General features: G+C 43.0%; 1 protein-coding gene across 1 annotated transcript; it reads left to right on the top strand.

The window, feature by feature from the left end:
• Nucleotides 1–23,341: 23,341 nt before the first annotated feature.
• On the top strand, nt 23,342–63,626 carry znf804a (zinc finger protein 804A). Its single transcript, XM_028992441.1, has 4 exons — nt 23,342–24,046; nt 52,515–52,658; nt 57,642–57,772; nt 58,201–63,626. Exons 1-4 carry the CDS (start codon nt 23,936–23,938, stop codon nt 61,151–61,153), a joined length of 3,339 nt encoding a protein of 1,112 aa, XP_028848274.1. The 5' UTR covers nt 23,342–23,935; the 3' UTR covers nt 61,154–63,626.
• The last annotated feature ends 8,463 nt before the right edge of the window (nt 63,627–72,089 follow it).

Here is a 72,089-nt window from a genome sequence, read left to right as displayed (position 1 = left end):
ATGTTTCTAAGAACAGGCCCATGTCTAAGAAAAGGACGGTTGAAAGACCTTGGCTGGCTTACCGTTGCATTGATATATAAAGGGGATCATTGAAGATCAATTAGGATTTCACACACATAATGCAAACCAGAGCAGACTGTCCTGTCAAAAATAATATTTAAGGTCTTTACTCGTTGATGTAGACAGAATAACCTGCACCATCCAACAATCAGGCACAGTGTTCTTGTAGCAGGTTACCATGGTTGCATTAGATTAGTTTGCCACCTCATGGCACATGCATTCATTCAGAACTGATGATTGGGAATTGCATATTTCATTGTAATGTGTGTAATGTGCCACTCTTGTTGCCAGACTGGTAGAAATGGCGCAGCTTTTACCTGCAATTTTTACTTTGGTTAATATAAACGTGACAATGTAGTCTGAAAGAAGAATGAAATTGTTTAATGATCACCTTCAAATAAAATAATAATTTTATTATTTCTAAAAGTAATCCACATTCAAAGTGCATTGGCATAGCCATAACCAAGAGCTTAGAAATACCCTGATATATGTGGCATTTATGACCTTGAAGGACACTGGCAAACTATGAACAAAAAAAGTACGCCCCTCAATCCATTTTGAACAATATGCATGAAATGATATGTTTGGCCATGAACATTTGGCACATGCATTTTAACTGGTTAATTCCTGGCTGGTCTGTGCGATGGGACTTTTTTTTCTTAATTGTGTGCACCATGTACAATGTGAACAAAAAGCAGCTGATTGATTTGCCAAAGAATCAATATTGCTTGGTTTTTGTGAGTTTAGTATGGACAGGAATACAGATCAATTAGTGCACGGTGTTAATTTTTGGCCCTCGGATGTGATGGCTCTGATCAATGGACTTTGGTAGATGCCTTTTCACTTTTTTTTTTTCTGTCTTCAGTTTTCAAGGATGTCAGGTTCCAAAGAAAGCTTGGCGCTGAACCAGGTTTGATGTTATTTTGCCGCCCACACAGTTACTCTCTCTTCTTTGTGTCAGAAGGGGAGTCAAGATAAGACAGAAAATGTGTCAGAGGAGGCAGCGCCAGTTTAGAGCTGCATTGATTTAAAAATTAGCACCGAATCCAGGCATTTTCATGGACGTTTCATGGGCCCCTCGGCTCTGCATGGCCGCAGCGGTCTGTAGCATATTACACATGCACCGTGGTAGAGCCATGCAGGGGGGCGATGCATGCCGAGCAAACGTTGTGACGAGTCGTGGGTTCAAGTCATGTCGAATTTTAGATGTGAATATTAAAACGGCCCTTGCCTTCTGTTACCGAACTGCGCACTCGGAGCTCCGAAGAGCAGATGCCTCAGCGGGAGCCACGGATACCGAGGAGCGAGGGGGGGGCGGGTGGATACGGTAGCTTAGTGAAAACAAGCTTGGGAAGGACTCGATATAAGCTCAATATAAAAAGGAGCTGGAGTGTTTAAGTGTCCGCACCTTGCCAATCTGCACGAGTCTCGAGAGGCAGGCTAACCCCTGGTCCTTTTAAAACTTAATGATGTATCTGCAAGCTTCTGAGTGCCCACCTCAGTACTAATTAGCGAATGCACGAAAAATCGGCTGTTCAAATTTTGATGCCAGATGGATTGGTTATTATCACTGTGGGTCCTACAGTATTATGGAATACTTTCGTTTGATTGGCATTTACCGTATCTAACCATGGAGGATGTGCAGCACAATATTATAATTTTTTTGCTGTTTCTCCCAGAAACGGTGATGCCTCCCTTCATTTATAAAGACACCAATTTTTAAATGATTCTACATGCTACTGAGGTTGACCTGAATATTTCCTATAAATCACTCGCTTTTTTAATGGAACCCACATTACTTTGTTCCACAGTCTTCATACAGGCGCTGCATGTCACCTTAAACACTTGACACTGTCATTTATCAACCAGCCCTCCCCCCCATGCAACTTTGGATCAGGAAAAAGAAATCCTGTGCTGCAGATTTAATAACTTATGGTCTTCATTTAATGGGTTACACACCTTCAGGAGATTTACAAAGGCAACATGAGGCAACAATTGAAAGATCTTGGTGCCATCCCTGTAAAGACTGAGGACAATTTTATGCTGCACCATGTACCAGAACATTTTGTACAGAAGGAGACTTGAAGCTGCACTTTCCCACCCCCAATATTTTTGGGTCAAGTACCAAATGTTCTGGAAACGGCTTCTCTTGGTACCTGCTCAGCTTTGGTCAGAACTGCCAAATGAAACTCTATACGTTTAAATAAAACAAGGACAGATTAATAAACTGCAAACACTGATTTAGATAGACGGGACACTATTTTCAGACTGATGTTAAGCACATCACTACACCGTATCCATGAGGCCTGTAAGGTACAGCATTTTTAAGATTTACATAAATAGACAAAGCTGCCAGGAACACAGTGGTTATTTCTGAGTCTTAAAGGAGAGAAACTATCTTGTTCTTTTGTGATGATTTCTCACCCAGAACACAAATCTTTAGATGTGTTTTTCTGTTAACAGAGTTTAAAATGGGAGGAGCCTGATGAGTGACAGCTCATGCAATTTAAGCCCATGTAAATATTTATTTATAACATGCCAACAGGCCACAGGCTTAGCGCCATTTCAAAAACAGTGGCAAAGGTCTGTTTTTTTCTGGTTTCAATAAATCCAATAAAGGTTTCCATCGGACACAAGGCTGAGTGTCGACCAATTTTGATGAAAAGAGACAAAATCAAAACGTCTGCATTTCTTATCAGAAAGCCGCAATTTGTCCCAGTCACAGGCATAATTTAATCTGAGTCCCGGCAGGCCCCCACCATCAGACCACCAGACACTGATTTTAGTGGAAGCAAACCAGACAAATGACTAACCCGGCTTGAGGCACTCAGCCACAACACTTTTTGTTTGTCTGAATGTATTCTTAAAAGCACAGACTCAGTTTTTAACCAAACAAGCGTCCCTTAAAGGAGTTATTATCCCAAATCAGAACTCAGCAAATGTGGGAAAAACTACAGCTAGACTACAGTTCTTTATTAATTCCTTGCTTGGTCTTCATAATTAATTTGATGTGTGTCACTATGTTAATGAATACACATAATGCCTAGATTCGTAAGTTTTCATTTGTACTGATGCTACTGTGCATCACAGTATTTCAGCAACCAAGTTGAGATGACCCACCCAAAAGGAAGAACTACTAAGGTTGGTGACCTTAGAATTAAAAGAACTGCATGCAACAGAAGATAAAATCTTTGTTTTATGTAAAATAAGACAAAATGTTGATTTATTACCTTCATCTGGTCAAAGTGGACTTGACATCTTCTTGATAGGTGCATGTCATTTTACCCTCTAGCAGAGAAAATTGAATGCAGGTAAATGGAGCCAGAGCATTTTAGTGTTTGAAAAGAAAGTTTTGTGATTAAGATGAATGTTTGTGCCGCGATGCAGAGCAGCAGTATGTGTTAAAATACAACAGAATTTCATATCTGACTGTCTTTCCTGGCTCTTTGGTCTTAGTGTGGGTGTAAACACCAGGCAAGAATGCTGACAGAGTACTTGAGTTGCGTTGATAATGAGCTATTTTGCATGAGACTTTGTCCATAAAATCTGAGCAGTTACCTTTCTTCACCACATTTTGGCTGTGACTGGAGGAACATAATGGTTTTATGTGTCTCAGTTTTAGTTGAGTAAAACAATCAATTAAAAAATCCTTGGTAAATTTTTAAGTTTGCACAAAGTGACAGGTCCAGGGATAAGAACGATTGCAAATAATTAAATGTCATTTGTGCTTTCAGTAAATGCCATGTTGTCTTATGGGTGAACATTTCTGCAAATACAGAAGCTTTGTAAACCTTCATCCAGTCCAGTAGTGCAAATGATATTATTTCACTGCCTTCCAGAGCTCCAACAAAAACGTTATAAGGTATAACAATTATTCCTGCACAATGAATATCACATAGTTCTTCTAATGATTGCTAAATAAAGTAAGATCCTGTGCGATTTTTCACATTGTGTGGCTTTGCTTGTGTTGTACTTTCCTCAATTTTATTTAAGCATCCTTTTGAAATGTGCTGCAAATGAAGCACACATAATTCCCAAACATGCACACTCACAAATACATTAATTAATGAAAAACTGGTAATCAAACAGGTAAAGTAACCCCAACGTAATACCTTAGGTTGCCAGGCTGATTGTTTTTTTTAGAGTGGCCTCGGGGCAGTGATGACCTAGCAGGTAAGGAATCAGACACATAATCAAAAGGTTGCAGGTTCAAATCATAAACATGCATTAAGGTTCACTAGAACAAGGCTCTGTCCGTTGTCACCTTTCATGGCTGCCCACTGCTCACTAAGAATGCATTTCACTGTGGGCACTGGGTGCTGTGCTCTGGTGTGTCACGTGACAATTAAAGCTCACGCTACTGGTTCTGATGGGTTTGGCACTGCACAGAAATCATGCAAGAACAGTGGCTGGCATCCACCTCATCCAACCTCACTTGCCACTCCTCACAAAGAGAAAGTTCATCTTAATGCCATATACAAAAAAAAAAAAAAAAGTGAAGTGATTGTCACATGTGATACACAGCAGCACAGCACACGATACACACAGTGAAATTTGCCCTCTGCATTTAACCATCACCCTGAGTGAGCAGTGGGCAGCCATGACAGGCACCCGGGGAGCAGTGTGTGGGGACGGTGCTTTGCTCAGTGGCACCTCAGTGGCACCTTGGCGGATCGGGATTCGAACCGGCAACCTTCTGATTAGGGCCGCTTCCTTAACCGCTAGGCCACCGCTGCCCCATATACAGAAAGAGACCATGCAAACGTGCCGTTAATCATCCGGTGGCAGACAGACTGAAAGTCATAATCCGGTGTGCAAATTGCTCGCACACCGAGTTTACTACAAAACGGCCACTTTGCCAAGAGTGAAAAATGGCCTGGTGTCCCAGAGGTGATTTATTTGGCGTTGATGGCTCTGTGTGTGCGTGGAAGAAAGCGTGGGACAGATGCTGATGCGTCATGTGACCACTCCTCATTGCAGGGGCCAAGGAGATGAATTCCCATTAATTCCCAACTGTTGAGCAGAAGATATGGACATCCATGAAGTGGCATCTAAAGACATTGTATGTGGGAGGGCTTCAAATAATGCGCACATGTGACATGATAGGGAATAGCGTAGCTCTTCCAAAGTTAAAAATAAAAAAGTTATGCCTCATGCAGCATTCATACGTCTCCGTTTTCTTGTCTTCAGATGCGCCGCGATGCGCTCGGGCGCCACAGAGATCGGTGTGGGGAGTCTTCTCGTGAGACAGGGATTCAAAATTTATGCGTTCCACCAGCAGTGACCTTCTGTTTATTTATTTATCTCCCTCACTGGAACCTCGGGCCGGGCTGGAGTCACGGCTGAGCACTTTCACAAGTTCTGTCATTGTTAGCCACTGGCAGGCTGCTGCTGGGAGGCTAGACAGGCCTGGATTTGCATGAGCCGGAGGAAGGCTGGATCAATACGCGAGTGATGAGCGTTCGTAGCGGACTAGCTCTGTCAACACTTTTTTTTTTTCCCATCCCCACACGAAAGTTCAAAACGAAGTGTCCTCTGGGAGAGCGCAATTGATAAAGGGTTTCTGAGAGTCACGAATCGAAGAGTAAGCCCTTTTCCGACAGAAGCTCAAATAAAGAACGCGGTCAGAAGTTTGCACTGAAGTCCATACCTGCAAGACCTCAATGATAAATAGCAATTTGGCCTTAAGGCCACTAGAGTATTTTATTCTGTGAAAAGAAAACATAGAGCTGTGAGGACATTTCCTATGTAGCGACGTCCTTCGTAAAGCCTGTGTATCTGAATCAAACAGGAAAGGGGACCTTAGCAAACCAGGCCCTTGCAATTGTGCTATAATAGGATCTATTGTTTTGTGGAAATCAAAGTTAACAAGACAGCAGGTGAGCACAAAAAAGTGAGATCGATACGGCATAAGGCGGCTTGTATAAAGACCTATAGGAACTACAGCCTGCGGGCGAACTACCCCAACGATGAAAAGCAGCATAATGCCGGTAGCTGTTTTTAACAGGTCTAAGCTGAAGTCTGATCACCTAAGCTGTGTGAAAACTGAACTTAAGACAACTCATAAGTCAAAGATTGTCTTGGGGAATGTTACAAAATGCATGCATTTGTAATGCATTTAAAAATTACCATAAAAATGACATTTTTATAATAAGAGTATATATTGAGAAGATGTCTGCTGCTATGTTTAACTGCTACATATTGACTGAATCATTCATATATATATATATATATATCAGTTACTGACAACAGTCGATACTAAGTAACATTCAAGTTAGAAATAAAATTACCTCTTTTGCAAACTTACTTATTTTTCATGCTGATGTTAATATAGCACAAAAACATCATCAGCCAGAAGTATTGCAAAAGAAACCAAATCAAATAATGATGCAGCACAGCTGTTTTATGTATGCATTTCAAAAGTATATTTTAAAAATGCATTCTAAATACAATGCTTCACATACATTTTTTATTTTTTAAAACTTTATTATCCCAAAGGAAATTGCTTCTCTGCTTTTAAGCATCACCCTTGGTGAACAGTGGGCAGCCATGACAGGCGCCCGGGGAGCAGTGTGTGGGGACGGTGCTTTGCTCAGTGGCACCTTGGTGGATCGGGATTCGAACCGGCAACCTTCTGATTTCAGGGGGTCCCTTCCTGATCCACTAGGTCAACACTGCCACACTACATTTGGTCTTCAGTCATCACTACTTTTTCTCGAATGTTGCACAACACAGGCCCCAGTCTGGTCGAGGCTGGTCAAACTAGCTGGTCAACATCTTTACCAACATTTCTTTATTTCAGCACAGTAGCAGCGTTTCCACTTTTATTAGTACTGTGGTTAGCCTCATTCTCCATTATTTCCGTTCCACCCTCTGCAGTGGTGATTTGGGACCACAGGCCCCCTTGGCCCAGTCTCGATACAGGAGGCATGTCCTCACTTTCTGAAGAATCATGACAGCGTTGTGAGTCTCGCCTGTGAGAACTGCTGGAAATGAGGCCTGCTGACGACGTACGGAGCCGCTCTCTCAGAAGTGGAGCCGCTCGCAATTGCGCTCATTCTTACCTGTCAGCGGCAGCGAACTCCCGTCCTTCTCATCACTTCAGCTCGCCGAGCAGAAGACGCAGCTTGTGCACCCGGGGCTCGGAAGACGGATTGATGGTTCACACCCCCACTGTCGTTTCCTGTTCAGCTCTTTAGCAAAAAAAATTTTTTTTGCTGCCTCTGTGTAAATGGCTGAAGCATGAGGTCCCATTGGGAAAAAAAAAACTACTTTTCGCTTTTTTAGCAAAAATGTAAATAAATAAATAAACAAACAACTACAGTAGCTTGAAATATTTTGGGGGTGATTCTTTGATCCAAATGTCCAAAAATTGATTGTTCAGGGTTTTGCTCAGTGGTCAGTATCAAGTAATTACATGTGCATCTTTTTAAAAATGAATTCATCAGGATAAATCATGGTAACATGAGAACGTGGTTGGTTTACGTTGGAAATGTAAGTATTATTCATACATGTAATGTGCATGAAGTTATCTGGATTTTTTTTTTTTACTGTTTGTTGATGCAAACAGATTATTTTTTTTTATTCCAGGGTTTTTCTTGTGTGGGAGGGAAAGCACATCTAATATTTTTTTTTCAGAAAATGTTTTACCAATAGGTCTTTATCTCTCAAATCACACTGTGAAATGATGCTATTTAGTTAGATTCTTTTCCTTTAATTGATGTGAAGATGATTGCTCTTTCACTTCTGCACTTCTCCCAGCATGGTTTTTGTGCAGACACAATAGGACACAACAATGCACCAGCACCACAGCAATAAAAGGGAACTATTGATCCGGTCAATCGGCACAAAGTCCCGGCCATGTCCTGCCCATTCAGTACTGCCGATAGGCAGGATAACACCATTATCATGGCAAGTAAAAAAATGCCAACATCTCTCACCAGCCGAGAGGCCGTGAGGCATAATCACTAATCTGAGATCTGTGGACAATTTAAAATTCTTTAATTCTGTGCCACTTGGAGATCAAGTGAGGGGGTGTGTTATAAGAGTAGTGTGAACTGAAAGCCCCACCTACACTTCTGCAGATTTATCAGTCTGGTGAAACGAAAGTGATACGTAACAAAAGAAAAAAGGTTTTTCAGATCTTTAGTTCTTCAGTATTAACAATATTCAGATCTTCACAAATACGCATTATCACAAGGAGGCTGTCCACCTTTGAGGACTTGGGGCTTTAAAGTTAATCTTTTTACTTCTTAGTTCTACATAACGTTTTTCGTAAGCATCTTTAAAAGCTATTTTATTATGTGCCATTTTAGTGCTTTCTAGGGAGGAAGAGAAATGTCACATGCAATCGAGCTGTTCAGACCATGAGACGCCATTCCATTTGTGTTTTATGTTCTTTTCTGACACCTCAACGCGGTTATAATTATATTGGTACGTATATTGCTCCTGCTGGGCCTGGAATGGGTGGCAACAGCGAAGCGGGAGTGCATGACCCCCACCAGAGTAAAATCATTTAAAAAAATAAAATAAAAAAAGGCAGGGCGGGCGGAGGAAAAATAACCATCTATCTGCTTCACGCAGATGCTTTTCCCATCAGTGGGGATGTCATCCCATTTACCGAAAATGTTAAATACAATATTCACTCAAGCAAAAAGGGAAGATGACACTTTTTGGAAGGATAGTCCGAAACTCACTAGTCTGAAAAGCAATTTTATTTATATTTATTTATTTATATATTTTTTACACATTTAAAGCAAGACCTTTTTGGCCTGCATGAATCACTGGAAGGAATTAAATGACCAGGTGGTCACTGAAATATGATGCACATGACATTGGTTTTTGATTTTTTTTTACAGACACTATTGAAAGGGGTGGTTTCCACCTGCTGTTTGGTTTTTGGTGGAGCTCAGGTCTTCAAGTGGGGCTGGGACATGGAGCATCGATCAGGACGTCTGAGCTTTGAGACTTCAGCACAGGCGTTGGCTATCACTTAAAGTATTGGTTGCATCAGGGGAAGACAGTGAGTGGCTTCCTGTTTTCTCCGAGATTGTTATCCATTGATTTCTCTTCCTCTCCTCCTCTCAATTTTGTCTCTGGGACTCTGGCTGACGCCTCCTTGATCTGTCTCACAGTAAGCCACCAAAAAAAAAAAAAAAGCTCTGTTAGACAGGCATCATGTTACTGGAAATTTATCTCCTTGACCAAAAGTTCAGGTGTTGTATTGTTTTAACTATCATTCTGCCTCCCAAACAACCTTATCAATCACCTATCAATACACCCCGGCATCGGCAAACAAGTCTCTGCCACCGTTGCCTGAACCCACGCCTTTATCGGTGACCTTCTGGTTACATCACAACCTCTCCATTTGTAATAATAATCTACTCATCTACAAATCCTCCTTCGCTCAGAGAGGTGTACTGAGAAGGACGTGCAGATCGGGTAATGAAATGGCACTTGTAGTGTTTCGCAGAGTTGTGCAGACGCCTCAGTCTACATGTTGCCCATTCTTCAATTTGAAACATAAGATATAGTTGTACCATTACCATCTATATGATATACAGTATATGTATCAATATAAGATGTTTTTTATTTGTCTGTTTTAAATAAGTCTGAAAATGTTATGATAGTGTTATGATATTTCTTAAGAAGTGTTTTCACTAGTATTGAAAGGTGGGGAGGTGATAATATTTACATCCTCTTAGATGTGAATCAGTCTGGAATTTTATAATGAACATTTTGTGGTTTTACTACGGGTGTGCTGCCATTGTATAGGTATGAGCCATAACATGACCTTGGCTATAGTATTTTAATTATAACACGTTTTATTTGTGCGACTGATCCTTCTCATTTATCATCCACTATGAAATAGGTAATCTCTGATCCAGCTATTGCAATTAACAGTCGTAATCAAAGTATTTTTGGATTCACCCTGCAATCATACAGCAAGCAACAGCAATCAAGACATTAACTTTGTGGAAACCTGAACTCAATTAACACCCCTTCATCCAGGTAGAAGAACTAATCTATCGAACTCCTCACTAGTCAATCAGTTCTGTAACAATATTTAAATTGGATCAAAGGCACATTAGTGTTGTTGGAATGGTGGATCTGACTATGACATTGGTTGTTTTGGTGGCTATATTTAATTCTGAGATGGACATTTAAGGCTTGAACGGATAGCTTTGAGAACAGTGGGAAACTTGATCTTATTAGTGTAATAAGTGTCTTGGTACCCTGTTGCTGTACTTTAAAGTTGAATCATTAAGAGCAGTATTTCATTTGTACTGTATAATACTTTCACTTTTGGGTGTTTGAACTTTGTCTTCCTCATTGTCCTTTCCATCATCCATATTTATCACAATTAATTAATTTATCAAACTCGTATAGTGCAACAACTGACAGCTCTGTTAGCAGCCAAAAACAATGGATTTCTGTATGAGGTTTGGCCATCTGTGTGGATTCCTGAGACTTAGTACCCACATTATGTGGATCATTATTATTCTATGACAGCAAAGATTTCAATCTAATCCAAAATGAACTGATCTGGCCTGCGCAACATCTGTACAGCAAGTTTAGTGGAAATATGAATCATATACAGGAAACATCTTCAGTTTTTAAGAAGAGGAATCAAAGCATCTTTCCTGAAACAGAGTTATGAAAATGAAAGAAAGTTATTTGGCCCATAAAAGTGAAGTGATTGTCATTGTGAAACACTGCAGCACAGCACACGGTGACACAAGAAAATGTGTCCTCTGCTTTTAGCCATCACCCTTGTTGTGCAGTGGGCAGCCATGACAGGCGCCCAGGGAGCAGTGTGTGAGGACGGTGCTTTGCTAAGTGGCACCTCAGTGGCACCTTGGCGGTTCGGGATTTGAACCTGCAACCTTCTGATCATGGGTCCGCTTCCTTAGGCCACCACTTCCCCCAACAAGTACACTTGGAGGAAGCTGCAATAATTTAAAGTTTGAAGGAATCCAAGGTTTTAGCTCGCATTACCCCCTCGGGCAAACTATTTCAAACTCTAAACTGCACGCTGTGAGAAGAGATTCTTTCTCAGATCCACACTAAAGTGTTGCCCTGACTGTGCATTCTTGAGTCTGAACGTATGTTGACAACATCTGAACCTGTCAGAATAGTCAGCCCTTATTCGTCTCTCTTTACATTTTGTACGTTAACATCATAAGCAGCCTCATGAGATGATTAGGTTCTATGACTCCCCAAGGTAATGGCAAATCCCATAAAAATGCTCCATATTATCAGATCTACTGAATAAATACATAGAGATGATGTTTTGAAAGGTTTCATTCATGATATGTAGCCATATGGACAATAAAGCAGAAACTCACAATTCATTTCACTGGACAAATGTTTGCTCTGTTTCCATGCCTCTTCATGTTTGATAGAGAATTTGGAGGGTCCTTCGTTCCTGCCCGCTGCACAATAGGGTGTCCTTGGGCAGTTCTGGTTTGTTGATGAAGCAACATTGTGGCATAGTCCAGGATAAGAATGATGTGATATTCCGGCACAAAAAATTGAATGGCCATGACATCAATAGGCACAGTGATACGCCATAACGTACCCTCATTTATGAAGAGCAGCCCATATAAACATTTCCCAAGTGAAAGTCAGTATAGTAAATCACGGCACGGTATGGTTGAGGCATATACCTGCTGCTCTTTGAGGTTGCCGAACACCCCGTCGAAGGTCGGCTTTTGAGATGCTCATCTCTCAGCCTCGCGGGCCACAACGTAAGAGGCTTTATCGGCCGGGAGATGAGCGTGGCACACCCACAGTCCAGACCTGGGGGGGTTGATAGTCTTTCAGATTGCACTGCAGTAGATAATACAGATCAACTAAGATAGGGCTTATTGCTAAGCGGAGATGCTATCTCTGGGCTTCCTTTTGATCGGCAGACATGTATCCTTGTTGGGCCTTGGATCCTCGTCTGTTTAATCTAGGGGTCCTTTGAGAGAGCTGTTGTGCACACAGGCATGTTTTTTTTTGTCTGATGTAAGAACGGCTGTGTTTACATACATGCTCTTGCTGGTTTAAAATTAATTGTACCAAGCCATAACTGGAATCATCAGCCTCTGTATCTGTAACTCATTCGTCTCGTCCCAAAAAATAAAATAAATATAATAATAGATCTATTTGGTCCACCATTTATCCATTTAGGGTGGATAAATTCCCTGGAGCTCTAGTAGGTTTCAGCGCAGCGCCATGCTGTTTTGTAACGCCATTCATGATGCCATTCATCTGCTCCAGAAGCTATTCCAGTCCTCATTTCAAACGTCTCAGCAGGAGAAAAATTCCCCGTCCACTCCGCCGAGGTGTATAAATCTCGGCCGAGTGATTTGATGGCAGCCATGGCACAGAGCAGGCGTGGGCCAGAGCCCTTCAGACCTCATGGGCTGTGGGGAACGTAGCGACTGTGCAGGATCAGTGACCGGTGCTGAATAGCGATCATGTCCGCACCACAGGTCACCGGTCGTGTCACCTTGGGACCACGCCGGTGCCCTCTGTTCTTCCCCTTGACTGGAGAACAAGCACACTTGTCTCGCCGAGCGCTGCCATTGATTTTAACTCCCAGGTTGAGCCTGCCTCGCTTGTAATTACAGGTCCGGCTTGGAGGCAAGAGCAATATGGTGCTGGGCGCGTTATAAATTATAAACCACTTGAGAAAGATGAGAAGCGCCAAGGTTCGTTTGACAGCGGGTCACAGACGCAGATTAAACATGATCTGGGAGTAAAATTACCTCCTTCAAGGAGCATTCTGACAAAAACACTCTGACATCTGAGGTCAACTGTTACTGATTTTGATGTGGGTGTATATGGGTGTATATAAAATAAATTACTAGGCAAGTTGTGTGGGCTTATGTAAGGAAGCATGAAGAAAAAAAGTAAAAATACACACGTTGTCAGGTAATCATTGTATTTTAGTATTCGATTTTTTGATTTTTGAAGGATTTTACCCCAAATTCCAGCAAATTTTTATAGATTTGTTCCTCAAAAATGGATCAGAAAAACAACATGCAGACGTATAGATATAGCATTGCATGCCTGGGTGTCAGTCAATGATTATTTGAACAGAGTAATTGGGTACAAGGAATCTTTCAAAGTGCAAGGTCACATTTTGCGCTCTTGCTAATTTATATAAATGCACATCAGCGTGCGTTAGCCAATTTGTATTGTGACTGTTCAATTACCTGGAATGGATCACCTCACCTTATAACAGCCGCCGAGGGTCCACATATGCGACATAGTGCCGTAATTTGGTTTCCCCGGTGTGTGAGGGCCCTCTAAGACAAATGGAAGGAATAAGAAAAGATAAATGACTTTTGGGGTGCAACCCCTCCCAACACTTTAAATCTGAATTTGCTTACATGCACTTGTATATATATATATTTATATATATATAAATCTGATTTTCTTGCAGCAGGCTTATCTGTGTTAACCTTTGCATATTAGGGACCCTTGTGTTTATGTGTCATGAACCTGATGCCCTCGGCCTCAGACTATTGATTTTTCACTTTTTTTTTTTTTGGTTGCAGGCGACCATGTTGGCTCTCCCCAGGAGCGCAGAGATGGCACAATATGTATGCTAATACAGTTTGTTTATTGAGATGAGAGCGATAGTACTTGAATGAAAGAAGGGAAATATAAGATGGAAAACAGCCTCCATTTCTGCACACAGCTGTCCCTCGGCAGGAATTCCTTCTCAGCAGCCTTTTGTGGGCTTCTTGGATTTTTAGCCCCTTTTCGGCTTTGGTAATGCTTCTATGTTTCTTTTTTTTTGGTAAATCTTGAGACATAGTCTTACATCCCGCAAATCTGTTTACTTAAAAACACTCGGAAATTGACACTCTGTAATGCGCCGTAAGTACTTTGAAAGTAACGGTCTGAGCCGTTTCTCTCCTAATGTGATTGAACACATTTGCATATGTTTGCACAATTGGACAGCCTGCTTCACACATTTCTCTGATCGTCCTCATGCTTTCAGTCGCTTGCCAAAACTGACAAGAGACAGCAGACTAAAAGAATTTCTTTCTTTTTTCTAACCCAAATCATGCGAATAAAGCCTTTCCAGTTCCCATTTTGCGTTTCATGTTGGGGGGAATGGATCTTAATGCATTTTAATTGAATCCCTCAATGCACATTGATGTTTTGAGAACCCTGACCCCTCACAGATGTTGCCGCAGCAACAGCCAAGCCGCTGAAACGACAGTGGCTCTTAGGCAAAGATCTTTTCAACTTCCACCTTCAACAAATCCCCTTAATCCCATATCGTTTGACCAGGACTTCTCCCACTCACTTGCTGGAGACAATGAAACGCAACATCCCCCTTGTGCGGAAAGCCCACTTTCCACATCCCTCAGCAGCTTTGCCTGTACGGCTGGAGCGGCGCATTACAACCTGTGCTGGCATGTGCCGCGGAGCCAGAGGAAATCGCGACAATGCCTGTGACAAAGCGACAAAGACGCTGAAGCCACCGCTTGTCTTCTTTACGTCACCCCACAGCAAATCCCTGCCTGCTTCTTAGAAGATGTTACGCGCCGTGGCGTGTCATTCGCTTGATTTCTCCCCTGCTGAGAGCAAGTGCTTTGTCCTGCACTTCCCGCATATTTTTAGCATCCACCTTTGTAGTTGCCTTGGAAGCTGCGCTAATAAACTGCTTCTGTCTGAAACCCATCAGATCTCCTGCTCTGGAGCGGAGGAGGGAATGGCGCTACATAGCTAAACAAAGACCCAAAGGAATATGCGTGCCTGACATCAAGCCGGGCAGCGACGGCTCTGGTGCTGATCAATAATTTTCTAAAGGGTAAAGTGATTACCGTGCGGTTATTGAATTGTAGCCGCTACTGTAGCACTGAAGTCCATTATTGGACTGAGTGTAAAACTGGGTTAGGAATAAAAACTTTTCAATATGTGTGAGCTTTCCACGTGGCCTCAGCTGCTGGACTTCCTAACGGGAGGATTTCAGGACATTTGAATGTAAGTGGATTACAATGCGGTTTACTACCCAATACAAAAAATGGATCATATGTGCACATACGTGATTCAATTCCATATCACCACATTAAAATATATACATTTTTGTGCATATAATAGGTTATGTGTGTGTATTATATTCAGTGAATGCAACATTTCGGTCTGTAGTGGGATAGTGGGGGTATTTGCATTTGTTGGAACTTTTGTTCAGGCGCAGTCTCCATGCAATGTTCTGGTGATGTAGTATGAATTATTTATTTTTTAAGATCAATTTTCAATTTCTTTGCGGCTTATTAAAATGGGTAAAGCTAAAATTAATTGAATTGCCTTCATGCACCTTTTTTGTGTGCATTAGCTGTGTCGGCTGATAGCAAAGTATTGTTTAGTGCAGTGTGCTGAAGGCCCGAAGCTGATGAATTTTAACAGTGAAAAGATCATACGCACACCACATGCAGAAACACACCAGACCCCCCTGGGTGAATCTGGATCTGGTCGCCCAATATATGCTGTATGCTCTGATAAAACATGAGACGTTGGCACTGGTGTGCTGCAATTGCAAGCCTGGAGCAGAAGGCCCACCGATGGCAACTGCTGTGTGAGTGTGCCTATTGTAAGATAAAAATATAAATTAGTGTTTTTAATTGATTTGCTATTTTCCCAAAAACGTGGTAATAATAAAATAAAATACACAGCCTAATGACCAGGTTTCTAACTTAAAGTGTCCACTAGAATACATGAATAAACTAATGATCACAGTTAATGAGGTGGAATTGTATAATAGAAATGAGGAAACGTGATGATAATTGAAACTATCTATGAGGAACTAGCAGCAGCATGAAGGCTCTGAGGTCAGAGCCCGATTCCCATGTAACCCCAGAGCCACTGCAGGGGAGCTGTCTATGGTGCTGATGTGGATTTTTCTGTAGGGTAGGAGCCAACGATTTAAACAAATCAATGTTCCAGATGTCAACATGGCCTTGTGAAATTGCTTAGCCCGGTTTCTCCTACAGAACATGGATATAACCAACCGTGGAATTTTTTTTTTCCTGGGGGCTGTGGAAAGAAGACCATGGAAATAAAAGCCAGACATGGCTCAGGTCCACCAGCTTCAGGGTGCTTGTGGATAGACAGCATATCACTCTCATTAATGTTCAGCAAACCCTTTCCTGGTGTTTCTGCTCCGTAAAGCCTGTTGGCTGCTCAGCCTCCTTGGACTCCTTGCCTGTCAGAAAAATCACAGGCAGTGATTTCCTACAGCTGCTTTTTAGCTTATTACTGTTAGTGTACTTCTGCACATATAACTCAGGGTCTGTCAAAAGCAAGTCTGCCCCGCCCCCAAATAAAAAAGGAAAAAGTTTTCTTGTTAAATAAAGCATCGGGTTCGTTATGGCCCTGTTTATTGTCTTTTCCGGTTTTATGCCTCTTCTGCCGGTGCAGTTAAGCATCCAGCTGTCCTGATCTTACTGATCATTACTAAGTGTGAATTCATCTGGTAAAATGACACGATTTCGTAAGGTTGTAAACTTTTATGACTTCAATTGGAGCGAATGTTCTCACTTATGATGTGGGTCCTGCCCACAGATCTAATTCTCTTGCAACAGCAAACAGACACTCTTACTGTGACTGGAACATGCACGGCAGAAAAATACACTGCCCACATTCAACAGTGAAAACCAGAGGACCTTTACAAACTTACATGTTGGTGGGTTTTTTGATTAAATGAGACTATTATTTGAATTAGGCTAAATTATTATTCATGCATATTTGTGTACGTGAGTCTGTCAGCCTGAAGAGTGCTGATGGTTTTTTACTGTAAAACTGTGTCCACAGTCACCATGGAAATTTGCCAGTAGCGTAGCTCAACAGATTACTCATGTCTGCCAAGAATGCATCAATGGACAAGATGGATGTCTGATTCCATGAAGCGCAGCCCATACGTGCATTACAGTTATTTAAACGGCCCCATTGATTTATGGAATACATTCACAGCAAAGCATTAATACCAATAATGATAATGCATATTCAATCCAAAACCTAGAAAGAAAATACTGTGATGCTCTATGTGATCCATACCAAATCAGGTAACCCTACTGTAATAAACAATTGGTAATATTTATTTATAACACTATATATTATTGATCAACTGATAAATTCAATAGTCACACATTAATCATGATTAATTGCAATTATTTCTTAAGACTAACGTTTACTATAATATAGATTTTAAACTACAGATATAGTTTGTGTGGCAAAGAGACAAAGGCCATACCAGTACATGCAAATGCTGAATTCAATTCACATTCACTTTGAGTGATGCGACATCATGCTCCGCTAAATTTAATTGTGGGTTCATTAAACATCAAATACTGGGCAGGAAAAGGAGGCATTTGAAAACACTGTGAACAAACTCAGGGCAACCAGGAAAGGCCAAACAGCAAACGGGTACAGATTCATTTTGTGCCGAGTCTTTGGTAATTGGGAAAAATTGTTTTACCCCTGTAAATTCAATCTGGAAAACTATACAAAATGATTTGACAGTATTTTTGGTGGCTTTTATAATTCTTCACTTAGGCTGGGACCCGAGCCTGAATTAAGTCCAGCATTAAGTAAATGGAAGGAGAATTGCCAGAAAAGCAGGTTAATTTAATTCAGTCATTAGAGTATGTAATCCCGTATGTAATTAGGTATTTTTCCATTACAGACTCTAAGGCTGAATTCATTTGAGCCACTTTTGCCAACGCGAGTCTAATTGTCTTTCCTACAAAGTAATTCTGCCAGCAGAATTTTAACAGAAAAGACCACCGAAGTGAATAAACACAACACAATGCAACAAATGAAATGTGAGGTACTGAACGTGGACTGGTCAGAAACTAGTTTGTAAATGGGGAATGCGTCATTGCTGAGGATTGGAGTGCAGAATTAGTACCTTCAAGTACCTTGATCCAGCCGAGATACTGAGTGTTTGATCTTAAATTTGCTAAATCAGCACATAGATTTCCAAGTAAATTTACAGTGAGCTACATGTAAAAAGATGTGATGTTAATTCCATCAAATGCAATTGTTATTCCCCTTTCCCACCAACAGCCAATCAATTCTGTACTGGTTTCAGAACATTTGAAAATCCTCGGACCAGGAAAAAATTCTCCAGGTTGTTTTCAAGTCAGTTTTTCCAGCACTTCTTTACATTCAAATCTTTCATTTGTATCTTGCATTTAAAAGCATTTGAAACACACTGTGATTCTATGGTTACCATACCTGGCATGAAACAGTGAGTCATTGTCACTCTGGCACAGAAGAAGTTAACTTTTAGCTCTCTCCATGGACGTGAAGAGGAACTAACTGCAAAGACTCAACAGAGAATACAAACCGAAGCCGAATGCTGAAAGAGGTTGGGAAAATGAACTGGACACTGGCCACACGCTGGCGGTCTGAGAGGGTTTTATGGAAAGATGAGATTAAGCTGCACCATCCCCAACATCAGTACCCACATGTGGGTTATGTGTTGTCTTGGGCTGTTGAAAGGATGCTTTGCCCACACTTACAGCCTAGTGCTCTCATCCTGAACATTCGTGTGCTTAGTGTAAGTGTAAAATAAAATGTTATTTTTTGCACAAAAAAAAAAACAGGCATAAGTTTATACTCACAGGCCCAATATACACACACCCAATCTAACATTTGGTTGAATGTCCCACAGCAAGAGGGACATCAATCAATCAGACCGTTTTGGTTGCCATCAACAAGCTTCTGGCATTATCCTGTTTGGATATTTGTCCACTGTTCCAGGAAGAATTCTTGTTGCCCTGCTTTCAAGCGTACTTCACAAATACTTAATGGAGTTGCAGTCAGGACCTTTGAAACTCCCTTCCAAAAGCGTAATATAAGTCTGCTTTATCCATTCCACACATACTTTAGACGTTCAGCTGTGTTCAACTTCTTACGGCCTTTGTGTGTTTGTGTGGGTATGAAATGGTGTTTGTGACTTTGTTTTTTCTTTTTTTTTATTCTGTTATTTTTTTTGGAGGCTTGTGCTTTTAGAGCCACATTTTACTTCCAATAAATAACCCTTTTTTGGAATCCAAGCTCACATTTGTGACAAGGACGAATAAACAGAAATGTATTTCTCTCTATATATGTGTTGCATCACTGCAGGCTGTTTTGGCTGATGCATGCACATTACCAGTAAATTGTTACTTTGTGGCTTGTGTTGTCTTCACTCGTACATAATGCTGTTGGCAAGAAGGGGAAAAGTCTGGCATCTTTTACTGGAAGGACAATTAGTGGTGTTACACAGAACACAGGCGTATAGGTGTGTTCATTACCAAGTTGCTCCTGTGGTCAGTAAAAACCTTCAGATGAATAATGAATGACAATTTGCATGCATTCTAAGTGACATTAATGACTATTTATGCTGCTACTGTAAGTCCGAATCAGTTTCCCAGCAACACATGCTGCACTGTCCCCAAAATATGGCTAATCGCTGTGACAAACCTGAGTGTGCTATTTATGATCAGTGTACATGGGAAACACTTGAAACATTGCATTTGTCACCAAGATGAGTTTGCAATTCATTACCCAATGCCATTAGACCTTTCTTAAACATTGTAAAAACTGTCTCTTTCTTCTTTCTTTCTTTCTTTCTTAAACATTGTAAAAACTGTAACTCATTTGCACACCTTCACCCTACCAGTTACACATATTTTATGTTAAAGACGTAAAAGTGTAATACTTGGTTATGTTTGCAATATTTGCATATTGGTTCACTGTTTACTTGCAACATTTGCAATACTGTGGTCTGTAGCAGTTGCAGAAAGCATTTCACTGCACATCATACCGTGTATGACTGTGTATGTGACAAATAAAATTTGAATTTGAATTTGAATTTGAAGAGCAAGGAGTGATGTATGCCACATAAGAGTCTCTGTGCAGGAGATGGCAAATTTTTATGGCGTGGAAGCTTGATTGACTTCATGGCTCCACTTAACCCATACCAGGTCAATTGGTCATTATATTTATCTAGCTAAATGAGGTATGAGAAGCAGAAAACAGATGAGAAATACGGATGCAGAATCTGAGCCAGGGAGCATGAGAAAACCAAGAGGACATAAGACAAAACTCAAAATAAGAAGAATGCTTTTTTATAAATTAGTTAGACATAGCTAATAGATGCCTAAATGTACAACCAAAAGATGCATAATATGGAAATATGTGTGTGAGAGCAGAGCTAGCTGTCATTTAGGAAGCTGAGAAGGCTGCTAGATGGATTCAAACAGCCCCTATATCAGTAACCTGTCAATAACCAATAACCAGCCAATGGTCCTAAAACCAGCCTGATTCTCAACAACATGTCAATAGATGTTAAACTTCTATCAATATTGTCTGGATACCAGCACACTGTAGTCTTAATTGTAAACCTTTGCGCCATGAATCTGTAAACTGATATCTGTGCATCACACGATTCCCTGAAACGCAGGAGCAAACCAAGTTGCCATCTTTTCCGATAAAATCAGTATTGTAACAAAATGTTATAGAATGATGCAAAAGGAGCATGTTCTCACAGTAACCTGAGATCCCAGTGGTCTTAACCTTTGACCTGCCAAATTGTAGGCAGTTCAAATATCTACAAAATTTGTAGGATTAGGGTTTCCTAAAGGAGTTCCCATCCATAACAGTGGTATGGACAGATTTGAGATTCTGTGGTGCAAATCTTGGACTCATCTTTGAGTCCAAGTGGTCATTGAGTGCCAAAGTGAAATACCCACAAGGCTTGTATGAGGGCCTGCAATCACAAGAACAAGATGGAGGCATTACTTAAACATGTACATAATTACTAATACAACATTTACATTTACAGGGACAGTCCTCCAGGAGCAACTTAAGTGTCTTGCTCAGGGACACAATTGTAGTAAGTAGGGCTTGAACCTGTGACTTAGTGGTCTTGTAGGTCATGGGTGAGTATTTTATCCACTAGGCTACTACTACCCATCGTACAAAATAAAAAGCACGAAAAATACTATAACATTACAGTAACTGCATAAATGGACACCTATGATACAATGCAAAACATTGTAAAGTTCAGTAGTTCAGTAATAAAACCTGAATGGTTTCAATAAAGTTCATTAATTAAATCCTCTAAATGAAAACATTTATCCAGGCTGGAATGTGTGTAACACCTTTTCATGTGCTGAAAGGCAACGGAACACATGGCTTGAACAAACACACTTGGCAATGGTTTTTGAGTGAAGACTCATCCTCAGGCATTTTTTTCGTTGCCTTCGTGGGAGCCTTTTCTTTCAGCTCTATTAGTAAGATTTCTCTTTCTGGCACCCTGCAACCAACACTTTGTGGCTCAGATTTTTGGCAAGGATAATTGCGTCAAACAGTTGGTTTTGCCACGAACCGTCTTCTTACACCTTTCTCCTGATATTCTGCCACATTCCTCTTCAACAAACCAACCTGATTTCCCAACAGGCCCTGCTGGCCAATGGCTTAATGTTTTGTGTCAGCGCTACACTTGCGACCATTATTCTGAAAACGTGCATCTGTGACCGCAACATGGCTTGGTAATCCACCAGTTTCAGTGTTTATTTCAATACATCTCTGGTGCAGGAGGCTGCAATGCATTCCATTCTTCACCGTCCTCCGACATTTGAATATCCTATAACGTTACACTATCTAACATCTACTCTCTCGTCCATGGTCATCATATCTGTTTACCTTATCTGAAGAATTCTGGGCCTTGCCCACGTAGTGGATTATGTGTCGGGTTCTTCAGTTTCACAGCTGCTATCAACATTTCTGACAAAAACTGCCCGAAACCAATAAATGAAAACAGACAGCATATAATCCAGCAGTTGTACTCATTGCTTGGACAATTTAGCCTTACAGTCTCATATCCTTTGAGTCTCCTAAATAAGTGATATCCTCTAAACAAGTTGTACAAAATCAAAATCTCAAAATCTTAAAATCCTCTGTGTACAATAAAAGAAAAATACAATATTAAATAATACACGTACACATGCACACAGTGCATTTTAATTACACTGTTTGTAGACTAAACCACTAAATGGCATGATGTATGTAATCTTAGATCTTTTGGTAAATTATATACAGAAATGGTAATAAAATGACAAGTATCATAAGATGATAAAATTAAATGCAAAAGTAGATGCTCATTTTACAGTCAAACCTCAAATATATTCAAATCCATTCTTGTTAATCATTTACCATTTAATAAATAATAAACACCTTTTTCCATGAATGAATAATTTAATCATGTTTTTTTGGTCCTGGTTGTGAATAAATTAAAGCGACACGTTTGTTCGCCCATTTCTTATAAGCCAACAATGGCCCATTTCTGGTGACAGCTGGTCATGGATTTTTCCAAGAAATTACATTTTTCTTTGCCCCTCCCCTCATCTACATCCTCCCCGATCACTTATCTTACTTCGACAAGCGTGCCAAGACGTCCTTTTAGCCATCCCGCCGCTTATTAGATTTGTTGTTTTGTTTTATATTCTGTGTTCCGTATCTCTGCCATCTATTCTTCTGGCTCCCACAGCTGGCTCCGCGCTCGGTGCAATTTAGAGCCGACTGAGAGACTGTGTTGCTTAGTTACCATGCATTATTGCCCCTTCCAGTGTGAAGGGACGTGCTCTCGAGCTCCTCTCGTGGCAGCCCACACGTGGGATGCCTCCACGCTGCTGCTGCGCCTTCCTCCTCGCGCGGCAAAGGGTGTCATGAAAAAAAAAAAAACATTTCGAAAGCACAGATGTGCAAAAACTTCGCTAATGATCAAGCCAACCTGCTGTTATCATTGCGGTAAACAAAATGAAACACTTTTTAAGGTTCTAGACTCTAATGACATCTTGATGGCTGCAGTCCGTGCTAAAAGCTTGAGCGTCATTGCTTATTTAAACCTTTTTTTTTAAGGTTGCGTTTAACTTTACAAAGCATTGCATCCCTGAAAGGCATCCTCTGAGACTCTTTGTCCGCGGGACACAGCTGTGATTTTTACACCGGACCTATTATACAGATTAGCGTGATAAAAGATAGATGAGAGTGCTTGTAACAAATATCCTCCCAAGCAGCTCGGCTCTCCGCTTGCCAGCAGCAGCATCTCTACCTGCACTCTGTTTGCTGCCTCAGCTTCTTACACAGCGAGGGAGCCAGAGAGAGAGAGAGAGAGAGAGAGTGAGGGAGGGAGGGGGCGGGAAGGCGAGCTGGAGCTAATGAGAGAGAGAGAGAGAGAGAGAGGGAGGGACGAGCGAGGGCCCCGGTTGGCTGGGGAGTCTGGGCTGACTCAGTGGATCTGGAGAGGCAGCGTGTGACAGATGCTCTTCTCTCTCTCCCAGCCCTCAGCATCAGACCGGGGGGCTCCGCAGCCATTGGCTCGGTGGAGTGGACCATCAGCGCGCAGCCCTGCGTGGCGACCATGCCCGTCTCCGCAGCGCCGCATGGAGACCTCGCGCGGGCACGGCGCGCCGAGCGCAAGCACCAGCCCCACGCAGCACAGTGCAGCAGAGTGATGGGGAACTAAGGAAAGAGTGGAGCCGCCGCTTACCGCCACTACCGTCACCACTTCTTACCGAGTGACACCAAGGCGCCTTCAGGAGGAAGTGGCTCGAACACGCAGCCCTGTCTTTAAGATGCACGGGGCTGTCTGAGGAGTCCCCTGTTCGGTGAGATGAGGGGAACCCTCTCCCCCTTTTCCTGTCTGAGGGACTGGTGCCTTTGATCTGAGAGAGGAGTGGAGTGGGCTGCGCTCTTGACTGGAGTTGCGTTGGGCTCTTTGTTGGACTGGGACTGCTCCCTTGCTCTTTTTCTCCTTTCTTTTCCCGCCGCCTCGTTCTGCGCACGTTCTGTGCATGGAAGCCACCACTGACCCATGGCTTGTTATTACATCGTCATCAGCTCAACCCACCTCAGCAACGGCCACTTTCGGAACATCAAGGGAGTTTTCCGAGGGCCCCTCAGCAAGAATGGCAACAAGAACTTGGTAACTGTCCTTCTACTGCTCTCTAACCCCCCGCCAGAAGTGTGTGTGCATCCTTATACATGTGTGTGTTGGCATGACAGGTGATGCTACGGAGTGTTGCGCTTGCATGCATCCACAAAACAAAGCAAAAAAATTCGATTCATTTCACTTTCGGCGTGATAGCACACAGAGACTGCTGTAGATGGATGGAACCCGACCCGTCCCGACTGGTGACCGTGCCCAAATTCCTAACAGATGGACGGGGACGACTCTAATCTCCACACACGCCGTCATAAGTGATGCTGGGGGATTTAGTCTTAATAGTTCTTTTAGGGCTTTAGCTTAAAAAAAAATAATCTCCATGTTGTGCAAAACCAAAAAACCTTCCTGCTTGTTTCCAGATACATCGTGCAATAAACCAGGAATCTGGGACACTGCAATTGGCAAATTAGAAAGGTGGAAAAAATGCTTTTTTTTTTTTTTGTAACTCTTCCCCATCACGCTGGTATACTTAGCAAGATAGTAGAAATGAAGTAACACAATGAGGCAAATCTGCCCTGTGGTGGAAATGAAATTAAAATGCTTGGCTTCTGAAAGGAATCTTTTTTTTTTTTTTTTACCCCCCAAAGCTTTTAAAGACGCTGATGAAACTGCACAAGTTTATTACTTTTCCTTTGCCGGTAGCCGACACGACGCTCTGAAAGATTTGTAAATGATTTGCGATGAAATATTGAAGTCCCCCTCCCCACACACGCGGCTCTGCTCTGGATCAGGCATGAAAGCACCACGCAGCAACAGATAGTTTTTCTTTTTCGCTTTTCCAAGAAGGAGAAGGAAGGAGCGAGGGAGGGGTCCGCATCTTGTCGTTCCCCTCCGCTCCATCTTTGTCCCAGGCCAGACGGGCCTCCCGGTGCCGTTTAGTGCAGAATTCACCGGGCAGACTTGGAGCGGCGAGGGAGTAAATAAGGCCGCCCCGCCCTGCACACACACACACACACACACACACACACACACACGTCCATGGATTCCCTGCCAGCCTACCCAGAGAGAACATATCCCAGCATGGGAGTGTAAGGCAATGCAAAACGTTGTGCTTATCCCAACATTGGTGCCGAGCCATCTGGCACCGAGCATCAGCGGCAGAGATATTTTTGGTCCAAAAAGGAGGGAGGAAAAGACAAGACGACGAGCCTTGAGCTGAGAAAGTTTATTTATTAATTAATTTATTTATTTCCGGCAGGAGTGTCGGCATAATGGCCGGATAATAGATGTAGTGACGGGGAAAGTGGGAGTGTGCCCCTGTGGTCACCCTCATGCTACAGTGGGCTGGAGCTCGGCGTAATGGAGAGGCACTCTGAGAAATTCATCTCTGTAATTAGAGGCACTTACTCTCCTCGCCGCGGAGAAGCTGGGCCGCCGTACGCGTGGCGAGACACAGACGGAGGCACATTCACTTGTTGATTTGTTTTATTTGGTCGAGGCTGATGCATTACTTACTCTAGTGCCCGACTCCGAGTGGCAAAGGTGGGCAGGGCAGGTCCGGGGCTGCTGTTATGCTCGCCCCAGAGAAGAAAACACCACTCGTGCATTGAAATCGACCTGAATCTATTTAAAAAAAGTCCCCTTTAATTGTTTTAATTAGACGAAGGTCTCCGGTTGTTGAAGGAAATGCGTGGATTCCTCTATATCATCTGCCACTGTGAAATGAGATCTAAATGAATTAAAAAAACCCGACCCAAAGGTTTACTTTTGAGGCAGAGCGAGTGTCAGGCGCTGTGCAAATCTGCACAGATTAAGTAGGGAGGGCCGCTTTGTAACAGTTAATATGCGGTTGTTTATGTTGGCGCGCCGTCGCTGTAAAGCACGCTGTAGGCGCGGAATAACGATGCAGCGGAGAACAGCGATGGGCGTAAGTGCACGTTGGGGAGACGCGGAGCAAATAAAAGTGTAATATCAGCGTGCGGTCTGTAAACAGTGTGAACGTGTCCCCATATACAAAGGCGGTCGGACCGAAGGAATTTAAGAGTATGCACGGTTTATTTAAATATCACATTACGAGGTAAATAATGTAAATAAGGTAAAAGATGACCATCAGCTACCCCTCCTGAAGCAGCAGTGGCAATAAAAGGACACTTTCAGACTGTTGTAAATGAAGCGGACAGCAGTCTGGACCTGAGGCTTGACTGCACCGTTCCGCCGTCGTGGTTCGCAACTTCAGCCAGGTCCCGAGTGAACAATGGCGTGCGAGCGAAACCCCTCGGCTGTGCCGCGGCGCCGATGCATATATCTGGGGTTATTCCAACGGCCTTATCGATTTTCCCTTCCCGAGCTGCTCCGCCGGCAGCCGGGCTCTTGCCAAACCCCCTCCTCCGCTTCCGCTGGGACGTGAGCATCCGCCTGGCCTAGCCCCCAGAGCAGCAGGGCCGTCCCTCGGTGTCCCTCTCACCGCTCTCTCTCTCTCTCTCTCTCTCTGTGTTATCCCTTTGATTCATCACGGGGTGACGAAACAAGCGATGTGAAAAGATAAAGCGCACCGCGGCGCCTCGTGGTTTTTATGTAAATGTCTTCACTTCAAACAAACATCCTGCAGCAGGCCTGTCCCCGCTGCTGCCGGTGTGTAGGAACCTCTCGCACCCCTCCTAGGCGGCGGCTGCTGAGCAGTCCGTAAGCCTGACCGCGCCTCAACCCGGCATAATCCGGCCGTTCGGCCACTGCTCAGCCGGGGCCTGATTAATCAGCGCTCCGCAGGGCGGGGTCGAGGCGGCGGCCTGCCCGGGCCGACGCCCAATCAGAGGCAGACGGCTGCCCGCCCTGCCCGGGGCTGCCGTGATCTCAGCGTTATTGGTTTAGGGGCCGCAAGAATGGCATTATTATTTTCCCGATGCCTATAGCGGCACTCAGGCCCAAGAAACAATGCGCGCCGGGAGAGCGCCATCGCCTGGGTGGCGCTAAGCCGTCACGCTAATTGATGATTACTGGAGATCTCCGGGTTCCACTGCTGACCAAGGGCCCCAGCAATGACTCGGGCATGGCATAATTAACACAGATTGGGGTTTCGCCGTATCGGGCGACCCACTTATTTATCCCACAAAGCCTTTTGCACTATTTAGGCTCGTGCCGAGGCCGGGGCTGGGCTTGTGGAGCACACCCAGTTAACTCTACATACCCCGGGACAAGAGCAAGCACTTGGCTGATTAAAATTCACACCGCTCAGCTCCTTCTGCCAAACATCAATGCTGCCCTCATTTGAATAACTTCACATTGTGTGATTTTTATTTATTTTTTTTCTCGGGAAAGTGCCACTGCGCTCCTCCCCAGCGCTGAATTGCAGCGGTCCTGGCTCTTCCGTCTCAACCTCCAGAGGTAACAAAGACAAGATCTCCGTCCCCATTAATGCTTCCGTGGGCCACTGACGATCTGGGGGCCCCCCGAAATGTGCAAAATCCCACGTCTTCTCCCAGCGGCGGGGCCATTCACACGCTGATTCGGGGAAAACACCCCCCTGGATAAACAGCGTACTTAGGAATCACAAAGGCACAGTGGGGGCTGACTGCGGGCCTGCTGCTATGCTATAATAGCACAATTACACCGTATCAGGGACGCATTACCACGCTGAGTCACTCCGGCGTGCCTGACCTGATGTTGCCAAATCAAATGTTCTCTCTTTTTTTACATTTTTTTTTTATACGAGATCCAAGCTGTCTTTTTTCGCACTCATAAATATTTAAATTGAATCTGAACAAGGTAGCCCTGGACCGCGTGTTTATAATACTCCCGCCGCTAGGTGCCGGCAGACGTAACCAAGACCTGGCAGGAGCGACCTCTGACTCCGTAGGCACTTTTTTCGGGGTCATTAATGTACGTTTCTTTTTTTTTTTTTGCAACATTGGCAATGCATGTGACAAATCCCCTCGGACCAACCCCCTATTCAGCCCCAGCCCCCCCAAACATAACGCCGCAATGTCCACTTTGCAGCTATTACACTAAATAATGCAGGAGCCTAAACTAGCCGAGGACGTGGCTGAGATATGCAGCAACGGAAAGGCCTTTTAGCCGCGGCGGTAAAGTGCTGTGCATGAGAGACCCGGCCCCGCGGTCAGGCCGATAATTGAACGAGTCCCCATCGCTTCTCCAAGCCTCTCACTACAATTTGTGGTGCCGAGAGCCATTTTTTTTTTTTTTTTTTACTTTCTAATGTTGCAGATTCCTCTGAGTGATATTATAATGCAGAGTTGCCCGGCAGCCTCACAGATTGGACGCTTGATAGGTACAAGGCATTTTCTTCCTTTCAGGAACTCGGAGACACTGGGAGCGAGCGAGGGAGAAAGAGGGGGGGAAAATAAATACATGAAATATAAGAAAGGAAAAAAAAGGTGAATGTACACCCACGCAGACACACAAACACACTGACAGGGTGAGAAAAGGCTTCTCTCCGCAGCACTTACGGCGGGGTTTCTGCCAGTCGCGCTGTGTGCTGATCTTGCGCCTGCAGTTGTCTGCAGGAACTGTGTGAAGAGAACAAAAAAATTGTCGTCATCACTGACTGGGATGTACTGGGAAGGAAGCCGTGTGATGAAGGCTGCTGTAGGGGTGATGAAAAGTGGTTTTGGAGGGGACTGCTGTGTATTACGAGAATTTTTTTGTAATGAAACCTCAAGAAGAACCGCAGCAGCTCTCAATTACGGCCTCCTTAATATTGTCCTCTCCCGAAAGCTAACCAGCCACCTTTTCTTTAAGATCAATCATGTCCCATTTGTGAGGTAAAAAGGTTTGTGGCTGGAACCATCTGTACCCGGCGTCGCTTCTCGGCTCCTCATTGGTGCTAGTTAATTATTCAAGTGTCGTCACCTTCATTTCGCTGTAGAATGTTACCAGGCAACGCCTCTGCAGTCTCCAGACAGCCAAGGTCTTAATGTGCCATCATTTAGCAACGCCAGCCAGAGTCAGGGTCAAGGGACTGGCGCTCACATTTGGCATTGGGCGATTCGGGCATCATCCGCATGATAAGTTCTGCAGAGTGATCACTAGCCACTGGCTATCAGATGCACAGCGTGAAAAAATGTTGCCTATTTATAAATGATTTACTGTTGAGCTACATGTTTTATTGTGTAATAAATATATGGAAAAGAGGGAAATGAGTCCAGTATAATCCCATTACACTGGGAATGGGATTGGAAGCTACCTCAATACAGATAGGAAACTGTGAATAATGTAAATTTGGGAATAATGCAAGGGATGGAGCAAGAGTAAATTCATCATAAAATATAAATAGTGCTTTTTTATGCATTATTTGACTTAATTTAATCATATACACCAATCCCAGCATCCTTCCTGTGTATTGGCAGTTGTTAGTCTTACCTGATCTTTACAAAACAATCAATAAATGCATAATGATAAGGCTAAAATATTAACACACAAAAAATGCCGATATGTTTTTACGCTTGCCTAGGCTTTTTTTGGAAAATCAATAAACTTTAATGGCCACAGGTTTGAGGTGGCTGGTGTAGATGTAAAGCTGGCTCCTCCATAATGAGTTCTCTTCTCATTTTCACAGGATGGGAAAAATCAAGAATCATTTGCACAACATCAATTCATGCAGAAAATTTAGTGTTATTGACTTAGATTACATTATTTTATGTTTTGTGGAACGTGATTAGGTTATATGTACGTTTGCACGAGTGTATGCACTTCACATTTTGCTGTGGGAGCGGGGGTCTCTATGCACGGGTTAACCCCAACAAATTACATGCAGTGGCTGCTGGGCTGCATCTAATCAGTTTGTGACATGTCCCCCAGTTAATGGGTCCGGCGCTGCCGATAGAGGAGAATTGGGTGGCTCTTCACCTGTCACTGATATAAGGGAGCGAGAGACCCCATGCTTCCTGACATTTACGGCAGCCTCTCCAAAATGTACCTCTTCTACAGCGTGCACCCGGCGCACCTTGACATTTTAGTTACATTATTCTCTTTTTAAAGGCTTTATATACTGTTAGTATTAATACAGCACATCTCAGAAAAGGCCCTGGCAGGTAGGCTGAGAGGCATGTATGCTGCGTAAATGAGTTGAGACCTTTCCTGTTGTTTGGATGATTGGTTTTGCGCATGCTGCGGTTAAGCACGATTTCTTCCCCTGGAGTCGCTCACGATGCAATAAATAGAGCTGATTTTGATTTCAGTAACAGAGATCAGCAGATAAAGTTTGACCCCTGACCCAATAGTCAAACACCCTCTCGGCTACTCATGTGCTGAAATGCCGAAAGCCTCGAGCGCTTCCTCTTCTGTCGATTATTCGAAGTGAATGGGACTGCTGCAATTTCATGCTGTGCTGCCTCTCTGCCTCTGAGCAAACTTGGGTCTTTCCGTCTGCAGGCAGTGATGGAAGATTTAACAAACATGTGTATGGTAAGGGGGCACTTGAAAGGTGTGGCTGGCCTGACATGACCGCACCCGCATCACCCCATCAGATGTAAAGACCTGACTCCTGCTGAAAAGTTGCCCACGTAAGCAACTTTCCAAAGCTCCCATACGCTATGGGTGGAGATCCTTTCATATATCAGAGGCGTAGTGTGCAGAGAGAGTGTTGGGGGAGGGGGTGGTGCTTTAGTATGTACATATTTAAATTCAGAAAGGCCCACATTGCAGATACACTGTGAAGGCTCTCGTCGATCTGAAAGCTGTGTCTGCTGCTGCACACTCCAGTGGTGCAAGCCTCGGCTCAACCATCAGGGAGTTCATGGGCCCTTCCTCATGTGTGAACAATATTTATATATAATGTTATATATACATACATAATATATAATATCATATGCTACCCTTCTTTTTTGCACTCCCCTTAAGGGGGTCACATGCCGTTGCCACCATCAATTGTGTGCATACTTTCAGTTCACTTTCCTTCGCCTCACCCCAGTGTCTGAGAAGGATGGTAAGTGGTAGGATTGGTGGGCCTCGGTGTGAGCCATTGTTCCACTAAAGAATTTAATTGGACTGATCTTATGTTGACAAGTTGACAAATCAAAGGAAAACCTGAATAAATGTGCGGAGAAACTCATTTGTGAGGCGTTTCGCTGTCACAGTTTGGGTCCATTGTCCCCTTAGAGGCATGCATTGCAGCAAATCAATACAGAGGGCCTGTAATGGATCCCCTTTGTCCTATGATGAAACATTTCTATCCTGAAGGGAGTGGTGTATTTTAGGATATCTGGGCCAGGAACATCAATTATTGCTTGATAAGTATGAAAAGTATGATGTAAATCATATCGTATGACCTACAGTCACTAGATCTAAACCCACTCGTGTCACCTATCCCACCTAACGGAAATTCAGAAACCCCATCTTCAATCAGCTCACCAGTTACCTACTCCTGTGTTAAATACCCTATATGGGGAGGGACGGTTCCCTGGCTGCTTCTTTTCACCCCCAAAACATAGCATAAAGCTATCATTAGCCATCTTCATCTTCATGGAAAGACCATGCCACTTCAAACAAGAGCCTTCGTGACAGAACGAGCCGAAGCCGCTTATTTATTTTTAAAACGCCCCTCAATTAGTTCCCCACTTAGCTTTACACTGAGGGCCTGATGATCACATCAAGCTTCAAACAGACTAAACCTGCGGGTGATTTGTAAGGCTAGTCCAGCTGTGCCTTCATTAGAATTCTCCCATAGATAAAACATTGATTTTTTTGTCTCTTAGACCCGTAGATCCTCGGGATTTATCTTCCTCTCGCCTCTCATTTAATCTCTGCTTGAAACAACAGCAGCAGTAATGGCTGTGGAAGGATCCTGGGGAATGTGCGTGGTCAGCACGGCGAGGCTTCTGGTGCTGGCTGTTTAAATTAAATCTGCCCAGCTGAAGTAGACAGGTTTATGGCAAGGGGTCTGCTCGCGCCGTCCCCTGCTGGGTGGGGCTGAGCCCCCGCCATTTTTTTTTGTCTTGTGAATGTTTTCAGATTATTTCCACGATGCTCACTGTGTTTGTCTGTGTGTCCTTGAAAGTGTGTCAAAGTCGTTTCCATTGTAATTACCTGGCTGGACAGTAGCCTTGGATTTTTTTGGTTGAACTAAGGAATTTAATTGGCCTGTTCATATACAGTCAGGTGACAAATCATAGAAAAACCCAAATAAACGATTGGAGAAACTCATTTGCAAGACATTTTGCAGTCACGTTCTGGGACCACTTGTCCCCGAAAGGCAAGCGATGCTACAAATCAATACAAAGAAAATGCTTCTAGCCTGATGGGAAAGATATTTGATGGGTGTGAAGCTGAGGCAAATCCACTTTAAGAATTGCAATTAAAGTGTTTATACTAATAAAAACTAATGCAGAAATAATAAAGAAATAATAAAGAAATAATGCAGCCTGGTCACAAAAGCTATCATGAGTTTTAAAGATGGACGCCGCCATGCTTACTATGGTGATGTGTTGTTGCAGGCTCTGTGAAGTTCCCATCCCTTCATTTTATTGCGTGCCTTGCAACCCAGGACCCTCAGTTAGCCAACCTCTTTCCTCGCTACAACCAAGTTCATGTGTGGGAGAACATTTGAAGGTCTAAGCTGTGCGAGGCTGGTGCCAACCAGGACCAGTTGATATTCAGCATGCTATGTCATTTAGCCTACGACAGCAAATTGGCCATATGAGGGAGTGTTTTTTGGTAGAATGTGTGACAGGGGGTGCTGAAGCTAGTCTGGGTGCTCATAGTGGCCCAACGCCTTGTCATCTGTAATAGCCTTTACAAACTATTAATGTGTGTGTATGTGTGTGTGGGTGGAGGAGGAGTTGTTTGAAATTCAAGCAGAACTTCACAGTGGTGATTCTTACAAGACGAGTTGGACTCACTCGGTTCCACCTCCTCGGTTTGTTTTAGCGTACGTGATCTGCTGAGCCCTTCCACCTCTGCCACTTTTTTATTCATGCTCCCACTTTCATGCCGCGGCCAGATTTCCTGTTGTTGTGCAACGCTGCCTTGCCCACTTCATGCCGAGTTGCTTCCTGTGAGATAGGGGCAGGGATTACACAACGATGGGTGTGGGGGGGATGGACAGGCAGGTCAGGCTCTGGGGAGGGGTCAGGTTCTGCTTGGTGAAAGGCAGCCCGCCAGATGGGGGTCAGTTGCCTCAAATCGGCACAACGCCAGCCAGTAAAAAGCCATCTTTTCACCAAATCCAAATGCATCACCTATGGAAACCACGGTGTCGGAGTGGACGTGGCCACTTAAAACGCTGCTTATGCACAATGTGTGTGCCGATTAATGAGCAAAGCCGCTCCAAAGCTCCTTGCCGGATACCTCGATGTGGGGGCCGATCCTTTGTTTAGGTGCCCATGCGGCTCGCCTCCTCCTCCTCCTCCTCCCACATCCCCTTCAGCTCTGCCGGTGGAGTGCCAGCATATCTGGACGCTTAACTGCTTAATAATTTTCATTAGCCGTCGCTTCTTAAGTACCAGATGACTAATTAAGCTTTTTGAAGTGCGCGTCAAAAGAAACATGCGGTGGGATTCTTCCGCGGCTGCCGCAAAGGACCCCCCGCTTCTTGGTTTTTCAGTCACAATCGTCACCGAACAAACATATTTCGACTCCAGAGGAGCTTCTCTGTATTGTGGGCCAAAGCAAATTCAGTCTCACTGAAGGCGTCCGCCATGGCCCGCTGCCCTTACAATGCCGTTTTTAATTGCCAGCATGAGCAGCTACGAACAATGCCACTTTGGCCGTTGCTTTATTTTGGCTTTCTGTAGACGCGGTGAAATCACAAGAGAGTCCCGCAGGAATGGACCCCGCATTCTGGCCTGTCTGGTGTCCATTGTTAGTGCCTGAAATTACCTCTAAAAGAAAAAAAGAAAAAAAAATGCAATTTTCCAGCGCTCGATGGCGATCTTAAAAAAACACGGACGCATAACGGGAGGATTACCCAAATTTATCTCCGGCTCGCCGTTACTTAGGGGGCCCATTTGCGGAGGACGCGATAGCATCTCCCTTTTGCCGCGGAGGTGTATCCGCCGGTCCCATTTATAAGCCGACGCTTGTGGTGCTTAATAATTAATGTGTGGTCAGTGGTTCTGTAGCTCTTACGGGGGGGGGGGAGTAAAGGCCGATTTGATTTGCTATTCCGGATTGCCTTAATCAGCAGCGAGGGGATGCAATCGCAAAATAACTCTGACATATGCGGTGTGGAGCAAATGTCAGATTGTTTGAGTGCATGGCCTGGACTGATGCCAGATGGACAGGGTTATTGTATTGAATGAATGCGGCGACGGCGGCGGCGCTGCATCAAGAGGCCCACGGTAATGCAATTCATCTTTGAAGAACGGCAACAATAAAAGCAGCAGCGAAGCTATGAACTCACAGTTGACTTAAAGTCGTGCACATAAAAGTGTAGGCTGGGCTGTGCACATAAAAAGAGGCAGTACAGAACAGGTCGCAGTATCGTGCGGTATTTTGTGTTTCGGTTCCATTTGGTTGTAGCCGTTGATGAACGTAATTGATTCTGATGACTTCTTTGTGATGAGTGTAATTCAGGCCTATAGACAGCTGTCAAATAAAAGGAAAGGTCTGAATAAATGAGTGGAGAAGCTCATCTGTGGCCTCCATTTGTCACCACAGAGGGAAACTTTACTGCAAATCAATGGTAAGTGGTAGTATGTGACCACCTCTGCCCTATGATGAAACATTCCTATCCTGAGGGCGTCTTTTAGGATGATGATTCTGATGCCATCCGCATCCAGGATGGTGGATGAGTATGAGATTCAAACTCATCACATTCACATCATATGGGTTCATTCTGGCAAATGGTCCACACTCTGCCACCTCATATTTTAACCATTTTATGGCATTTTGTCTCCCGCAGAACTCTATTTAAGAGTTTAACTAAGAGATTTTCTCTTGTTTGGAATAAATGCTTGGTCATAAGACCTGTGAAATACTCCTGAAAACGTCTCCTTCTTATTTCCAATTGTGTATTGGATATACGTTCTAAACACATATCATTATCAATAGCTATATCACTGTATAGTACTGTAAAGTTGGTCACACAAATGTATTAATCCAGACTGTTCAGACTGTATCTATGGTCCTGCTCCTAAACTGTAACAGGAAGACAAGATCAATTTGGGATTTTTTATATTGAACCAGACAAAATGCCAGGAAACGGCTCGTTTAGAGATCTGAGTTGAGCCAGTATGTCCCTGTCACCTGTAGGCACCAGATCTCAATCCAACACCCACAGGAGAGTTTGTGTGAGTGTCTGGTGTTGTCAACATAAAAGACGTTTGAAAAAAGGTGTCCATACATTGTAGTTTGTGATCTGAGAACATGTTACAAACCTTACAAATTGCTCTTGTTTCCCAAAATGTGATTAATCTATGTTTTTTTCAAATGTGCTTTCCAGTTTTCCAGAGACTAGAAGACATCTGTCCTTTCAAAGGGTTTGAAATCAACCATGCTTCCTTTCAACGGAACCGCTGTAATCTGACTTCTTATCAATTTGCTCGATTTTCATCATTTTTTCCAAGACCAGACATAGAGTTCAAAGCCAGTCTCTTCATGTTGCAGATCTTAGAGAGATGTCCAGCGTCAGCCTTATGCACATCCCTCTCTTATTCTTTCTTTCTTTCTTACTACATCTATTTCCCCTCCTGCCTCTGACGTCATAAACCAATCAAAGCTTTTCACCTCCCGCCAAAATCAGCATATCGGATCTTTCGCCCTGGCTAAAAGAGCTCCGGGGGTGCCAAGCTTTCTCAGACCCCCGAGCACCGTCTTGCATGAGGGAGTTACTTAATGCAGAATGCGTCTGTACCTGACAGCATGATACATTATTGATCAAAGCGCTTATTACTGTTGATTTTGGGTCTTGTGACATTTGCAACCGCGGTTATTTTTCACCGCCGAAATCGGTGACATTTGGTTCTCATTTAAGAGGGAAAGGCACTTAGCTGATGGCTGATTAAATGGCTGCTCAATACACTGAGGCTGGCTTTCAGCGTCGTCTAAAAATACAGGAACCCAGTGGGCCCGACAGCGACCAGCACATGCCAATATTCGTCTCACACTTCGTGGTACTGCTGGCCTTTTAGGCAGATCTTTGAGCGGAATTGTAAGGCCATTGTGCACAAATGTTGGGGACGTGGAACATCTGACTCACACAACCAGATCGGGAACGTTCCCCGCTCCCCTTGCAGAGCCGCACACAGAGACGTGGTAATGTAGGATTGCAGACTTTTAATATCTGAACTAGACACTCTAGCGCTCAGTCCAAAGGCCCGGATAGGAAGGAGAAATGGCTTTGGCACAATCCACCAGAGTCGGCAGCCTATCAATTCAGCCCTTTCATTTCACATTGCCCGGGCTGTATCTAAATAACGCGTATTACATCCCACCTCATACGTGAGAGGGAAAAGCAATACGCCACAGACTGATAGATTTTTTTTTTTTCTTCCCCTCCGCATCCTTCTTCTTTTCCGGACAATACTATCTCTACCTGTCTGTTGGGACAGAGCAGAAAGCCATAATTTACTGATTAAATGGAACTCACAAGAGGTGAGTAGGCCGTGAGAAGGGAAGCATCCTGGGAATTTAGGAGTTTGAGGGGTGCTTTTCTTTTCGCCTTTTCCTCGCATTTCTTGTGCTTTGTTTTAAACAGAGGTGCAGCACAGGAAGTGACAGCGTTCTGTTTAAAAGACAAATGACTGTGTAAGAGGAAGGAGGCTACAATGAGTATTGATTTCGTTTTGTGATGGGAATTCATTTTGCCACAACTAGTAACAGATTGGCCATTGTCTCTCCACGTTGGCTTTCCATTAAGAATCACCTTGTCTGCCCTTTGCTTCATTGTTCATCCCCTCTCTCTCTCTCTTTTTTTTTGGTCGCCTTTGCCACCCGCTTTTTTTTTAGATTTCCTTGCAGCGCTGCTGAGGAATGGCCTGCTGGCGTCCAGCATTCCGACTGGCATCTAGTTTTTTTCACCCGTCCAGATTCAGTGTGTATGTGTGTGTGTGTGTTTAAAGATAAAAAGATTAATTTTCTTCCCTCTTGGTCGGCTCTCGTCAGGGTGATTTAATGGCGGGCACGGTGACAAAATGAGTGAGTCTGCAGCAGAGGGGGGAAAGTCTTTGATTTCTCGGGGCTCGCTTGTTCGGTGCAGCCTGGCAGCTGTGTATGAGGTGGTGGGGGAGGGAAGTACCCGCAGAGAGCAGCCGTGCTACATCACCACACATCAAAACCGGCACAGCCGCATCGGCGCATCCACAGGGCCTCAATCTGGCATCATCTTGGCACCTATACTGCTGTTCATACACCTGATCAAAGACACATTTACTTAAGCTCTTAAGTTTCAGCACAGTTTTGGTGGATTCACCCTGATTTGGCATGCCCAAATTCAAAAGGACACTAAAGGAGTCAAAGGCCAAAGACTTCCTCAGGATATAAATAAAGAAATAGATAGAAAAAGAAATCTTTTATGACATTTTAGTGAATGAAGAAGTAGGCTCCTACCATTTAAATTATTTTATCTTCTTCCTGACAACTTCCTTGGCTTATCTATTCATGTAAATCGTGAGGAAGTGTTCAGTATTGATTCTCCAGTGGGCAACATGAAATTATGCATTAGATTCTGACCATTCTTGCCTATTCCAATGTGTTATGGTTAGTTCTCAAACTGTAGTACAAGTATTACTGTCAACGTGTGAGTTCGGGGACGCGCTTGCAGACATGCTTGGAGCAGGGGAACGAGTCTTCGCACGGGGAGTGGGACCTGGAAGAGCTGGGGAGAATGACTGGAGGTGCTTAGCCAGTGAGAGGGATGCAGAAGGTGAGTGGGAACGGGAGTGGGACAGTGGACACGCGGGAGGGAGCTCTGGCTCCGTGGGGAGTAGCGGGTAAGGGTTAAGTGTCTTGCTCAGGGACACAATGGTAGTAAGTGGGATTTGAACCTGGGTCTTCTGGTTCATAGGCGAATGTGTTACCCACTAGGCTACTACCACCTATATTGAGATTATTGTTCAATCACAGCTGTCGTGTGTTTAAATGCAGTATAATTCATATTCTGCAGTATTGACAGTGGAAGGCAGTCAGTAATAAATAGTTTTATGTTAGGAATGTTATGCTATGTTAGGAATAAAACTGGCACCTGTGTAAACTAGCAAAACTAGTATTAATGGCAGTACATCAATATATTGTAATGTTTGACTTCAAACATTGTCATACCATGATGTGTATTTCCTCTAGAATAGTGCTACTGTATTTCCATCTCCATGGTTTGTGTCACTGTGAGTCCATCTACACAAAGTCCAACGAAGTCCGTGATGCAATTTTTACAGTTGTATTGCGACAGAGAGAAAACACGCTCAGCCAGGCTCCACTGGCTCAGTGCATTTCTCACTCTTCGCGAACATCCTCGTCAAGCATGCCAAGAAGAGTTCACAGCGTAGCACATTACAGAGCCGGCGTCTCACTACCAGGGGTTTCGGAGAGAGTGTCTTACAGCCTCTGTCACAGCCTAGCAGTCGACGTCAGATTAAATGCAATAGCCTAACCACCAAAGAGGACGAAAAAAATACGTAATTTATCCAATTATCTCACTTGTTTTTCCTGCTTACTTGGCAACGGTTCATGGTCTCTCCACCCATGAGTGGCTTGTTCTTTGCATGTCTATGAAGGATGCACAGCTACGTTACGACTGGGACTTGGCGACAATTCTTGCTCTGATCTTGCTCTATGACATTCCGCTTCTCTCCTCTTTCCGAGCGAACTTACAAACGTTACAAAAAACGTTACTAGTTTATTTTTAGCACGCAGTCCACTGGCATTTAATGTTTTCTCACTCTTGTGAATGCGTGCCATGCTGTTGGAGACGTGGCACTGATCCTTCTTTTTCTGTCGCGGGAGCCCGTCTTTGTAGTACGCCTGTTTGCGGGGTGTATCTGTTTGTGCATCTTCATGCCCTTCTCTGGTGCACTCCAGAGGGAGGCCATGTGGCTCTGCTACCAGAAGATATTTAATTGGTAGCAGTTGCTGGAGTTGCCAATGAGGAGCTGCTGAAGTGGGACTGAGTGATTGAGGGAAGAGTGGCGGGCAGGAGACAGGGAGTCATTACCGGACTGCATGGGACCATCTGAGGGGAACAGCCCACCCAAGCACGCCAGACTGATAAGGCCCAACAAAAACCATTAAACCCCTCTCAGTCTTTGGGCGGCTTAATGCGAGGCCGATACGGTGCTGCGCGCGTTCATTTTTTAAAGGGGGAGCGTAATGCGGAACTGCACATTAACGAATCCCACTTTTCCTGCAGCTTACAGGGGTCACTGTCACAGGGGCATGTAACCCTTAAAACCTTTTTTACTGCCTTCTCCCCCCCTGTTGCCTTGTTACATACCAACGGTTCCAAAGGAACATGCTGACTTATGAATTCTCACCTCCACGAGCCCTGTTATGGATCCTGACATCTTAATTAGTACTTATTTACGATTGGCTTTTTAATAATTACGCCTACCTGAATGTGTCATTACGATTTGCAGAGAAAGACTAGAGACTTTTTTTTTGATGGTGCAAACACAGGTCGTAATTTGGAGCAGCCATTTGCTAATGCCACAATATTTTATTATTTCAATTTATGTTGGGACATAAATCCACGGGAAATGGCTGGTTGCGATTGAATATCTAGATAAAATTCATATTTTTCCATTTTCACTGAGCTGAACTTGCCAAACAATATGGAAGTAGTTTATCCTCAATATCTGGCATTCAAATATTCTTCTAAAAGCTTAACCGAATAGTTCCCGGCAGTAATTAGAGTCCCCAGAAATGTACAACAAGAAATGTACCCACACACACACACACACACACACACACACAAAACCCAACAACAAAGGGGCTTTATTTATTTCGGCACTGGTGAATGGGTTGTCCACGATATAAATGATTAATCGTCTCCTAAGTATTTGCTGTGCTGTGGCTCTGAGGTGAAGCTGGAACATGTGATGGCGATGGTTAACGCTGTGAGTTCGGCCCTTAGCCCCAGCCTTCCTAACAGTGCTTGGAGTGTGAGGAGGGTTCAATTCAATCAGGCAATTTTGCCTTCAAGTGACACTTACTTTATTCTGGTTTATTTGTGAATGTGACTGACTGAACTGGTGCTGAACTCATGGCGTCCATGATGCACTTTGAATAAGTGCAGTGTGCAAATGGTCTGTTCAAAAAAAGGGCCTTCCTTTGGGGTATTCAGAACTTCTGTAAGTTCACAAACGCGAGGGCATGATTTCCCTTCACAAGCTCACCAGCTCAATTTGAGGGCAGCACATGGCCATTTCCACACATAAAAAATTTCGGGAAAAGTAGCTTTTTCTAGGTAATTTGCTTTTTTGCCCACACGTAAACAGCATTTCAGGTCACTCTAAACTGAGCTCTGCATGGACAAGAATTTTTTTTTTTTGCCTTACAACTTCAAACTGTGCCCTTTTATTCCCTTTGTGACATATCACTCAACGCTGTGTGATTGCAAGCATGAGGAAAGACAATAACGCACGAACCAAGGAAGTACGCGTTTCGTTTTAATACCATATCTTGTTGTCCATGCAAGTACAAAGCTAGGCAGTTCTTCCATAAGAATGGCAAGAAAAATACATCAATTTTGTATTTTCACGTCTGGCAAATATCATATAACACAATCACAAAGCATCATCTTTGTTCTCAGCTAAATACTAAGGCAACTTAAACTACTGTTGAAGTCTATTCATTTCTTATTTGTGGTCCAGTGACAATCTTACAAGTAGATTCTGAGGTTCCTGAAATGTGGGTGTCCTGGCAGAGAATCTCGGATGTTCAAGGAACGTTTTCACGCCAGGGGTGAAATTAGCTTATTGCCTTTAAAGCAGTTAGCATCTGCTGCTGTGACGGAATCAATGAATTCAATGGCGTGTTTCATCTTTCGTTTCCTTATGATGTGCAACATTTTCTTTTTGGAAGTTTCAAAGCACCACACCCCACTTTCATCTCTAAATCCAATGAATGTTGTTTATTAGCAGTGGCAACCTAAAAAAAAATGAATGTGTATGTGTATATATCTTTATTTAATCCACACAGGGAGTTATTTTTGTGGCAGGATGGCTCCTCTGTTTGAAGATACCCCTGTAGATGAAGGTGCTGCTAGATCTTATGAATCTAATCCATTTTAATGCACACTTTAAAAATTCCGTGCGGCTAGCTGACCTTTTATTTACACCAGGGTAAACACAGAGAGGCCGCAGCGGAACAAAGTAGCAGAATGCATCTTTTCAAGCTCTTACGTCCTTTCAACACGCCTATGAAAAGAGTTTTTCCATGAGCCGGATTCATGACTAGAAACGCAGGGAAGATTGTGAATGAGCACCTTTTGCCCACGTTCACCTCAACTTGACTCGGAGTTCAGCATGTTTCCGTTATATGAACGACCAAGCGGAAACGTTTGTGGTTCTGACATTTTCGAACACTAAAAACGGGTGCCGTCAAAGGAAGCCCAGGCTGAAACGTGCAGCTTTTAACAGATAATGTGCATGCTGAAAAGCATGTTCACGAATGGCAACACACACGGCCATGCGCACACCTCCGTTACAGAAGGTTAAACGGCAGTTTGCAGCACCGTGGCCCCCGTGGGTGCCGACCATTTTGCAACCGAGCTACGATCAGTCCCCCCTCATTCAGAAAAACATGGAGGCTATGCTGCACGCCCTCCTGTTCACAGCTTACAGGGGCTCAGATGGCAAAGCCGATCGGCTCCCGTCAGAGAGGGACCACATGTCCGTACCGAAGCACAGACGGGCGTGCGTCCCCGGAGGACCCTCCTCCAGCTGCTGTCCCAGCGCCTGGCCACTGCGCACCGCTGCCTGGGCCACGGTTCCCTCTGCACGCGGAGCCCCGCTCCGGCTAATAACCCATGACAGGATCCCAAACAACAGACTGCGCTCAGCTAGCCACCGCGCCGGGACGCTTATAGCTTCTGACACCTGACTGCTGCCGCCCTTGGACTTGTCAGGGAACGCGTACACACAATTCTGTCTGCACCGTCCCCGCCGCGACTGAAGATAGGGCCCCAATATTTTTTCTTTGATTTGCCGATGATTAAGAGTCTGACACTTTATTGTGATTTGCTTCTTCATTTCCACGACAAGAGAGAGGTGAACAAATGTGCTTGTTTGTACCATGCACAAACAAGGCTGTAAATGTGCGTCAACTCGGTTTCAACCACGCGTCTTCTCCAGAACATCTGGAATGGTTGGAGTAGGACTGGATTTTATTGTAGTAACCTTGTGTAAATATAGGCCTGTCAAAGTGTTGTATTGTATTTACAATTGTTACAAATTTGAGATATTCTGACTTTTCTAATGGCATCTTATCAAGAATTATTGTTTACTAAAATTGTATGCGCATTTGGCATGGACTTAATAGCGCATTCAGTTTTTCTTCTATTGGTGATTTGTTTGGCGTAAGAGATATTTCTATTGTTTCCTGTACGTTATTGGCCTAAGTCCATCTGTCCACTGAGAAAACCTGCCCTCGCTGTACGGAGTAGCAGTCATTCATTCTCCTAGGCAGACAGACATTTTCAGACTATAAAATTGGACAAAACTGCCCGGTTTTGATTTCTCTCCAAAATAAAGATCATTTAGCAGCACTCCACACATCATAATTGCCTAGCAGGATATTTTGCGAGCCCAATCGACGACTCTTTGGGGGGAAATAGTTTTTACAAGCAATTAGCTACGCTGCCTAATTTGCTTTTCCATTGGAGAGGTTTTAGGCTCAGTATACCGTGTAGACACAGTATTGGGGTACGTAGCTGGTGGAGAACAGCCCATCCAGAGGAGTGCAGGCATCACATCTCCTCACATCCTTGTGAACTGTTCTGCACTTAATATTCATGGTATGAGAAGATGAAGAGTCGTATCATAGTTAGAGTAGCTGCAGTTTCTGCTCAGCGTCAATTAGTCAGTGAACTGATTAATTTTTTTTGGTACTTTTTATTATATTATAGAAGAGTTTAGGATGGTCTTTTAGGATTTGGTTTGGTTTAGAATTTGCTCTCTCAAATAATTACCCCTCTGTTAAATTCAATGAACTTAGAATTTCTTTTTTTTTTTCAGACCAGAAGGGGGCGATATAAAATCTAGTCACCTGATATCTTGCAAGCAAGCTACCTGTAGTGATGCATCATCATATGACATAGAATGCACCTCCACAACGTATAGACTTTGATCATTCATTATGCAGCTCATGTTTTAAACCCTGTTTCTGATGGCTCATTTCTTGTCAAATGTCCAACCACATCACTGAAAAATTGAGAGTTAGGACCTTTTCGCACTTTATACTGGCACAACATTTTGAAACTAGTAAAATGGACTTGGATCACCAAAACGAGGCCCAATATAATTAAGACTTATTTATTTGAATTTAAGCTAATTATTTGGTGATTAAACCATCAGACACTATAGACACTAACCTACATGCTCTATACTATAAAGATCTACTTACAAATATATATATAAACATATAAAAAAAACACTTCTCATTCTAAGATTAGAGAGGTTCTTCCTCTGTTTCCATGGTTTCGAGTTTTAAAACCATACTTGATGAGGATGGGCTTTCCCTAGAGAGGTAGCAGAGAGGATTAAGAGGGTGAACACAGGAGCACATTTCTTTCTGAACCAGAGACACTAGTGGGTCTGTAATCACTGGTGCAGGCTCGCGAAACATCTTTAATTATAAGGACGAAATAAAACTCAGCATTCAACCGTTTCTATCATACTGTCTCTGTGAAAGGCAGCCACTTGTTTAATTGAACACAAAGGCTGTGCGCCTGCTAATAAACATGCAATAAGGACAAGTAACGAGGTCACGCATTCATTGCACCGAATAAATTTGGGAGCACGAAGCAGCCCAAGTTGGGGGACTAATTAAGTATTTGGTGACTGTGGAGGGGGTCAGACAAATTGTAAACATGGCCCAGCAATTGCTGTGAAAACTCTCTTTACAATGCATTAGGATATTTTCTTTGCCAATGACATTCTTGCCTTGGGATTTATGACGGCCACGAGATCTGTATTGGCTAACAGGTAATGTACAGCACATGCAAGGCATTATGTGATCGTGACTCCAGTCTTTGGAGTAAGCATCCATTCATTTAATAGGTGTCCGGCCTTCACAGGTCAATAAGCGACCATCCAGAAACAGCATAAATATTGATTATAGCACGGCTGCAGAGCATGGATTATAGCATTTTTGAAGCTGTGTGCTTATAACAGCTGTATCTGTAGACCTTAATCTAGTATAATGGCGGCTCGGCGTGCCGTGAAATTTCTCCTGAGTAAAAGATCTTCTGTCTACTGTAAATATAGCGGGATTTTCAGACCGAGCAGTGCCTCTTAATTCCTGTGCTTCACACAGCGGTTGTTAGCCAAGATGACAATGATATTACAAACTTATTACCCTCTGATCAAGTAGCACATAGCAAAATTTTCATAGAAGTAACAAATTCACGCTTGTCTGCCGAGAGAGAGAGAAACTAATATTTTACATGAAATAATATGACAATCTGCTTCAGGTTGTAGATCTTCGGATTGTTGCCAGACCGTGTTAATGAGTCTCAACGTTATTCACTCCTTTACCTAAAAGCACCATTATTGTTGTTCTTATTATTATCGCGGCTGGCTGGTAAAAGGCCCGGCTCGGGTGGGGGGGGGGCATAAGTAGGTCATTACAATTTTTTTGTTCTTCCCTTTCCTCCCTGCTCTACTTCTAGAGTAGTCTTGGGGGGGGAGGGCAGGACACGGGCGTGGGGGACATGCAAATCGTAATCACACATCATTTCATCGAAATAAAAAAAAAAAGCCGGCATTGTTCCACTCGCGTTGAACTCGCCGTAGCGTCGCCCTGCGTAGGGCGATTGCGCTGTACGCAGTGAATGTCGGGCGGGTGACCTGCAAGAGTCAGGGGTGACCCTGGAGTCAAAACGTTGGAGGCAATTCAGAGGAGAAAAAAATGGAACTAATGGGGGGAGGGCGGGTCCAGACATCATCCACTCTTCACCACCTCCCAACTGACACGCCCCTTTTTTTTTCGAAGCTGCTCTGACATTAGCAGCGGCTGTATTTCATACTGTTCTCCTCCGTGTCAGCGCATGATGAAATGCCTGTTGTCGTCGTGGGGTCGGGAGGCTGCAGGCGGTCATGAAGACGCCAAACACCTCCTTTGGAAAGACGAGTCGGGGGGTGGGGGGGGATTAATTATGCCCTGTCTCATTTTGGCGTGTAGTGTCTCTTATTGTTATTGATTGAGGGCCCGAGCAAAGAGGCCCAGAAGATGGAGCTCATTTGATTGGAGATGCTGATGCATAGCCAGAGGAGTCCCACCGCTGTGGCCGGTGGTGGCCATTCATCAAAGCGGACTGGTGAGCCGAACCTCGAGATTAAACTCTTGCCGTCTTGCTTTTGGTACAAGATCCGCGTGTTGTCAGCCCTGTAAAGACAGCGTGTTAGATGAGGGATGAAAGCAGGAGGAACATGCTGCACCATGGGAGGAAGCATGGTCTTCAATCACCAGTGACCATCAAAAGCGCGCAGATTCTCCATAGAAACAGACCACAGGCGGGAGCAGAGAGGCTAAAGATAATGCAAAACTTCATGCTGAAAGACAGCCCGGGAGTATTTCTGGGCTTTAAATCTTGCCCGCGGAGGATAAAAAAAAATGAAAATTTATGGATTTACTCGCTTTTATCGTTCCGTAATCATCAAGCTTGTTTCTGAGCATCGGAACAGTAAAAATGTAATTATCCGCTGGTGCGTAATGGCAACGCACGTTTACACCGGGGCTGTAAAGGAAGACAGAGAGCATGACAAGGCCTTCGCACAACAGAAGCGCCGCCAATCACGCCCAGCGTCTCTGCGAAAAGGACTTAGCAAATTAGTCATCTCTCCAAATAAACGTCACGCGCCTCCGTGGGCAGCTCGTAATCCGATCCGTTCCAGCTCGCCTTCGACTGGAACTATTTTTATTAGACGTCCGGTGAATGGAAGACTGTCACATAGCGCTCTTTGTGTATCACACTCGCATCCGACTGTAAACATGTGGGCTTCTCAGATTTCGCTCATGGGCGCCGCTTCTCAAACGCACAGACTTTACTGCTGTAGTCATTAAGGCCGTCGAATTGAACCTTTTTTTTTTTTTAGAGTGTCCGTTTTTTGCCAGTTTAAGACGTTGGGGATGCTTGATAAAACTGAAACGGACCACCCGACACCCAGCGGATATCTGCTTTCGTCCAAGGATAGTGACAGTGACCGAACGCCTGTCGAAGCTGGCTTTTGGGCAAGGCGGCTCAGGCTTGGCATCATCAGGCAGAAAAGCTTTTTTTTTTTTTTTTTTTTGCATAATTGCTGCGTGCTGCTCACCATTTCCTGCGCTACCGTGAAAGTTATAAAAAAAAAAAGGCGAAAGATCCCTTCATATCCCTTCACATCTTCACTTGATTGCGGATGATAATTATCACGTGTCACTCTGGTCCACAATAGGGGGTCGACATCGAGAAAATTATCAGCTGTCATAAAGAGGCCCGTCTTCCTCTCTAAGATTTTCCCTTTTTTTTATCTCCTTCTGCTTCCTTTTTTTTTTTTTTTTTAACTTTTTCTTTTGTTCCATTTGGTCATCTGGGTTCTCTGCTGCCACGCAATGACATAAAGTTTCAAGACGAGGGTTTGTAATTGCAGTCTTTATGAGCTGATTCATTCCTTTTCAATTCCTCGGCCCAAACCCATCAGCACGGAAAAGGTGCTCTGCTCAGCCCCCGCGTTCAGATTCCACCTCGCCGGTGTCTTAATTCAGCCTCGTCCGCCTCGCGTCGCTTTTTTCTTCTTCTTTTCTTTCCTCCGTAGGCCTCAGGCTACTGAGCTGAGAGGCGCCCGAGCAAGAGAGCGAATTACGGCGCTCCTGCGGGACGCGGCCACGCGTGAGAGGCGTCCGGATCCCCGGTCCAGGAGCCTCTGGGAGAGGCATGGACTCATCAGCGGCCCCACGTCTCACCAATCTCCCACCAGTGGAGGAGACGCTTTAAGCAATGACAGAAGGGATGTGAGAAGCGAGCTGCCTTCCTTCGCCATCCCAATTATACCCCAGACCACTTTACCGTTAAGACTTCACGTTTCGTCCAGCAGTGCTTTGTCAGACAAGACCAGGCCATGCACCAAACTGCTGCAGGGAAACTCGAAGCAGATGTACATCACAAGTAGAATAAGATGAATATGTTCAGCGAAAATAGGACAAAATAAATAAAAGCAAGCGAGGACTAAACATTCACTGGTCCTGCTGGTTCTAGCTGTGAGCAACAGAGAAGAACTTCACCAAGTTCCGTTTCTATTCGACACTAGCTGACAGGTATAACAGGCTTGTGTTCTTCAAACATATCAGATGTCTATTGTGCAGCAACACATTGGAAAGGCTGCAAATACTTGATGGGGTTTTTGGGAAGGGTAGTTAGGAGAGAACTGCTGCATTGGAGATAAAGGCCTGCAGGAGTCTGATTCTGTATTTTCTTAATGAAAGAAGCAAAAAAAGAATATTCGCCATAATGGTCTAATAACTTTAAATGTTTCTTTTATGAATATATTTTTTCTTACAGTGCAGAAAAATGTTAAAAGCCTCTCATGAGAGGGCAGTTTTTTTTTTTCAACACTGAACATTTTGCTCCGTTCATGCCGTCCAGGAGAAAATGCATTACCCACAAGCCAAGCAAAATGTATTTTAAAATTCTCCAGAGCCTTCTCCACTCATTTCTCCTGCAGACGCATCAGCGCCACAGACAACACTTCATTACTGTGAGCTGTAATGCTTTATGTCCTGCAAGTGTGTGAGTCACGGCACTGAACAGTTCACTTCTGTCTCATAACACATCAAGGACATGCTCATCAGTCTGGTTCTAGAGCCTTTTAGTTTCGGTCATATTTTTGTATTACTAGTATTGTCATTAAATGAAATTATTCTTTTATTTATTGGATTGTTTTTTTGTTGGTAGGAGGAAGCACATAAGTTACAGAAGTTATTGGTAGGAATGCTGAAATGTATCTTATAACAAACTAAATTATAACAAAATTACATTATTGTTTGAAAAAATATTTTATGCTGCAAATTTGGATATATACTCTACACCTCATGATGAAAAACATTGTTTTACAGCTTGTATTAAAATGTGTTTCTTTTAGAACAAGTGGTACAAAACTCTTAGTGTGTTATGTGTGCTCCATTTGAATTATATACTGTGTGATAACAACAAATTAATAAACAGATGATTGAATCGGTTCGATGGAGATACTGATGAATATCTGTTCAACGGCATCTATCGTAAATCTATTGAGCCCTCATAGTACAGTGAATGCTGTGGCAATTAGGCAAAATTGCATTAGGCACATGCGGGCTATTATTTCTGATGATGGTTTATTAAGCTTTATTTTCTGTAGGTTTGAGATTGAGCAATTTTCTGAACGACTACACTTGTCTGCGAAAGAGCTTTTTCATCTTCAGTCACACGGCTCGCAATGAAAGATGAGAGATTCATTTAGTTCACTGCGACTTCTGCTTTTAGTGTCATGAGAAATGTCATGCGTCATTTTAATACCTTGGCTGCAGTAAATCAGAAACAAAAGTAATTTTGTTTCCCCGGAGGTTCCTGCTGCAGCTTCTCCTCCAGGTGTGGCGCTCGTGCATGTTTCTTCCAGAGCCAACAAGCTCTGCTGCTTCAGTTGGATTTATATTTTGTACTGCACTTGCGGTTGTGATTTGACGTGTAATTTTTGGAGTAGGTGTCATATGAATATTTTCCTGTGCATGATATAAAAGAAATAAGAAATTCATAATTTATTTAGGTTGCAAGTTGAGACACCTCCAGTCAGGAGAGGATGAAATAAACACCTCTTCCCTTTGCCCTCCAGGAGAAGCTCTCCAGTCAATAAGAGGCGATAAATTCTTTGTATATCAGCAATTTGGAAGCAACAGCCGACAGGAATCACACCAGAAGCTTTACAATTAATCATGACAGCCAAGATGCTGAATTCTGTATTGAACAGCTTCCAGTGTTTACCAAAGAAAAAGTCATTAAAAAGGCTAATCTCTGTGTTTCATGCCGCCTATATTTAGAGTAAGACATGATGGGAAGTCTTCTGATGCAGAAACCATTTAATAGGAAAAGTATATCTTATTTAATTACAATTGGAATGTTGTTGAATGGTGTTGAGGTTTTTGGACAGCAGTCTGGATGTGTTCTGGAACCAGATAGGATATCTTTGAAGCATTTTATTAAAGTCTCCAGAGAGTCTAGATTGACACGGAGTTGACATAAGTTAAATTTAGTGTGTATATCAAGTTTGTAGAGAGAAGTTCCTTAAAATGTCACAATCTTATTGCTATGTGCAGTGCAAATCTCTCACATGATTCGTCATATTTCTACAGACCAATACAAATATGTACTGTGATATGTACAAATATTAGGCCATCAAACACTGTCCCAAACAAAAGTCTTCATCCCATCATGATAAATCTGGTGTCTCGATTTAAATCATGTAAATATTTCTACACATTTTCAAAAAAAAAAAAATTTTTTTGCATGTGCTGTGGTGTTGGAGCATTTGCCGCTAGTTCAGTCTTTTTCGTTGTTGTTTTTCTGAGAGAGAACACACTGTATGTCTCTGAAGTGCACTATTTATACATGCAGCCCCCGTGTGGCAGTTCTGCTTTGGATTTGTTTTAAGACAGCCAGTAATCCACTCTATATAAATATCCTGTCTTTTGATCTCGTATTGTAATGGCAGATTGGAAAATGTTGCGACAGAATGAAACAAAAGGCGAATGTTTCATTGACAAAACTGAGCTAAATGTGTTCATTTTCCACGCATTAGCGTAGTCAATGAGTCAGGGTTAAACAGAGGGAGATTATGGTTGCATAATAGTGCATTAGCCTATGTCTGGGGCTTTCTGCGCACCGGGGAGTAATACAATTACTCTGCTTAATAATAATAATACACTTCTCACAGAACCAGCCGGGCCTCCAACCTCTGGGTTCACTCTCTATGGGACAGGCTCCCAACTAGCTCTGATCAGACCGGCAATGCACACACTTCAGAATAACCCCCTTCTCTGCTGTTTAGCCTTTTTGGGGTGCGGAGCTTTGGGAGGGGGGGTCCGCTCAGCATGAGTCCATCGGCAGTGGCCTCGTCTGTTGTGTAGATGGCTTCTCGGCGTCACACCACCTAATTTTCACTGTAATGTGCGTTAATGTGTTGCATTTGGCTTGGATTCCAGTTCTGGTGCAAACTCGCTTTATATTTGTGAAACGGCTTCAGTGGCAGACTTCCACACTCACTGTGTAGGAATGAATGCTACCGCGGGTTCTTCATCCTGATTCTATAATGACACAGTCAATTAGGTTCTGTAGTGTACATAACCTAGTCAGACAGAGAGAGAGTCTATATATTTGTTTCTCTATTACATTGTGTAAATTAAATTGTCCATAATTAGCTCTGATGCTACATTATTTTCCATTAAGTCTGTTTTCATTTATTTATGTTTTTCTATTGGTTTCACATTTATCAGACGCCCTCTTATCCAGAGCGATTTAAAATCAGTAGTTACAGGGACAGTGGGGTTTGAACCTGTGGCAAGTGACTTACCCCCTAGACTACTACCCCAATATTGGGCTGCAGTATTGGGCTTGTCATATCTGATTTACCCCCTACATCCCCTTAACACTCCTGGTGGGCCCAGATTCCCCCCACATAGTTACTGTATAACTGACACATGGGTTTTAATAAAGATGAGCTGTCTGTGGAGCTAATGGATTGTTGAAGGGTTAAAGTGACCCCACACGCTGACAGGAGTGGACTGAACGAAAATCCCATTATTTTAAATCCCACAGTTTTTTATTCTTTTTTAGGCATTTGACAGAACACATCACAGTATCACGAAGTGTTTGACAAACGGAGCAGCTGGATGAAAGATAATATATATATACACACACACACACACACACTGAAGATCTGTGAATGGAGGCACTTTTCCGATCGGTTGTGCTGTTCCGTGCTTCTTTTTCCGAACGGCTTGCATGAAAGGTCATCGTCTCATGAATGTCCCCTTCATACTGCATTATGACCACGTTCACAATGATCTAGCCAGTACATATAATGAATTGTAATCCATTCCACAGTCATTCAGTAGCACGTAAAAGCTTGTAAATCTGACCTTTGAGCAACTGCATGAAGCCTTTTCATCATGATATTTAAAGCATTCTACATACACAAGGCACAAGTAGTTTTTTCTAAAGATTCCTGGCAGTAAAGAGCTCTAGAAAACTGGTCTCTGACAACACTATATGGAGCTACTATTAAAGTAATCTTGTAAGAGGCACTGTTTCCATTCAGACCCATGATATTTCAATGCATTAAAAAGCATAATGTCTTTAACATCCTGTGCATCTACAGTTAATGGCATAAATATCCTAAAACTGTATTATAATGTCGGCGGTCTGCTTGCAGTAGGCTTTTGGAATGCATTGTGAGAGGGATCTTCATGGCAGGCTGGTCTCAGAGACTGCGATGAGTTATTCCGTAAACAGGTTTAAATAACGGGAATGGGATTTCTGAAGCTGCCTTGCCCATGGCCTTTGGGTCCACGGCCTTTCCGCAGTATTGCTCTAGCTTAGCACTCCAAATAATTCATGCCAAATTTTGAATCTCTTTCTTCCCGTCCTAAGCAATAAAGAAATGAGATTTCAGAAATGTAATCTCTCTCTGTACTGAAACCATTCTCATCCCCCGTTTGGTTGTAAATCAATATTTAATAAAGCGCATAAAAAGCGAAAGTGAGGATCCCAAGCGAAACAGCTGAAGCGGGTGTGAGGGAGCATCGCAGCGGCACGCACGCCCCGCAAAACATTTCAGCAGATGCAAATCACACCGGCATTAATAATATGTGACTGTTATTGAATTGGGAGAGGACACGATGTGCGGGGAATTATTATTTTTTTCTTAGAGGTCAGTTCATGTGTTCCTTATTGAGCCGGTTATCATTTTACACAAGTGGTTATATTATAAACATGTACAGTACGTATATACCTACTGTATCACGGAAAGTGGAGCACAGGCACATAATAACATAACACATAATAATGTGGCGCAGTGGTGGCCTGGCGGTTAAGGAAGCGGCCCCGTAATCAGAAAGTTGCCGGATCGAATCCCGAGCCGCCAAGGTGCCACTGAGGTCCACCGTCCACACACACTGCTTTCACTTTCCCTTTCAGTTTATTAATAAAAATTGTAGATATGTTGCCAGATGCTAATCACTGTAAACATGAATTGGATTGGATCCGCATTAAAATGAACAGAATCATGCTATAGAACCATTGTTTTCTACCAAAGAAAATGTAAAAAAGAGGGCTACTGTTAATTGATATTTAATGCGCAATGGTGATTTTTCCCCTTCATTTCTTTGTCTGCAGGACTATGCAGAGAAGGGAAAAACCTTGGCCAAAGCCCTGGAAGACCTGAAAGCCAACTTCTACTGCGAACTCTGTGACAAGCAATATTACAAGCACCAGGAGTTTGACAACCACATCAACTCATATGACCACGCTCACAAACAGGTAATAGCCCTGGTGCTCACGGCGAAATAGCTCTGCTTTCCCCTCCCGCGCTCTCGGCTGAGCTGACACAAGCACGCCGAATGAACATAATAGAGAGCTTCTAGAGAATCACAACAAATGGACCTTGTGGCACATGTGTATGTCAAGACAAATGGCTTCGCCCCCTCGCCTCCTCAGGAAAGGGAGTTCATTGGAACGGGAGGCTGAGTTTTAATTTCAGGTACCATTCATCATCAGCAGACAGGATCATTCGAAGTTCTCGTATTTGTTGTTTTTTGTTGCTATTGCTATTGTTCGTCATTCATTTGAGCAACAAGAAACTATGGATTTACTATTTGGCAGCGGGCAAAATGAATGCACGTCCAAGGCTTATACACATTTTCATCTTTCCCCTTTCTCGCACATATATGTTTTGTCTGTGAGTGAAACAACTGCACGGCCTCCTTCTTGTATTGCAGATACGATGTTTAGCATGCACAATCAGGGTACAGAAGAGGCTCTTCAAACTTTTTGAAATGCTCAAGGCAAAATATTTTTCCTGTGTGAATTCATTCTTTCACACAGGTGTGACTGGTGGGGTTCGTTGAGTCATTTATAAGCCATTATAGAGGAAGAGGAAATCCTCTCACAGAGCCTCGTGGAATCATTTTGCACTACTTGTGACACCTCCATGTCATCTTGCTAATAGAATTGCAGTGCATGTACAATTAACGATGAGAAGAGACTTGTCAAACTTTCACAAAATGCTCAAGGCAAAAAAATAAAAATGTTCCTGTGTGAATTCCTGCAGCTTCTCGTCACCTTCTGGTGTTCATTGAGTAAATTTTTTTTTGGTGCTTAAACAAAGGTGCAGCCCCCCCAAACTAGCTTTCTGAAACGAATACTGAGGAAACCCTCTAACAGATGCAATTCGCAACATAATTTCACACCTCTGTGTCTGGTTAACAGAACTGCAGATGACCCAGGAATACAAAGCAGAACCTTTCACAAGCAAGTTAAAGCGCTAATTCCACCGCTTGTCCCCCTGTTTGATATCTGCGGTGACCCGGTCCTCTGACTCACACATGATGTGAATCCTGGGCGTCTCGGGGGGCCGACTCTGATGTCAATATCAGGGCTGACTGAACTATCGACAGTGCACATCTGCTAACACTCCACCCGTGACCTCCTTATTGAGCGCAGCAGTATGAGCGAATGAATGGATTATGGCTGAGGGAGTCTCAAAGACGGCCCGGTTCACGCCGCCATCGGCTCCGCACACACGTCCGCCATCTGCAGTTTTTTCATTGACGGCTGCATTCCTCACACGTCTGGAGCCTTGGCCCGACGCTCACCACAGGTTAAACTACTATACAGATATGGCAAAACACTGCCGTTTGGCCCCTTAACAAATGGGTGATGGATGGGAATACAAATCCATAGCACCACGTGCATTTGTTTGGAGAGCATGTCCACAGAGCGCATAACGGAGTGGAGAAAACGAGCCTCATCAATGAGCTTCCCAGTTCGGCACAAAGGAACGAAATGTACCCTGCATGCGCGTCCAAGTTGGAGGCGGCGATGCCAAGCGTCTGATTTTACAGCTAAAGCCAAGTGATTATTATTCAAGTCTAAGAGCTAAATTCAAATGAACATCTTCCAAAAAACCCTTTGGAGCCATCAAAACTAGTGCGGCAGTTTCAGCCCAGCTAGTCATGGAATCCAATCTCGACCCTGTGGCCTTTGAACTCATGTGGCTGTGGATATGAGAAATTGAAATTTGATGTCTCACTTTATGGCCTTAAGATCAGCAACGTTGCTGGGCCACTAATGTTTTTTCCTGAGGACTTCTTGGCATGAGCAACGTTTCTTTTTACCTTCGCGTTACGATGATGATGTGATGGAACAGGTCACTCGCTTTTTGGTTGTGTTTCATATGGTATTTTAATATGCTTTTCTTCTGTGTAGAGGCTGGGTGGGTCAGCTAGTCAGAGATTTATCAAGCATGGTTGATGAGGCTTATATTGCTCCGAGACAACCCTCAAAATTCATCAGGAAATTAAACATTTTCCAGTACTGCAAACTAATATTATTAGTTTATTTAAAGAAATTCCTTCTGATGGAAACATTGCTTCCTTCCTTGTGATTCTGAATGATTTCCAGCTGTTTCTCAGGGTAAAGTTTCACAATGATCTTCTTATATGTATCAGAGATTCAATTTCGCCCCAAAGTTCACTTGGAATCAAGGAGGAAAGGATTTTGGTGGTAAAGGGTCAAGATGGAGGTCACTGGGGAGGATTACTCAATTTTCTCAAAGCCAATCCCACAGGCTTGCCGAATCTTCCACCACTTTCCCACCGCTGTCTGTTCATTACACAGATTCATGAAGAAGAAGAAAATATTATTTCAGTAACTCTTAAGTCCATTAAAAGAAGCTCATAAAAAAAACAAGAGAACACGACCCAGCTCATTGCCTGTTTGTAATGAATATGTGAAAACATAGTGCAGAAAGGGCACTTGAAAAGGGGGTCCACGGGAGGCCTATAGAAACAGTAAAAGCACAATAGTCTTCCATGGCTGCTCTGAAAGCCTACAGAATTCAATAAACCTACTCTTTTTTCTCACTCAGCATGGCAAAAAAGGAAAAATAAGAGAAAACAGGATGACTCAGAAATGTGCTGCACAGGAAGCATGTAGGTGTGGCCAAGATTGCCACAATGAGAGCAAATTGAGTGTTTTAGGCCCTCCACAACAGGCAATATGTTGTGTTCAATGCCGCGCTCCATCCTGAGAACATTGTCCTTTCTTTAAACCATTCAGCTTGCAGTATAATGCTATGAGATACCTCCATGGTTCAGGTGCTGGAAAGATAATATAACAGAGGAAAAAAAATGAATAGAGAGAACAGAGAGTGCAGCGAAATATTGGAGGCCAGATATCACAGACTTGGCAGAATAATTATCTTCCTGTTGGACACTGCCCCAAACACACAATAAAAAGGACCCCCCCCCAAAAAAAAACACCCAGGTGACCGCAATCCAATCTGTGGTGGAAAAAAGAAATCTTGAAAATTGCTATTTACCAGAGCACCATGTCTGGCCTGTCTGAACAAGGGCAATTCTGCAAGTCAGAGGGAGAAATCCCCAGATGTTTGGTGCCGGTGCAGACCTGTCCAGAGTTGGAATTGCTGTCAGAAGTGGAGAAGCTGATGTCCAATAGGGCCTGAAGAATCATGTACCTTTCCCAGCTGTGCATCACTTGCTGACTGGCTGGTTTGTGTAACCTCCCACGTAGTGAATCTGGGAATGGCAGCAGGCATTCTGACTATCATTAAAATGATAGTGACTATCAAAAAAATGTTGAAATGCTGGTATTATGCTGCATGTATGAGAACAAACATTTGTGTGGAAGGATCTATGCATCAAGCCAAAATTGATGTAAATTGGTCCATTTTCATATTGTAGCAGGCGTTAATTACAAGTGGGCGGTTCTTCTAGGACACTCAAACATTTGTCATTTTTTTATTTTGGTTGGCCAATGACCTCAATTTGGAGGTTGTTTTACACTCGTGAAAGGATGGGGCAGCCGAGAGTCATATTGTGTGGTGTGCTCTATTATATGTTCCGTCTTAAAATGCCTATGCCGTGTTTACATAAAATGAACGATGAAATGCATTGCAATTCAGGGCTGCGGCAGCAGAAAGGGCAACAAATCTCATTATGCATGTTACACTCGTCCCAGATGAAACCGAATTACAGGAACGTAATACCGGTGATTCACTTTTAACAATTCATTCTGCAGCATTTTCCTCTCAACATGCCTTCAATCAAGGCAAACACCTTCACTAAGCAACGCTCAGGCATTGTGATAAATATAGCAGACGCCAACCTGTTTGCTATTTTGTGAGAAGGCGCCTGACAAAGACTCATGCAATGGATTGCTGTGTGCCTGCCTGCCGACATGCAAAGAGGAGCGGGCGGGCAGAGAGGTCTATCCATTGGGGATCAGGCCGGTTACCCAGCAATGCCCATTTTGGAGAACAGAGGCCGCCTTAACATGACAAAATTACACTTGATGTGACCGTCTGCCTTTTCAGACTGTGAGCCCGGCCAAAGTAAATGCAATCACCAGAGGCTCCTCCAACAAGAAAGGTTACGGTGCCTGTGAACTGTGCATAACATCCCAGCCTGAGCGGAATTTATAATGCTGGATTCGACTCCTCCCGGCTGCCTGGTGTTACCGATGCTATTTTTACTTCCAACTGCTACTATCATAACACACAAGATGACCTCGTAGTCTTCTTCTGAATGAGCAGGCCATGGTTTTTAAATGCTCGTCTCCAGAGGACCTGCTTGTCTGTCTTGAAGCAAAACATGAAAAATTCATAGACAACTAAATGCAGGCATTTTAACATTAATTAGAACCGATCATTATTAGAGAATGTACAGAATGCAAGTGAGTGTGAATTATTAATGAAGATTAATACCCCCATTAATTCAGATCACATATTTATACAAATATATAAACCTTTTGGAAGTGACGGAATGATGCTGGCCTGATCAATACTCTTCAGGTAGGAAAGATCCCATATTCAAATAACACGTTCTTCTGGACCAGGAAGCAAATGCAAATTAGCATCACTGGGTTTTAATCTGAAATAAATAGCAGGATTTCATGCTGTTTAGCAACCTCATCCAAAGGTACTTTTCATTTGTGCAGAAAATGGGTCTGATGAAGCATAACGCTGGTGTGCAAACACCTTTATTACCTTCCACAGTCCTGAAGAGATTTTTAATCTTTTGCAGTCTATCCCTGAATGCCTGATACACCGAGATACCCAGTCTTCATAATGCAAGGTTGTTAAGCAGTGAAAGGGATTCCTGGTCTCAAAGAGGATTATTATTCAAATTGCTGTGTCGCTTTGCCGTGAAGTATGCTCCCAGAGCAGCCTGCTCTTATAGATTCAGAGATATCTGAACTCAGGGCTTCTTCCCCTCCCCACAGAGACTGAAGGAGCTGAAGCAGAGAGAGTTTGCACGCAATGTGGCCTCCAAGTCCAGGAAGGATGAGAGGAAGCAGGAGAGGGCCCTGCGACGCCTTCATCAGCTGGCTGAACAGCGAAGGGAGGTTCAGTGGTGGGTGCAGTGCTTCCCTGATCAGATTATTTTTGTGGAGTGCATCCCACACACACACACACACACACACACTTCCACAGTAAATCATATTTTATATAAAGTGCATATACCTCATGTGGCTAAATCTGATATTTCTGTTCATCCTGAAATAACACCAGCCCTCTGCCTCCATTCCTAATACTGACTCCTTCAAATTTTAAAGGCATCCTGGGTAAGCAGGATGTCTATTATCCAGATCTTGCATTCATTAGATTCAATACATACAAAACAATACAATGCAATTCATATGCAACAATGTGTGAACTAGAGGAATCTTCTGGCATCACATTGCCTTGAGATCCAAATTTTTTGCACCGTTTTAGACTACAGATGTGTTCTATATGTTAATGTAACCAGCTGAGCGCCACATGTGTTTCTCTATCCTGCAGCGCTCCAGGCAGTGGGCCCATGTTTAAATCCACCACGGTGGCGGTGGAGGCCGGTTTTATGGACACCTGTTGTGACGGTGTACCGGAGGATGTTCCAAGTTCCGCAGTGCTGGACACAGGGGGCCAAAGTCACGGCAGCAGTTCCAACCCAGGACTCGGTGGCAAGCAATCCCTGTGGTCCTTTGCTGGCAAGTCAAAAAAGCAGGGTAGCCGGCGGAAGATCGCGTTCTCCTTTTCTTTTCCAAAGCGGGCGTCTGTGAAGCTGGAGTCGTCTGCGCCGCTTTTTTGTGAGAACGCAGAGGAGGCATCGATGGAGCGGAGCTGCAGACAGAGGCTCCGGGCGCCCCTGCTTGAACTTGACCTCCCCAGATCCCCCGGCACTGAAAAAGTGCTAAATTGTGAAGAGACAGTTTATTGCACTGGTGCGCAGCAGGCCACATTCTCTCCTAAAAGTGTCAGCGGGGGCAGCCAAGGGTCACCAGCAGGGCGGGAGAGCCCCCTGCCCGCCTCAAATCTGTGCGCTTTGCTGGTGTACTCCGAGGACGCAGCTAGCCCTTCGGTCTCCCAGACTCCCTCCTCCCCATTTGGCCTGAGTCAGTCAGACCTTCCTCTGGATTCTGAGAGCTCGGTAGAGAGCTGCAGTGCTGACAGCCAACCACAAGGCAAGGAAGAGTCCACAGGGCAAACTGTCCCCAAGGACCGCAGTCACTCGGCTGAGAAGGATGGCCATGGGGATGATGGCTTTTCTGGTCTTCAGGGAGAGGAGGGGCTGACTGAGAAGTCCTCTTTCACCAAGCCGAGTCAGCCATTCTTCTCTGTCCGGAGCAGAGATGGCAGCACTGTTTTCCAATGGCCCTCGGAGATGATTGCTTTCACCAAGACTGAGCCGTCCCTGTCATACAGCTGCAACCCTCTTCATTTCGACTTCAAGACATCACAGAGCAGAGCAACCAGCAACCCCCAGGCAGAGAATGAGAACAAAGCAGATCACAAGTCTTCTGTCAGGTCCGCCTCCACCAGTCCTGTAAAGCACAATAAGCTGGTCCCCATGAGTTTGGACAACGGCCTGGTGAAAGTGAGGAGCTGCTATCAATCCAGCAGCGACACCGAAGGCTGCTTCAGACTGAAGATGCACGGCAGGTGCAGGAACACAAAAGACTGGGGCAATAACAAAACAAGACCAGAGGGAAAACTGAAGGTCAGAGACCGCCGCCATTACCGCAGCCGCAACAAGAAAAAGAGGCGCAGGCGGAGGCGGAGGAGAAGGGTGAGGCACCAGGAGACGGACAGGAACAAGAGCGACACAGAGAAATGTAAGAAATTCCTGAGACGCTCTGAGTGCTGGGAAGGACTTGATAGCCAATTTAAAGCCACCACTTCACAGCAAGCGCTGCCATTAGAGAAGTCAAAGCAATCAGCTCAAAATCAGGACGAGGACGGCAGCCGAGCTCCTGTGGAGGAGAGGGTGGGGAACTGGAGGCGAGAGGCAGCAGGGGGCGTAAACGGCCCAGCAGGCTGCCTCAGGCTGGATGATGAGACATTGCCGGATGGAGAAAAGGTGCTCGGGAGTGATGGGAGTGACTCCGCCGCTCCATCTTTGTTGCGGCGAGACGTGGCAGGACATTGCGCATCGTGCGGCCGGGACGCCGCTGGCTCGGACGCCGTGAGCCTGGACAATTTGCCACTCTGTGCTGGAGATGACTGCAAGGGGCTGCGGAGGATTCAGCGCTTGAAGAGAAGACGCAGTGCGTCATTAAACGATGTGGATGCAGTGGGCTCGGAGCCGGGGCCCGGTCTCCACTGGAGGCCGTCCAGTGGACAACCATCCAGGGAGGGCTCAGCTGACGAGTCCTCGAGCTGCAGCCACGACAGGCGCAGGAAGAGACAAAAACGGGCCTGTGCTCTGCGTTCGCCATCAGATTGCCATGGTGAGGTCCCACTTGCATCGAGCGGTGTTGGAAACGTTCGGGTCGGGAGCATTGTGGATCCAAGTGTGAAAAGCCCGCGTGACAGCTCCAGCGGTGCACACAAAAGGCCAGACAGCCCTGGTTTCCTTGATGGCTGCGTGGATGACAGACAAACAGAAAGTCCCATTATCGACCCTCCTAGCCAACCTGAAGTGGGTGACGCAGGGTGCACAGGGACTCCCTGTCAAACATTGCAATGCGGTCAGGCTGTCCCACCATCTCAGCCTTTGAGTCCTACAAACAGTGACACAAATGAGAGCGATGGCATTCATGTTATAGCGCTAAGCGCTGACGATGCTGTTAAAGAGCCGGGTACCGAGGCCGCCGTGGCAGCGCAAGTCTGCCTATTGGATCTGAGGGAGATTGCGCTACAGAGGTCAGACAGAGCCAGTCAGGACAAATCGAGTGAGCACGGTCCTCCATCCCAGCCTCAGCGGTTCCACCTGGTCGCTAGAAATGAGGAGGACAAAGTGGACAGGGAGGGCTTCCACCGGACCACCAGCAGCCCGTTTCACCCAGCTTCCTGCTTCCACCCTACGGAAGGCATGGAGAGGCACTGCCTCCTGCACATCCACCCTCACAGACAGGTGCTGCACCAGCAGGTCTTCCCCACCAAACTGAAGCCGGTCCTTTCAGGGCCACACCTCCCAGTGTCGTCCTCCATGCTGCATCCGGTGCACCTGCCATCTTCCATCGCGTCAGGCTCCATCACCATCCGCCACACCATCCTGCAGCACCACGCCGCCTTCCTGCCACCGCAGCCTCCTCTCTTCTCGCAAGTCCTGCCCATAACACGCCTCCCCCTCGGCGCGGAAATCTGCCCGCCTGCCGCCCCGCACTTTGTGTCTCCGCCGCAGGTGTCTGTAGTGGCTCCACCCAGTCTGCACCCAGTGGCGGTCCCCTTCCATGCCTTGCCCCGCCCAGCTGTTTTCCCTCCAATGTTAGCCCCCCATCCCACAGTCATCCCGTTGCAGCCACTCTTCTGATGTGGGCACTACCCTGCGCCCGCCATGTAGCTCATTCTTCGTCTATTAAACAGCATGATCAGTAAACTTCAAACCTAGGACATTAGCGTAGCTAGGATAGAGCAGGGAGATGGAATAGTGTCAAACCTGCTTTTAACGTAGGAAGACATACATTTTTTACTCTTTTTTTTTTTGTCAACTTCAGACAAAAATGCTGAAAAAAGGTTAACATTTAAATAGGCTCCTGTGACGTGGACATAAGTGAGGGTGGAATAACAAAACACCCAAAAGGCTTTTGCTAATAAATGAGAACTATGAGAACAATGAGAAATGAGAACAAGAGAGGCCACTCAGACAAAATTGTGAGTAAGGATTTGAGTTAATCTAAGCAAAATGTAACAATACCCCAACTCACTTAAATAATGCTGCACTAGACAAAATCCAATACCTACATTTGAAAAAATTGACTTTTATGCAGCAACTGAATGTAGAATATTGTGTAGTTATATGTGAAAGAAGCGGGGGGATCCCAGTTTTCTTGCACTTTGGCTCTGCGTGGATGTTCAGGCCAATTGTATTTTTGAGGTCAGGAGAGAGAAGTAAACATTTGATAAGGCTCCTTTTTCTTATCCAATTCTTTTTGCCTTTGGTTAAATAACGCCCAGGTTTACATTTAGACACAGGGACTCTATTTTCAACTCCACACCAACACAATGTATTAATGGCAAGCACAGTAGTAATATTTGACTTCGCTCCAGGGGCACTTCCAAGCTGAGAATGAAGGTGTGGGGAGCGCCATATGATGATGCGATCGTCTGCATCCAGTGTGCCAAAAACAAAAAAAAATAATAACCCAAAAAAAAAAGCATTGAAAATGGCCATATAAACAGGAAGGACTAGCTGTACTCCAACAGTTCTATGTTAAAGGCCTTATTGTGTGTGTATTTTTTTTAAGGCTTATTGCTTTTAGACAGCCATGTTTTTTCAGGAGTGGAGACTCTGTGGTCTCTGGCTGGGAGGCTAAATCTTTTCATTATCTCACATCCGGACATTGCTTGAACAGACAAACGGAACAACATCACTTTATCTTTGTCAGCATATTTCATGTGCACAAATGCTTTGTTAAGCTCCGTAGGCCATACGTCCCTTCAACTTTCCAAAGGTAAAAAATCAATATAATTCAGTCATAGGTCAAAATAATGAAGCTCAATGCCATTTAGTGAATGACCAAGCCATTACAGTGTAAGTACAATTCAAGCAAACCAGAAGTACAATATTTACTGTTGCACAGTGCTAGTATTTAATCAGTTAGTTAGCCAAAAATTCTAGCAAGGCTCTTTCACTGCATCTGCATTTGAAGCATTTAGTCCACAGAAAATTTACAATGCTTAAACTAATTTCATTTTGCCTGTTCACTCATGTTGAAAGTGATTGAGAGTTTAAAGGTGATGACGGGGAAACATGTGTGGACCCAGGCAGTGAACAGATGGGAAAAGCTGATTTCACACGCACTCCATTTTCAGCAGATTGAATGTCCTAATTAATTTCAACTGTATTTGCAAAATATATGATTTATGTTAACACTATCCATTGGTATAATTTTTTTAAATTTTCTTTACTTAATTTTTTTAATATGCACTTTAATGTATATTTCTCTATACATACAATGCTGTGAAAACATTTGATTTGGTCATTTAAGATCATATGAAAAAAATGACAGTATAATTGTCATAATGATTTATGTAATGCCCAGATACCTCTCTCGTTTTTTAAGAATTGCTTGCTTACTAGAGCATAGTGGATCAGGTGACAGCATTCCAACAGTCAAATAAAGAGATGAGTTGATGGTGTCACCAAATGTCACATGTGGAAGGTGCTAGGCATAATGCATTTAAATGGTGTGAAGGAACATGTTTCACCAACTGAGTGAACTTGGAATGGAAACTAGGTTATTTATGTTGCCAAATAAAGTCACTAAACTACATTACAAAGTCACTGTGTAAAATATCCATGGCTTCATCTTCACCCTTTTTTGAAATGACAATTAAGCTTGAGGTTGCCCAAGCGGGAGCCCTTCAGTGTGCAAAGTAGCATATGGCCTTGCAAATATGAGGGATTTACTGTCTTATTCTGAGAGGAGAAACCCAAGTGTACCATAAATCTGACACACATGTACTCGCTCACCTTCTCTTCTTTACCCCTCCGCCTCACCCCCACCCTGTCTGTATTCCATTGTGCGAAGGCATAACTGCATTGTTGTGTGTTTTCTATTTCCTGTAATTGAACTTGCTCTTAAGAACTGTACATGCTGTAAATTAGTATTATTTATAAGCGATATAGGATTTAATGTATATGTAAATATGTTGCTGTTTTTATTGTGCAAGGTACCCTGTACGTATGAATTATTTAGATAAGACAAAGCAACTATGTTTTTTACTCCAATTTGCCAACTGAACGATGTTAAAGGAATATGTAATAAAATAGATAAAATATGTGCTTTTGGTTGTTCTATTTTTTTTATCTACACCCATGTATTACATTTGGCTATTGTGTTGCCTGGTAGCGGTTATATTTATTGAATTCATCTAGTAGGGAGAAAACCTTCATCATTGAAAGAATGTATGTATAAGAATGTAAAAAAATATTCTTGCAACAGAAATACTTATTTTTAATAACCAATCTGGAAACACTACAGTGAGCAAAAAGGAAGCCCTTTGCTTGATGTTGTAGTATCGGTTTCTACAGGAGCTTTACATGCAAGGATACCCCTGAGGATTTGTTTGCACTGCGGATATACAGACTTCCCACCGACGGCTGCTGCTGCGACTGGTTTTTCTTAAAGCTCAGAGCTTAATTACTTCCTGTTTGCTTGAGCAGAGCACAGTATTTGTTGCAGCAGCCGGACCAAATAACAAATAGCAAATAGGCTGTCCGTCTTTAGAATACCTGTCTGAAGCAAACTACTGAATTCTGAAGATACTGGACCAACTGGTGATTTATGCTAAATCATATTAAGTATTTAATCATTTAATCAAGATGTTTTTCATTCTTATTTATTAACACAAATTATTCATACATTTAATAACACATTTAATGTAATATCAAATTTAGATATACATTTAGATTAATTGGATTTGTATTGTATTGACAGTCTGAAAAAAATATATTGCATTGGAATGGATGGAAAATGAGGCGCAGAAATGGGACATGGTCTGAGTTTAATAAACACAACGAAAAAGGCACGTTGGCCAAAAAAAGGCATGAGTCTAAAACAACAGGAGGAAAGAAAGGCAAACATAAAGCATGACAGTCTCTCCACGTCAGTGCTGCAGCGCCGTCTCGCTGCTCTCCTCTTCCTTTTACAGGGCTCTGATCACGGATGCCTAAACTGTTCGGGATCAGAGCCCTGTTGTCACGCTGAGTGGTGCAGGCTGTGTCCCCAGCTGTGCCATGACAGTTTTTATGCTTAAGACAGACTTTTATGTTTTATATTGATATGATTTATGTTTCTTCCCATTTCCAAAGATGTGGGCGAGTGTTAAATTCACACCCAACAGGACAATCTCACTAGCACAGGGTTAGTCATAGGTTGTGTGGTGAGTCAGTTCTTTCTCCACCACAATCCTGAGCTAGAAGAGATTGGACAGATCAAATGCAGATTGCATATTTATGATAACGTGATTTTTATTGAGCTGAATTCAGAAGTAAAACTTCTGAATTTGAACTGAGTTAAACATATATGTTATCATTCACATTTTCTCCACTGCAGGGCCAGCCAGTACAACACTCATACAGCACTACATTTTGTTTGATCAATTGGAAGGCCACTTTTAACCAGAAGGGCACCTATTTGGCTACAGGAATACTTTCAATTGCATTCAATTGAGGGTACTTTAAACATCACAATTCATGACCCTTAATCATGCAGGGGTGGCATGTAGAGCACTTTGTAATGGCACTCTTTTCAACTGGAAGGTAACCCACAGGTAACATCAAGTTTAGATGATTGTAAGGGTCACATTTTCTCCATTTTTAGCGCACTCAACAGAAATTATCTGCAAGGTCCTATTCCATCCATTGATTGTCAAAACAAGGGCCAATAGTGTCCAGTGCATCTATTGTTATGCAAAGCACAAATTGCTCAATTTACATATATTCCTGTTATATAAAACAGCAAATTCTTACATTTCATAAACTGGCACCGAGTGCCTCCTCAGTGCACATCTTGCCTCTAGACTCCTGGACCATCTTCTTTCAAACACCCACATGCAGCACTGGTTTGTACTGCCAATACAATGCACAAGACATACAAATGCCTGCACGAACAAAGGCATTCTTATCAAATCTGCATCTCTATTATTTTCAAACTAATCTCCGTTTGCTCCATATTCATTGTGTTAAGCTATCTGACTCATCTTGTTTGCTGATCACAATTTCAGGTCTGCCAGCTATTTATGGGCCATGACAGATCGGCTGCCTCGTCATTGTCACCCTTTTGTTTGTTGATGTTTTGCTGCTCCTCCAAGGTCAAAGGAGGCGTGAGGAAGTGAAGTGATAAACCCCGATGAAATACCACATAGGACAGTCAAGTTGCTAATTTAAAGCTTAATTAACGTTTTCATTTTCAGAGAGCGAGTTTTTATTACTTGACGACGACGACGACTCCCTGGGTAATTTCACAATCATTATTATAAAATGCCAGCAAGGTCTCGGTGGCTCTGACTGCCAGGCTGCAGCTGTATTAGGCGCTATAAAGTTTAAAGCCAAGTAATAATTTGTGTTCAATTCTGTCTGTACCACATATAAAATATTGACCTTCAGCGAGGCTCATTGTTCCTTTGTTAAACATGCTGAATTTAGACTTTCACAGGGGACCAATGGAAAATTTCAGCCATGTCTCTCTTAAGTAAAAATCTAAATTAGATGCATTATTTGAATTTCAGGTTACTTCCTTGACAATTTGTCCCTTCAAATGTGTGTAATTTATTAGTTTGACCCCTTAACAGCAAATGTTTGTGAACTTTTTTAAATAATGTGTTAAGACACTACGTACCCTTTATTCTGCAGTTAGATAAAGGTAATTAACTCATGGAAATGTACAACTAATTTGCAAACCAGCACACAAGTTCACTAATATCATGCAATAAACTGATGAACACCAATATTGTGTTACATTTTACATGGACAGAGTTTGTATTTCCATCACACAGAGAGGTGGAAAAACTACTGAAACAATGTTTACTTTGCTTAAATTCTACTCTTTGATGTAAAAAAGGACTGGTCATAAATCCAATGTAACAAAGTAAAATACTTGGGTGAAAATGTACTTGAGTCAAAGTAAAATGACCTATTTCAAAAACAACTTCAAAAAAATTACAAATTACTCACAACAACTACTCAATTATAGTAACATGAGTAAATTTCATTTGTTTCTTCCACCTCTGGTCACACATGAGCACAATATCCATTGAACTAAACTCCACCGTGCTTCTTACCCTGTAAGGAGATTGATAAACCCATAGTGGGAAGTCCTGTTTCAGAGCTGACATTTTACATAAAACTGATCCCAACTGAGTATATTCATTTCCACAAAATATTCATATTTTATATAGATCACATGCATTAAAAATACACATTCAACCACATATTCTTGAGACAGCTAATTTCCGGCAATTTAATAACTCTATTCTTATAACGGTGCTCTAAAAATGTCCTACAATGCAGCAGTAGAAACATTAACAGTACATTCGAGATTTTTTTATAATACTTTTTAATCATACAATCAGCACATCCTCATCCAGTCCCTCCTTTTGTTCCATGTAGTAACTGCAGCGTCTGAATAACAAGTAGGCGCAACCTATGGTGCTAAATTGTTTAAGGGTTAAAACGAATTTGCAGAAAGGGAACTGTAGCAGAGCTTTTACTGGCATCACAACTCTAATACTATAACTGGTACACAACCTGTCATAATGTCCAATGCTGGAACACTTTAATTAGAGTACAGCAAATGTTGGTGTGTGTTTTTTCCTGTGTAAATGGCGAAGAGTAATAAAAAAAAAATCTTTGTGGCATTAGCCGGGTTTTAATAGCACACCACTTTGATAACATTCAAGTGAAAAAATGTTCGCCACCCATGTGCAATTGACTATGATTAGTTTGATACTCGTTCTGAATATTAACGCCAAACACTCTGGATCTCGAACAAATGAAGAGGAGGTTCTGCCAGAGAAATGTTATTTTATTCATCTGAATGCATGGATGGGTATTGATGTAAGTCCTTTGAAGTTTACCCTTGCATGAACTTAGGTCTCTATATCAGCATCTGTAGTTGTTTGTAGTTTCTGACAAATTTCAGGTTGTTTGGGCCATATTACCTACTTATGTAGATTTTTAATGGGGTGTTAACTTTTCTAATTTTAACATGCTCACCCAGCGCATGCTTTTGGCATGTATAGTAGAAGCTGAATCATGTTTGAAATTAAACAAATTACTATGACTTCTTGTAAATAAGCTTAGACCGTCAGCAAGACCACAGGCTTTGTTCAATTAAAACCATAATGAACCCTCAAATTAAGGGTAAATCTTTAACAATGGTGAAAAAAACACTCACGCTGCCCCAAGCTACAAGGTCACTTCAACATAAAAACACTGCTTATTTTTTATAAGCAAAGGAATGGCTGAAAAACGACATGACCTTCACCACTTTCTCATAATATGCATAATCAAAGAAGTACTGAATCTTAGACAATGGAACTAAAATTAGAAGCACATAAATAATGAAAATGTATGCAGAGTTTACACTATGTTGCTTGAAATAAAGTGTGTTGTATATCTGTAATATCATTATAACTGTGTGCATACAATAGTCTGTATAAAGTTGGTTTTCATGAGGAAGGTTGAACCAAAAGCATTTAGTTTGTACAGCCCTAATATGTACAGTGCAGTATCCACATGGCTCATTAATTAATAGGACGTGTTGTAGATCGCTGATATGGCTGGACGTGCTTTCCTATATAAATGTTAATTTAGCCCTGATTCAAAAGTGCTCCTTGGTCTACAGCATTTCACTTTAAATTTGTGAACCTTATTAATAACCTTATTAATAAGGACATGCAAGTAAGAACTTAATATGCGTATAATAATAACTTAAATGCTGCTGACATGGTATTCAATTATAATTAATAGAAAACATCACAAAAATGAGTCTGATTAAGGTGGGAGAGAGTATATATATAAAGGCACTGTGAAAGCTATCATGAAGCATTTTTCAGTACCTTTCTACCAACAAATTTAGTAGAAATGAAATCTATAAAAAATTTAATTGTTCATAAATATGTAAATCATATCTAACTGTTCTTTAAAGGGAATTGTATTCTTCCTCTAACCTAATCAGTCTGATCATTTCAGGCTATGCCAGCACTACCCGTGTTGATAGTGAACGTTGCACAGAATGACCATTATTATATTCATGCATCCAACAGTGGAGTGTGCAGATATGTGCAGATATAACCCAGAACATAACAAACCTCAGTTTCACCAACAGATACAGCAACATAGGATTATGTTTCAAAACTTTGAGAAACAACAACTTTGAAAAACAACAATTGCTCCCTGCTTGGCAGACACACTCATGGCAGACACCCTCGAGCATTGATGACACACTCACCCTTGACACGTACTTGAGAGATTACTGTAAACAAAATGCAGCCCCATTAAATAAATTAATTCATTTTAATGTGATAACTATTAAATATGTATGTTGGTTTAATTTCAGATGATGAACATATAGTGGCACTCATGGTAAGGCACCACCTCAAGTGTATTTTTTTTATCCATATCATCTCAAAGTTAAATGTGTCTTATTTGCTATTCAAGCTGTTTCTAAGCAACATCATTCAGGCAACAGCTGATTATGAGAGTAATTTCTTCAGAGATGGGTCAGACTGATATTGTCATGAGATATCATTACTCCCAGGAGTCCCCAGACCTTGGCAAGGTTAGGTGAGAAGATTCTGTCTTGATGGTCTGCCATCATTTTGATGGTGATTGGCTGTTTGGGTTTACCAACTAAATAGGTCTTGATGTGAAATTTCTGTGCACTTTTTATGAGCATTGTTCAATTTTCCAAATGTGAAAGGGATTTCAGAAAAGTGGGGAAATTGCACATATTGAGATTTTTTTTAACTACAATTTCAATCAAAACATTGGAAAATAGAGTAATGGCTTTCCTAAAAGACAAACAGCTAATTCTTTGATGATGAAATGCAATACTGTTTTTTCAGGGAGATTGTATTAGTTGGACATAATTCATGTTCACTATAAGCAACTCCAATAATTTATACCTGCTGCTTAAATAATAGATGTCAGTTTCTTTCAGAAATAAATCATTATTCTATTAACCATTCACTGTGAATTTATATGTAAAAAAAAGAAATTCCTGTTCTTTCATTGCATTCACCCACTTGATCAAGACCACCTATTGTTTGCCATTTTACAAGAGGTATAGGGGACAAGGTACCTATTAACCAGGGATTGGCTCTTATCTCCACACCCACAAACAGCTGCTATATGAATGAATGTGGCTCTCTGCCTGTGTCATAATTTAGTGCCCAACACTCGCAACCCAGGCTAATATCCCCTAATAGACTGTGTCCTCTTTTAATAGAGATATACCAGAGGAATGGCAGCATTTCATGGAAAATGACGGTCCAATTGAAAGATAAGTTTACGGAAGCGTAACGTTTGAATGTCAATGATGTAAAAAATGAATGTTATGACACTTTCTAGGTCATTAAATTATATTTCACCCCGCCATGTGAAAGCACAAATTTCCAAACTGTCATGTTTCATAACTCCTGCAGAGATAGCATGCACCATCAGGTTTTGTACACACTTGTGGAGTACAGCTGTCATTACAGCAGAAGGGGGACAAAAATACATTGTGCATAAGTACATGTCCATATACAAGTTTCAGTTTCAGACATACATATAATGTGTTCGTTTGAATAAAATGTTTATCCCTTGTGACGTCCCTTGTGTTGTGTTGCAGCAAGTGCCCAAAATGAATGGTGATTATTTTTTTGTACATGAGGTTGAGAGGGTGTACCAAAAAAAAATTAAATAGTTTCCAGAAATCACCACTGCAGAAGCATATGGAAACCCAAAAGGAAAAAGTTATTTAGTAGCCTAAACAACAAAAAAAAATGTGGTGACATTCCAAATATAGCCAGACAGCATGATATTTGATCTCAAAAGGATCTCAATGCTGCCTCTCCAGCCGGGAGAATGAAGAATGTATGGACAGCAAACACAGGAATTTGAGGACATGCCAGTCAGCATGCCTCCCATTATAATTAACACTCTGTGACTTCTCATAACCTCTGACCTTCTAAAACAGTCGTTTAAACAAATTAGCATTCATTATTCAGACGCAAGTGGCGGCCTAGATTGTGGTTCTGTGTGGCCGCCTGTGAGGCTTGCACACGTCCGGGCAGGGTAGCGCTGACGTAGGGCGTGTGTGTGGTGTGTTTCCACAGTGCATGCTCTGCTGCCATCAGCGGCCTAAGCATTTAATGGAGTTTAATTAATTGTGGAAAGAGCTGAGCTCTCAGCCCCTCAGGGGTCCACGGCTCTCTGCTGGAGAATGGCCTCCAATCAGGACTGCACAGATAAAAGTAATTATGTGGAATTATCCAAAAATCAATGATGGAAAAATAAACAGTGTTTTTTTTTTTTTGGAAGGAAAAGCACGGACCAAAGAAATATATAACATGGGAACAAAATCATTATTTTAACTTCAATACGTTTAGCTTTACATTATTTACAGTGATATTTTGTATTAATTTGGCATTGTTACATAATTCATCATGCATGAAGAAGAAGCAGGATCTGCAACTGCCTGACAAGGTGGTTTGTTTCAAACAAAAAGTAAAAACAAAAAAATCATGTACAGAAACCATATATATACCAAAAATATACCAAAGTCACCCAAAATAATTTAAAGAATCATTCAGTGTCAGTAGATAAAAGATATATATTGCACACAAGACAGGCTCTTACAATAAATATAGAATGAATGATGATCAGGTGATCACAAGTTCAAAGGTTAAAAAGTTCATGCCCAAGAGGGCAAAGCAAGGAATCCAATTTTGTGTAGGCTTTATCACTTATCTATACCCTAAACCATTAGGTACAGAGAAACCATGTTGAATAAAATATACAATGAACCCCAACATCCATCTGAATCCTAAAATTAAGCACACACACACACACACACACTGTGGAATTATATCGTACCTTGTGCTCTGTATCCATGACAATAAATCTTTAAGCTTGAACACACTTGTATGCTGTTCATACATTATTCAACAATAGTCAAGGCCCAGTGAAATAGATATATAAACCCTAGAAATGACCAGTTTAAAGAGGAAAGGCCCCACTCAGACAAGCACATACACATATATAGACCCAGAATAGATGTGTCTCTTCAATATGGTTAGTGAGTCTGAGGGTCTTATGGAGGTTGGCAGTTCAGTGCCACGTGGTTGCCAGGTGAGAGCAGAGAAATGCACTTATAACCCACCAAATGTTGCTAAAAATAGTTCGGTGGTTGGCAAATCACCTCTGTTGGTCCTCCAGAATATAATTCTGTCTACATTTATAACTGTCTTGCCTTCACTCATGACAGTTAAGACCAATCCCACATGATTCCTCCACATTGCAGGAGATATAAAATGGGGATCTAGTAAATGGCAGTCAAAGGACCTCACCTACAGAGCTGAGCTCTAATCATCTGGGAGTTCTTACTGCAAATCCAGTATTATCACGGCGCTTTACTCAGAACCGCTGCCCTGTGACAGAGTAATCGCTGCATTTTGAGGAGAAGAAAAGGCACTGAACTTGAACCAGAGACAAAAGCACAGAATGCATTAAAGACACAATTAGCAAGGTCAAAAAT

Source organism: Denticeps clupeoides, chromosome 9 (genome assembly GCF_900700375.1).
Source record: "Denticeps clupeoides chromosome 9, fDenClu1.1, whole genome shotgun sequence".
In the NCBI taxonomy this organism is placed as follows: domain Eukaryota; kingdom Metazoa; phylum Chordata; class Actinopteri; order Clupeiformes; family Denticipitidae; genus Denticeps; species Denticeps clupeoides.
Note: the sequence above shows the minus strand (reverse complement) of the source record. Positions and strands in the feature narration are given on the sequence as shown.

Coding starts and splice junctions, on each gene's coding strand:
- znf804a (XM_028992441.1), top strand. CDS start 23,936: ATGGCTTGTTATTACATCGTCATCAGCTCAACCCACCTCAGCAACGGC. Junction 24,047..52,514: donor AGAATGGCAACAAGAACTTG/GTAACTGTCCTT, acceptor CTTTGTCTGCAG/GACTATGCAGAGAAGGGAAA. Junction 52,659..57,641: donor ATGACCACGCTCACAAACAG/GTAATAGCCCTG, acceptor CCCTCCCCACAG/AGACTGAAGGAGCTGAAGCA.